Source organism: Saccopteryx bilineata, chromosome 2, assembly GCF_036850765.1.
Source record: "Saccopteryx bilineata isolate mSacBil1 chromosome 2, mSacBil1_pri_phased_curated, whole genome shotgun sequence".
NCBI classification, from domain to species: Eukaryota; Metazoa; Chordata; class Mammalia; order Chiroptera; family Emballonuridae; genus Saccopteryx; species Saccopteryx bilineata.
In genome coordinates this window covers 237,186,610-237,258,698 of record NC_089491.1, presented here as the reverse complement: position 1 = coordinate 237,258,698, position 72,089 = coordinate 237,186,610, and positions in this window count along the sequence as shown.

The following is a 72,089-nucleotide window of genomic DNA, read 5'->3' as shown; positions in this document are numbered from 1 at the left end:
TATTAAGTGAGAGGCAGGAAGGCAGAGAGACAGACTCCTGCATGCACCCTGTGAGGGATCCTCCCAGCAAGCCCACTAGGGGGAAATGCTCTGCCCTTCTAGGGTTGCGGCTCCATTGTTTGGAGCCATTTTAGCACCTGTGGCAAATTCATGGAGTCATCCTCAGCGCCCCAGCCAACTCACTTGAACCACTTGAGTTTTGACTGCAGGAGGGGAAGGGGGGGGGGTGGGAGGCAGGGAAGAAGATGGTTGCTTCTTCTGTGTGCCCTGACTGGGAATTGAACCTTGAACTTCCACATGCTGGGCAGACGCTCTACCGCTAAGTCAACCGGCCAGGGAACTCAAACAATATCATGGTGTTTATTTCTCTTTCTCTCTCTTAGCTCAGCTTCTCTTTCTATATATATTATATTTTAACATAGAAATGAAAAATATTCAATGAGTAGTATTAATTTTTTAAAATAAAGAAAATCAGGCCCTGGCCAGTTGGTTCGGTGGTAGAGCGTCAGCCTGGCATGTGGGGGTCCCAGGTTCGGTTCCCAGCCAGGGCAGGTGCCCATCTGCTTCTCCACCCCTCCCCCTCTCCTTCCTCTCTGTCTCTCTCTTTCCCTCCCGCAGCCAAGGCTCCATTGGAGCAAAGTTTGCCCCGGGCGCGCTGAGGATGGCTCTGTGGCCTCCACCTGAGGCGCTAGAGTGGCTCTGGTTGCACCCCTGGTGGGGTGCATGCAGGAGTCTGACTGCCTCCCCGTTTCCAACTTCGGAGAGGTGCAAAAAAAAAAAAGTGTTAAAAAAAGAAAATCACAAAAATAAATAAATACATAAATAAGCAACATAAAAAGCAAGTCACAGGAACAATATGATCCAGTTTTGTGTTTGGATATAAAAATTATAATATTGTATAATTATGTTTATATATGTATATATGAATGATAAAAATACCTACATAGAAAATGTCTGATAAACACATAACACAGTGTGAAACAATAATTATTTCTATGCAATGGAGTTGATAAATGTGAGAGAAAAGCAGACATTTACTTTCTACCCAATATGATTTTGTAATTTCCAAAATATTTTTATGAAGAGAACATGTGTAACCTAAAAATAATATTAATGATAGCATATTTTAAAGAAAAGTAATCCCTGTGTAGAAATTAGTAATACAGGATAAAATATTACTTTTACTGGTATTTGACGTCAAGTTGGGACCCGAACAGCCTCTCTGCTCTCTGTCTACACTCTCCCGGGCCGGTCAGCATGGCCTGCCCACATTTCTGAAGCACTGGAGCACACGGCCTCATCTGTCATGTACATGTATTATTCATCTGAAGCAGGTGAGTAAGAAGCTAGGGAAACTCCTTGACAGTGGAATGAAGAAAACTGAGACAGATGGTTAGACAAACAGCTCAGCATTAAAAAACATGCTTTTCTACATTACCCTTTTTCTCTATAACACTTAACAGGTATTCTTAAAAATTCTGCAGCCTCCTGATAGCAGAAGCTGCCTCTCCTGCAAGTTAAGATTTTACATACCACATTATATTTAGAAAAGTGCAAGCCGGGCCTCACCAGCCGAGAGGGTATAACATTTTCCTGACCCAGGGTAAAATGACTGTAAATTTCTCTGTCTCTTGGCCTCAGCATAATGCTTCCCACTACACTTTTCTTATCTGTCATCATCTCATGAAGCCATAAGTTTAGCCACTTTTCCGTTTTCCACCGCTCATCACACACTGTAGATACTACTTTAGCACTTCTCAGAGCAGCCTCATGTACAGATTTGTGAATTTCTTTCTCATTTTTTGGATGGACCATATTTTTGATTCATTAACATTGAACTCATGACCAACAGCGTTATAACTCGTGCCTGAACAAAGTTCATTGAGCACACATTTTTCCTTTATAAGGAACATCACAGCCTCTTGCATTTAGCAACACTAGACAGTATTCCACTGCTCTTGGAATCCATTTTACACAGCAAAATCATCCACAAAAAACAAAAGTGTGAAACATTTGGCATTAAATAGATATAAAAAAATGTCTATTTATAATATAAGAGCTTAAACAAGAAGGCAGAGTGTTGCCTTGTTTGACCTTAACTGGAAGGTACACAAAATAATTCAAGTTTTATTGCTCTGTGCATGTCCATAAATGAACAGGAGAGTGTTCCAAGTGTTGGCTTGGGGATTACAAATAAATTTTAGCTAGCAGGTGAATTTGCAAATTTAAAATCTGTAAGTAATGAGGATAGGCTCTGTGTGGGTATGAAAATAGAAATGCAAGAAATAGAACTGCAACATACCAGAACTCACACAATACAGCAAAGGCCGTTTTAAGAGACAAGTTCATAGAGATAAATGCCTACATTAAAGAAAAAAAACTCAATATATCACCCACTTCACAACTCAAGGACTAAAAAAAATAAGAACAAACTGAACCCAAAATTGATAGAAAAAAAGAGGAAATAGTAAAGTTCAGAGTGGAAAAAAATGAAACAGAGGCTAAAAGGCAATAGAAAAGATCAATATAACTAACAGCTGCTTTTTTGAAAATATAAACAGAATAGACAAAATATTAACTAAGCTTACCAAAAAAAAAAAAAAAGTACAGAATCAAATAAAATTAGAAAAAAGAGGATATACTAAAACTGATATCACAATACAAAGGATCATAAGAGGTTACTGTGAAGAATTATAGGTCAAGGGCCGAGGGCTAACAAAAATAAGAGGTTGGTAAAAAGTTGTAAGATTTCAGCTATAAGATGAATAAGGATTGAGAATTTAATGTAAAACATGAGCTGGGTATAGTTGATTACACTATAGTATATCATTTTAATTTGCTAAGAGAGTAGAACTTAAATGTTTACATAAAAAAATAAGAGAGATAAATAGGAGATGTGATGGATGTGTTAGTTAAGAACATGGTGGGAATCCTTTCACAATGTAGACATGTATTAAATCACCACGATGTACACTTCAAAGTATTTTTAATTTTATACTTCAATTATATCTCAATAAAGCTGAAAAAATTGAATTAATAGAAAATATTACAGGATTATAACAACATATAACCATCAAGGTGAATGTCAGAGACAAAAATTGAATAGCAAAAACAAGTTGTAGAGAAGCACATTTGGCATAAGTCTATGTATGTAAATATCAAAAGCTTGAAAAAGTAAACATATTATTTAGAGGTATAAATATTAGGTAGGAATAGAAAACAAAGAGAATGATAAACATATAATATAAAATAATAGGTACTTTATGCATTCATACATTTTTTAGGTTTTATTCATTATTCAACAAAGAAGAAGACTTACTGAAAAATATTAATTGGTTATTGGGAAGAATGTAAGTAAAATTGGAAGAAAGAAAAGATATTAGAGAGTAATACACACAGGCTAAAATTCTTATATGTTATACCAATGAATGGATTTGACAAATTAAAAAATTTAGGAATAAAAATTCTACTTATAGGTGGCAAGTTCTAGAAGCAAAAGCAGAAAGAATTAAAAGTGTTTATCTCAGAGATATTAGACTGGGATGGAGAAATTTGGGCAAGAGAACTTTCTTTTCATTTATATCATTGTATATCTGTCTATTATTTCTTTCTACCTTGGATATAATAGTAAATCTTTAGCTTCTGGTAATTGAATCTTTATCTGAGTAAAGCCCCCTGGCAGATGGAGTTTCTTCCCTGTATTTAGTCTCAGCCTGCCGTACTGGGGTGTTTTTCTTTCTTGACATGCATCTGCTTCTTCCTGCCAGAAGACTCCCCATCACTGAAAGACCAAAGCATACAGCCCTTTAAGGCACAAGTCAAATGTTACCTCATCCACATAGGTTTCCCTTCTATACCCCAGATCAAATAAACAGTCACTCCTTCAACAAACTCAAGTGCCCTTTCTACATCTTTTAAGAGATAATACCCTTTTTATCTCCAAAACAATAACAATAACAGCAGATCTCCATACCAAAACAAATGAGTTTTTTATGTAAATGTTTCACCTTGGATATGTGGATGAAAAAGGAGCCACGTGCTGAAGCTGAGAAGCTCAGGGAAAGCCTGGATGGTGGCCTTGCAGACTCAGAGACCTACAGTAACCACACAGGATAGTCTGCAATGGAAACTTTTTAACTAAAAGCAGTTCATGGTGGGTAGACATGTCCTAGGGAGGTATTTTCCTCTAACAAAGCACAATGCATACTGTAAAGGAGCCTGTCTGCTGTCTTTGGCACCTGTAATAGCTTACGAGGTGGTAACATGACCAGAGCAGGAAACAACCACCTCATTGTTATTATTATGTTATGTAACTATTAACCATCTTAGTATTGCAGATGTAAAAGAAGTTTCAGTATAAAAATTTTCACTTTTTTATTCAATCCCAGAGATTCCTCCCCAATTTGCTGTCTCCTGCTGCCCTAATCTATCACCAATCAATTTCATGTAACTCCCTTAACTCTTTCTCTTTGATTCTGATGTAGAAAATAAGTGGCGAAACTGTCATTTTCCAGAGCACATTTTCAATTCATTGAGATTTTGCTTCCCGGCAATTGTCATCAGTTTGGCTCAGACAAACTCATTAAAAATTCTTACTGGTTTGGAAGTTTTTTATGTTGACAGTTAGTAGATGTTAAACAAACTGAAAACTGTGAAGGTTAATTTTATATATCAACTTCACCAGGTTATAGAATGCTCAGATATTTGGCTAAACATTATTTCAAGGTTTGTATGTAAGGGTGTACTGGGCAAATGAGTTTGTAAAATTTGTGTTTTTTTTGAGTTTGCTCACTTTTATTGTTAAAAATGGCTCTGGGCAGAGCCAGATAAGTGACCTGTGAAATTGCAAATTACCTTCCTACTTGGGAAGGGTCATTGTCTTGCTAATGTTGCTGGAGGGAGAAAGAAGCCAAGATGGCAGGGAAAGAGAGAGAAGCAGATTTGCAGAGTAAGAAGCCATGTTGGCAGATGGGGAACCAGAGGTGAGGGGCTTTGGGACTGGTGAGGCCTTTGATTCTAGGAGGAACCGGAGAAGATTCTCCTGCTTGAGGAACCAGAGAATGTGTCAGTGGCTTTGGGAGCCATGTGTGTCTGCTCGTCGGCCCGTGCGAGTCTTGAATAAAGGAATGGCCCACAATTTTTTGGCTCCACTGTTTCTTTACCATCTGCCCAAATCCAATGGGAACCTGCAAATGAATGGCAGTGAAGGCCCTGACCACTGGCCATGCAGGGCGTTTCCTGATGAGATTAACATTTGAATTGATGAATTTTACTCACCTCTTATTCCAGCCTTTACCACTGCTCCCCTGTGCCAGGTGAAAGAGTGCTCTTCTAAAGAACTATTTCTAAATACTCTGTTGTTGGTGGTGTCTCACCTTCCCTCTGTCTTCAATGCATTCCCATCGGATTTCACCCCACCTCTCTATTGAAACACCCCTTTCAAAGTCAGCAAGAATCTCAGCTAGATGAACGCAGTGGTCACTTTGGAGTCACTCCAGTCTCCCTGACCAAGCAGCAGCCTTGACACACTGGTAACTCACCAATTGAAAGCTTGTTCACTTGGATCCCAGGACCTGACTCTCTCTTAGTTGTTCTCCTTCTCACCTCCCAACCTAAGGCCCTTAGAGTTAGTTCATCCTTCCTTCTTCATTCATAAGAACATCTCCTAGTTATCTCATCCTGTCTCATCAATCCTGGAAAAGGGGAAGCATTTCTACCACCTTGCAAACACATTTTTTTTTGTACTTTTCTGAAGCTGGAAACGGGGAGACAGTCAGACAGACATCCGCAGGCGCCCGACCGGGATCCACCTGGCACGCCCACCAGGGGGCGATGCTCTGCCCATCTGGGGCGTCGCTCTGTCGCGACCAGAGCCATTCTAGTGCCTGAGGCATAGGCCACGGAGCCATCCCCAGCGCCCGGGCCATCTTTGCTCCAATGGAGCCTTGGCTGCAGGAGGGGAAGAGAGAAACAGAGAGGAAGGAGAGGGGAAGGGGTGGAGAAGCAAATGGGCGCTTTTCCTGTGTGCCCTGGCCAGGAATCGAACCCAGGACTTCTGCATGCCAGGCCGACGCTCTACCACTGAGCCAACTGGCCAGGGCTTGCAAACACATTTGTTTATGGAGAGCATCCATCTACCCACACACCATAGAAGAAAGAGAATTTATTCTCCTATTCCCTCTTTGTGAAATCTCTCTAGGGTTACTGTTTCCCTAGACAGAGAGCTAAAGCTCTTGTGAGGTGCCCTTCTTCACACAGCTGCCCTCTGTGGGTTATAACAGTTGCTTCCCTCATCTCTAGATCTAAGATGGATCACTGCCCACATTGGCACTAGTTTCAGTATAATACACATCCTACAAATACTTTGTAAGTATGCTACTTTAAATACTTTCGTATTATTCTATTCTATACTCACATTACCCAGTATAAGTGTGCTAGAGAGCAGACTGATCCATCTGTATGATTCATTTTTAGTGTTGTATACTTATATTTTATAAAGAGAACAAAATTATCTATTGAACTGTTATTAATGAACATTTCATTTTCCTTTTATTTTCCAAATGCTGTTATACTTATTCTTGTACTGTATATTATTATTCTTATACATATGCAAGATTTTTGTGAAGATATACCTCTGGTAGTACAATTGTTTGACTATAAAATATGATATATATAATAATGTTTTAAGATCAATGATTCAAACTGCTTTTCAAATACTTGTAACTATTTCTAGATCCACCAGTAGTTTAATAGAGTCCATATTGTTACTGCAAGGTCATCAGCCCTGGAACTGAGAGACTTGAATTTTTGGTGAATATTTGGTTTCAAAATGGTTTCTCATTATAGATTTAATTTGCATATCTTTGTTTTACTAATGCAGTTTAATATTACTGATTACAGCATTTGAGGTTCACCTTGTAGGATGGCTTTTAGTTCATTTTTCTGTTGGGTTGTTTGTCTTTTAAAAAATTTACTCTGAGAAATTATTTACAAGTCTTAAATATGAGCCATTTGTCATTAACATATGACCAATATTTTCTCCTTGTATTTGACTTACCTTTTCACTCCCTTTAAGATAACTTCTAATTAAAATTCTTACCTTTAGTGTAATTAATTACTAATGTTCTTTTATTTGAGTGTTCTGAGACATTGTTTACAAGTCTATCTATATGACATCAGTAGCACGTCCCTCTACATTTGTCTTCTGAATTTTCACTGCTTTGCCTTTCAGATTGTAGTTCTCATCTCATCTGGATTAAATTTAATAATAAATCGCTAGTCTCTCTGCATGTAATCTCATCATACTGCTAGTTTTGTATTGTTATCTCCATCACTTTTTAACTTCTATATAAGCACAGGTCTGTTTTTCTTTCATTGTTTATGATTCTTAATAAATTGTGATAAGTTGTAAGGGGGGGAGGAAACTAGTTTTTTTTTTCTAGAATTAAGTTGTGACATTTCATTTTTTAAAAAGAATTTAAAATTATCTTGTATGTTTCATAAACACATTTAAGGACTTTTTTGTTGGAATTGAATTTAATCAGTAGAACATTTTGAGGTAAAGTGATATTTTTTATTGATTTTTTTCTAGGACTTCTTTAATATTTTTTACTAAGATTTATAATTTCTTATTTCACAATAATCGTAAATATATTTATTATATTTATTTTTAGGCTCCTTTATTGCCCTTTGTAAACTTTTTTCTAATATAAAATGATATATGGATTATTTGTATACTACTTTGCTTTGTTTTATTTTTGTTTTTTATTTTGAGTATAATCATACCATCTACAAGTAATCGCAATTATTTTCACCTTTCTAATTCTTGACTTTTAAAAGATTTATGTCTATATTAGAACTGTTTTATCATGTTAAACAGAAGTTGTATCATTGGGCATTCATATATTCTTGAATCTCAAAGAATATTTTCAATGTTTCATTATTGAATGTAATCAATTACAACAGAAATAAAATACTTTTAATTTTTTAGTTACTAATTTTTTTAAATAATGAATTAATGTTGATTTTTATCTCAAGTTCTTCTTTATATTTTAAAATTATTGTATGTTTTTTCTTATATTGTTTATAAATATGGTATATTGACAAAGTGTATAAAGTTGAGCTGGCATTGCATTTCTTATACAAAGTAAACTTACCTTTTTTATGCAATGCTAATATTTTGTTGAGAAGTTTTTAATATTTCTTATTGAATGAAGTTGGTCTGTAAGACTTTTTTCTTACATGGTATTTTTTCTAGTTTTAAAAATTTATCTCAGAAAATAAATAATCTCTTTGATGTTGACCAAATGGCAGATAGAAAAGTGGGTACTCTCATCCTCCAGCAACCACATCAGAATTACAACTAAGCTACAGAGTGACCATCATTCAGAATCTCCTGAAATTTAGCTGAAAATATGTCCTATAACTAAAGATGTAAAGAAGAATGTACATTGTAGGGGCTTGAGAGAAAGACCCAGGATGTAGGCTCTGGTTAAGAACATATACTGCAGAGGCAATTCAGCTCCCACGCATTTCTGGGCTGCTGACTCAGGACTGCCTCCCATGTCTTTGGGGCTACCTGACTCAGCAGCTGACATCATCTCAGTGATGTCATGTTGGCCCATGACACTATGGTCCCTAAACTGTATATTTACCATGCTGGCACTGCTAGGTTAGGACTGCTAGGACTGCTTGGAATACAGCATGGAATAAAACGTTGCAGTGTGTCTCATCTTCCTGCTGCTCCTTGTGCTTTCTTCACCTTGGGAATCTCACCACCTAAACCATCCCTTTTGAAGCAGGTGACATCTGACATAGGTGGCAGGATGTAGGCTCACTCCACCACACATCTAGCCTGGTTGGACGGGCAGAGATTCAGAATGGACTGGTCTTACCCCCATGCATGGTGGATAAAAATCACTAGGAATATCTTACTGTGCAGGTCCCAACACTGAGAAGTGAGGAGTTCCAGTCCCACACCAGCCCCTCAGCCCAGGGTTCCAGTGCTAGTAAAAAAGGTCCCCATAACTTCTGGCTTTTAAAACCAATGAGAATTGAGAATGAGGGAGACAGGGCTCCTGGAATCCCAGGCAGGTCCTCTTAAGGGGCCTACACAATGACTTATTCAGACTTACTAGCTCTGAGTTCCAGTGCTGGGACAGCTGCTGGAAAACATGAAGGAAACATGGGGAGGAACTGGATTGTCTGGCTTCAGGATGATGGTTGAAATGATAGCTTTCTCCCCAACAGAAGTGCTGGGGGAGGCTATTATTTCTTTGTTGAGTCCTCCTCCCATATAACCAGCAGGTGGGCACCATATATGAGTCTCCATCAATCAGCTAACACTGTTTGCTTGCCCCGATGATTCCCTAAGACCCTGCACCACTAAATTACAGACCAACCCAAGCCATTTCCAGTGGCTTTTCCTTAGAAAAGGCCTCACTTGGCTCATACATTGGACTTTCCAAAATCTCTCAAATAAGCAGCAGCATCTGGCCTCTGCATACTCCACATCTCTTGCTAAGTGTCCCCAGGCCCAGCAGTAGCAATGGCCAACCTCAGTTTATAGCTTGGTCTCGCTTGGGAACCTCCAGCACAAGTAGCATCAATCTGCGGATCACTCTTAAGCCAAATAGCCCCAGGAAGGGCACAGGTGGTAGTTGACCTTGCACCTCTTGGGAGGCCTAGAGCTAAATCACCTGGTAGACCAAACTTCAGGCCAGACCAGATTTCAACCAAACCACTTCCGTAAACAACATCCTAGTCTAGCTGACTTGGCAGCACCAGAACCCCAGTGAAGTAAATCCTTCTCCATGAAACTAGCTCCTGCACATCAGCTCCTCTGCTGTAGTTGCGGCTGGTCCTCAAAGACTTGAAAGTCAATCCCTTTCTGTGATGTAACAACAGCACTCAAGGCTCAACTACAACAGGAGAGTGCACACAGCCCACATGGGGGGACATACCTAAAGCATGCAACTCCAGCAACCAGGGAGACTGCACCACTGGGACCTACAGGATATTTACTACATAAGACCATTTTACCAAGTCCAGGATACATAACAGCTCTATCTAACACATAGAAAGAAAATAGAGAAGCAGCCAAAATGAGAACACAAAGAAACACTTTCCAAATTAAAGAATAGGAGAAATCTCCAAAACAAGAATCAAATGAAATGATGGCAAACAACCTACCAGATACAGAATTCAAAACAATAGTTATAAGGATGCTCAAGGAATTTAGTAAGAACTTCAACAGCATTAAAAAACAATCAACTAAACTATGATATTAAAAAGAACCAAGCAGAAATGAAAGATACACTAACTAAAATAAAGAATAAATTATAGGGGATCAACAGAAGAGTAGATGACACAGAGAGTGATTTGAAGAGTAAGAAGGCAGAAAACACCCAATCAGAATTACACAAAGGAATATGAATCCAAAGAAAGTGAGGATATCTCTGGGACAACTTTAGGAGTACCAATATTTACATCATGGGGTGTTAGGGACTGAATAAATAAACAGGGTAGTTTTGCAATCTGGATAGAGGTGCTGGGCACAAACTGCACCTCATCTGCCTAGTCACCAAAGAGCTACACCTGATTCTCATTTGTCTCACCCATGTTCTCCAGAGGAGGCTGGAAGTTAGTTTCTTATTAGTGTAAAGTAGATTTGGATGGTATGGTGGGGGTTGTCTTTGAGTTACCTTGAAATTGAATTGCTGATGGACCACATTTTTTCTATGAATAAAAGTGGATGTGTTTCTGGGAGTAGGCGCGTTACAGCTAAGAAACAGTAGACTGTTTGCTGTGGCGTGCTCCCAAACCCATCTGTGTATATATATCTATATCTAAGTCCCTGTATATCATTTATTTCAATTCCATACCTTTTCCCGTTTGGGACCCCGGTATATACTTGTCGTGGCTGGACCGCGACAATTGGCGCCCATACGTGTGGCCATAGAAAAAGGGAAAGAGGAGAGGTACTGGAACCCCCCAGAAGTGTGCACACGAAGTAAGTATAGAGCTGCTGGAGAGTGAAGCTTTTAAGTAGAGTTTGGGGGGAAAGTATAGTAATAAAGTCACACGAAGTTAGTATGAAGCTTTAGAGAGTAAAGCTTTTAAGTAGAATTTGGTGAGAAAGTATAATAAGAAATAATTCAGGAGAAAAATAAATATGAAAGTTGTAGGATCAAAAGTGAGGGACCTTTTTCTTTTTGTACAAATGTTTTTATTTGAGAAAAAGCTGTTTGAATAGAATAAGGTAGAAACAGACGAATGTAAATATGAGAAAAACTTGGAGTCTGAGAGTAACTCGGGAGATGAGAATATCACAGCTTTGGCCATTTTAAACTTTGTGCCTCTGCGGCTCTCTGCTCCCAAAGTCTTTGTCTCAGGCCCTTGGAGATCCCCACTCCAACAAGCTTTGGATCAGGCTCAAGATGCAAGGGAAAAAACAGAGGAATTCAGCAATATTAGGCAAAGTCCTGATGAGCAATATCAAGAATTTGTTACATGCTGATTCCGGCAGTTGGAGAGACTAGTGATAGAAAAAGAAGTTCATATCAGAATATGCGCTGATGTTGGGACTTCATACATGCAAGGTTTTGCTTTTGCCACAGCCCTTAAGGTAAAGATTCCAAGAATTTTTGATAAAAGGAAGGAAAAACAAAAGAAAGAAGGTCAGGGAAATAACTTCTGCCTGTGAATCTTGTTTCCAGTGTGGCGGCTGGGTTGGGCCCAGACTGGTGGAGGCTGCAGCCAAGGGGAAGGTAAAGCAGGGAGGTGAACGGGGAAACCTTCCCCACCCTGGTAAACTAGGTCTGCCGCTCGGCTGGGATTGAGATGGAGGCTTTCGGCGGCCCATGACTCGGCATGATTAGTCTAGGCTGCCAGTTGCAGCAGCTATTAAAATTTGAGCTTTAGTAAATAAAAAGATGTAAGAGTATGGGAAAATTACAGCTTTTTCCCATTATTCTCTAACTTTATCTAAACTATCATTTTATTTCTTTCCTATTCTATGCCTGGAAAGAGGGCGAAGGAGGAGCCTGTTTGGATATGCCTAAACAAAAATCTCATACGGCTGACTTGAGATTTTTCAAGAGAGATTTCTGTTTAGTATTTATCCTTATCATGTTGCTATTAAAATAGCCCTACATAAGATCAAGCAAGCCAAATTCTAATCTCTAAAATCCCGGGTTTCACTCTTGATTTGTGTAATTGTATGTGGAGTGTTTGTTTAATGTCTAAATGTGTCCATCTTCAAGGCCTGAATTAAGTTTATGCATGCAAAAATTGGAAATGCCGGTTCTAATATTGTAAAAATAAAATATCATCCCTACAAATTTAAAAATTTAATTGGAACAAGTAAAGCGAGCTCATTGAAATTTGGATAAAATGAAATGTAGATCCTAAAGCCATGATGGCAAACCTTTTAATAAAAACCACCCACTTTTGCAGTGCTGGTCAACCTGGTCCTTCCCGCCCACTAGTGGGTGTTCCAGCTTTCATGGTGGGCCAATCGCAGTGCCGTTTGGTTGCTCTGCTACCGCCCACCATGAAAGCTGGAATGCTCACTAGTGGGCGGGAAGGACCAGGTTGACCAGCACTGCAAAAGTGGGTGGTTTTTATAAAAAGGTTCACCATCATATTCCTAAAGACTTCCTAATTTAGCCAAACTGCTCCAAGCTAAAGTTGCTGCAGCTGCAAAGCTGGAAGCAGGGTGGATTTGCTTAATAAAGGTGTAATTTTTTTTTTTTTTACTCTTTGAATTGCCTGTTGATTGGTTGGGTAGAAATGTTTTGATGGATGTGGGGATATTGCTTGAAAGTGCATTTGCTGTATTTTGTTGGAGGTTGGCATTGAGATAGGTGTTTCTTGCAGTTTTTGAGGTCAAGGTGTTGTGGAGTGTACTCAACAAATGCTTAAGGGTCAATTGTAAATAATATATATTAAAAAAAAGAGAGGGGAAGTCATGACCTGGAACTCCTGCAAATCTATTTACTTTGAAGAGTTTCTTTTGAATGCTGATGTGCAGGAGATGCCAAACCTCTTTCTTTTGCAAACTTCTACCCTCTTTTATTTGATCCAGCTAGTAACACTGTTTGTCTTTTTCTAAATAGCTCCAGATATATAGAAAAAATTTATATAGGGGGATGTGGACCCTCAAAACCCTTAGCAAGATCTTCTGAGCATGGATTTTAAGGTCTGTAATGACCAAGAGGAAAAGAAAAGGCAGACAAAGCCCAAAAGAGATCAGGAAAAATACCAGCTCTTGGCATACACCCTTAAAGGCTCCAATGCCCCAAAGGGGCCTCATAGGACTCATCAGGGCTCTGCTTCAAGAGTGGAAAGAAAGGTCATTGAGCTAAAGCCTGCCAGGCTTCTCTGCCCTTACCAGGGACATACATTTGCTGTGGAAAAAAATGGACACTGGAAGGTAAGTTGCTCCGTAATTCCTCTAAGGGAGGGTTCAGTCTCTTCCAGCCCTGCTCCAGCCACCTGAGACCTAACCTTGCCCAGCCTTCTGGGACTTGCCACTGAAAGTTAAAGGTGCCCAGGGCCATTGGCCCCCTCTCACATCACTGTAGATGAGCCTAGGGTATTTCTTCCAAGTAGCAGGTAAACTGATCTCATTTCTTATGAATATGAGGGCCACTTACTAAGCCTTGCCTGAATATTTAGGTCTTTATTCATCCCATGAAGATCTCTGTTGTAGGTGTTGATGGTCTTTGTTTTCTATGCTTTGTTTAATATATAGTGTTTTCTTTATTCCTCCTGCCTTAATGCCCTATGCCTATTTTAGGCTGGAACCTGCTCCTAATTTAGATGAATTTACCTCTGCCACCCAGCATAGTTTATCCCAAGGTTCTCTTCACCATGCTATGGTTGCAGAGCTACAGGGAAAGGCACCCTGGGTTCATCTCTCCAGTTTAAAGAAAATGGAAGCTCCATCTTCATATGTGCTACAGATGGCTTTTCCAGTCTATCTGAATCATTGTCAGCTAGAAGCAGTGGTCATTGGGACTTGGACTTAAGCTGCAAAGTGTGGAAATGTTACCACAACTCCAGTGCCTTGTGGACTTTTCCTGAATGTGTGTGACTCCTGCTCCTTGGGACAGTTCTCAGACTGAAGTGGGGTTGGGTTACATTTACAAATAATATGAAGCGATGATGGTGTCAGCATGGACTTGGTAAAATTACATTAACATGGTAAAATTACATTAACATGTTAAGAAATTTTAGACTGTAAGAATTTTATTATAGATCCTGTTGTATTAGTTAAGACTTTGCTTGATAATCTAATCACTTAATTGTATTAGGACACTTGTTATAGTATTTATTAGCATTGGCTATTTCAATTTTGTTGTTTATTTTATGGTTTTCCAATCTGCCTCCAAATCAGAACATGGAAATTCAGATGAGTATGAATCACAGCACATGAATTGAAGTTTAAAAAAAAATAAAAAGGGGGATATGTTGGAGACTGAATAAATAAACAGGGTAGTTTTGCAATCTGGACAGAGGTGCTGAGCACAAACCTCACCTCATCTGCCTAGTTAACAAAGAGCTACACCTGATTCTCATTTGTCTCACCCATGTTCTCCAGAGGAGGCTGAAAGCTAATTTCTTATTAGTGTAAAGTAGATTTGGATGGTATGGTGGGGGTTGTCTTTGAGTTGCCTTGGAAACTTAATTGAATTGCTGATGGACCACATTTTTTCTCTGAATAAAAGTGGATGTGTTTCTGAGAGTAGGCACGTTACAGCCAAGGAACAGCAGAGACTGTTTGCCATGGCACCTTCTTGAACCCATCTCTGTATGTGTGTGTGTGTGTGTGTGTGTGTGTGTGTGTGTGTGTGTATATATATATATATATATATATATATATATATATATATATATATCTTTAAGTCCCTGTCTATCATATATTTCCATTCCATACCTTTTCCCATTTGGGACCCCAGTATATACTTGTCGTGGCTGGACCGTGACAATGGGGGTGCTGGAATTTGAAAAAATGATAAAAAAAAAGTTGCCTAACCTGGGAAAGAAATAGACATACAAATCTAGGAAGTACAAAGAGTCTCAAACAAGATAAACTTTAAAAGGCTCACATCAGGACACATTGTCATTAAAATACCAAAGGTTAAAAACAAAGAGAGAATCTTACAAGCAGTTAGTTATCTACAAGGGAGTTCCCATTAAGACTGTCAGCTTATTTCTCAACAGAAACTTTGCAGGTGTCCATGAAATATTTAAAGTGATAAAATGCAAGAGCCTACAACCTCCACCAGCAAGTGATCATTTAGAATCAAAGGAAAGATAAAGAGCTTATAAAAAAAGAAAATGCTAAAGGAGTTAATCACCACCAAACCAGCACTATAAAAATGTTGAGGAGTTTTCTTGAACAAAGAGAAGGAGGAGGAAAAGGAGGGAAAAAAAGAGGAGGAGAATGAGAAGAAGATAAAAAAGGGAGGAAGAAGAAAGAAAAATGTGTGAATAGTAAAATAGCAATAAATACACATTTATCAACAATTACTTTAAATGCAAATAAATTAAATGCTCCAATCAAAGGACAGTACAGTGACTGAATGGATAAACAAAACAAGACCCTTACATATGCTGTCTATAAGAGACCCACTTCAGATCAAAAGACACACACTGAAAGTAAAAAGATGGAAAACAACACTTCATAAAAATGGTAACAAACTAACAAAAAGCTGTGGTAGCAATACTTATGCCAGACAAAAAAGACTTCAATACAAAGGCTATGACAAGAGACAAAGAAAAATCTGGCATCTCTATTTCTGGGAATTTATCCAAAACAATAAAAAAAGACATATATATCCATATGTTCATTGCAGCATTATTTACAGTAGCCAAAACATGGAAGCAACTGTAATGTTCATCAGTGGTTGAATGGATAAAGATGAATTGGGCTATGAGTCAACCATAAGAATAAAATCTTACCATCTGCAACAACATGGATGGACCTAGAGGGTGTAATACTAAGTGGAATAAGTCAGGCAGAAAAAGACAAATGCCATATGATCTCACTTATATGCGGAATCTAAAAAGCAAAAAACAAACAAGCAGAACAGAAATAGACTCATATATACACAGAACATTTCAATGGTTGCCAGCTAGGAGGAAAGTTAGAGACCTGAGTAAAAAAGATGAAGGAATTTAGAAATATAAATTAGTAGTTACAGAATCATCACAGGGATGTAAAGAACAATATAAGGAATATAATCAAAATATTGTAATAACTATATATATGGTGTTACATGGTTATGAAATCTATCAGGATGACCACTTTATAAGTTATATAAATGTATAATCAGAGGGTTGTACACCTGAAACAATATATTATACATCAACTCTAATTTAAAAAAATATATTATAAAGTATATCTTTATTTTGCTCTTATTTTTTTGTTTCAACATTTTGTAGATAATATTTCACTCTTTTTTGGTTTCTTCCATAGATATTGAGAGTCAGCTATCAGTATGTTTTTATCCTTTTGGAGAAAATGATTTTTTCTTACAAATACATTTCAGTTTTATAAGATTTATTTTTTTATTCTATGCTTTTAAGTGAGGGACTCTGGTAGTGGATTTCTATACAACTTTTTGGAGTGTGATCCACTAGTCTTTTTATTTATTTATTTATTTATTTATTCATTCATTCAGTCAGTCAGTCAGTCAGTCATTTTTAGAGAGAGAAGAGAGAGAAAGAGGAAGAGAGCAAAAGAGGGGGGAAGAGTAGGAAGCATCAACTCCCATATGTGTCCCAACCAGGCAAACCCAGGATTTTGAACTGACGACCTCAGCATTCAAGGTCAAAGCTTTTATCCACTACATAACCACAAGCCAAACTCCACTAGTCTTCTTAAATCTGAAGATCTATATCTTATTAACTATGGAGAATTTTCTTTTATTTTCTCTTTATATATTGCTGTTTTCCATTTTTTTTCATTATTTTCTAACACTTAAGCATCTTATTATCCATGTCTCAGCTTCTCTTTCACACATTCCATTGTTTTTTTAATCTGTACTATATTTTGAATTGTTTATTTGGCTCCACATTGCAGTTCAATAAGTGAACACATCTATCATTTAGCCAGGTCAGCAAATTTTTTATTTCAATAATTATATTTTTTCTTACTAGTTGTTATATTTTGTTCTTTATCAAGAATGCTATTTTAATAGTCCATTCTTCTTTAGGCTATATTAATAGCCTTTTATCTCTGTGAATATATTCACTTTATTTTATAACTATTATACCAGTATTATGTGAAATGTTAAAGGGTCTTCTAGAAGAAGAAGGAGAGAAGGAGGAGAGGAAGGAAAGAAAAAAGACCAACAATATGAACAATATAATGGCAATAAATATATATCAACAATTGTATTTAAAAAACAAAATGAATGAACAAGCAAAACAGAGAAGCCTCATAGATACAGAGAACATTTCGATGCTTGCTAGTTGGGAGGGGAATTGAAAGAATGAGTGAAAGAGGTGAAAGAATTAAAAAGTACAAACTGACAGAAAGGATCCAAAATGGCAGTGGAGTAGGTGGATGATACACCCACATCCTCTCAGGGCTAAACAAGAGTTACAACTAAATTTATAAATAATCATCCTGAAAAACCAACTCCACACTAAATGAAGAGGAGTCTTATAACCAAGAATTCACAGAAAAACCCACATCAAGACTGGCAGGAAGTGTGGAGACCCAAAAAGGGCTTACCCTGCTCTCACGAGCTGTGGCTGAGGTTCAGGAAGTATAGCTCAGCTTGAGGGGGAATTCTTCCTAAGAAGAAAAGGGCCTAAACCCCAAGCCAGTCTGCCCAGCTCAGAGCACCAGAGCCAGAGAGAGAAGCCCACAAAGCATTTGACTGTGAAAAGTAGCAAAGTTTCTGTCAGCTAGTAAGAGATGGGAGTCTACAGTGACTCAGAAACCCTCTTAAAGTACCAATGCAAAAAATCTTGTTCAGTCACTTACCTTGGACTCTGGCAGAGGAAGGACTAAGCTAACTAGAGTCATGTGAGGGAAGGTCTGCAGTTAGTGGCTCTAGGGAAAGACACGGGGGGACAGCTACCAAAATCCCTATGCTGGTCATTCTCCCCTACTGTACTTCTTTTCCTGTCGCATCAGCCTAGAGCAGTGGTTCTCAAAGTGTGTGCCACGGTATACTGATGCACCCTAGAAGATTTCCAGCTGTGCCCTACGGTATTCCAGAGAAATATGTGCCTGTTGGGGACCAAAAAAACAACAGGGTTTTTGGAGTTTAGATTTTTGTGGGACAGAGGTGTGGGGAATTGGCTGTAAGCTGACAGTTTGCCCAACCCCCCACCTCACTTGCCTGATTAGGTTGCAAAAAGCTGTTAAGCTGTGGTGCTGGATTGTTTACACTACCCCCCCCCCATGTTCCCCAGAAAGACTGGAGGCAAGTTTCTTCTATCCTTTGTTTGGTGTAAACTTAAGATGATATGTATGGTGGGGGTTTTTTGCACTCAACACAATTAAGAGTAAAAAGAGAAAGATTCTTCAATGTATTGATGAGGAAATGAGAGTTTGCCTTTCAAATATATGCCCAAACATTGAAGAAATTGCTAGGACACATTAGGCTCATGTTTCTCATAAACACAAGAATGAAAAAACTTAACACATTCGTGCCGCGACCTGCTGAATTTACTAAATCTTACTAAGAATGTATCTATATATATATAAAAAGATAACTTTTGCCATCTTTTTATTTTTTAACCCCTCTTTTTATGAATTCTAAAAAGCATAACTCAAAAAATGTAACATAAAAATGTTTTTTAATGTCATAATAAATTTAATTTTGTCATATTTATTTTGTTTAATTACCATAAAAGCATGCTTGGACTTTATATTTTTTTCTTTAATATTTGACTTAATTATTATAACGTATTTCTCAGAAATTTGTATATAGTACGCCTACAATTATTTGTAGGATTTTAAATGTGCCCTGACTTCAAAAAGTTTGAAAATCACTGGCCTAGGGGAAAGAAATTTGCCCCGCCCTGCAGAGATTGGGTCCTGCTGAGGAGTCAGTTTTCTTGGCCAGAAAGGAGAGCTTGAACAGACTCAGGGAGTGACAATGACTCAGTTGTCTGGCTCTGAGTTACCTAAAGAAGTCTTCTCTGAATATCTTGTTCATTATATTGCAGGCAACAGAAATCAACTATTTGTTGAGAGTTTTTAAAACAGAAAGTGCAGTTTTAGTGTCACATCCAGATCAGGATTTTATGATTAATGATCTTTCTGCAATAAAAATAGTTTATATTTGAAAATGCATTTTTATGCTTTTCTGAGTCCTAGTAAAATAAAAACAATGGTGGGTCTAGTGGTCATTCTGTTTTGGGGTTTGCTCTTGTTTTCCATTTGGTTTTAATTTTTAAATCTATGAAATAAAAGAATAAAAATATGTTTTCCTAATCTAATCTCTCTGTTAAATGTGGTCAGTTTAGCCTGGATGGTGGAAAGAATCCCTCTCTAGAGCTAAAGGGACTCAGAATTCACAGAGATACTTACCTCTGAGATATGAGATTGAATGGAACCAAGACAGAGCCAAATTCAAAAAGGCAAAACTCGGTGGTAAATGTCAGGGTAAGAAAACAGATATCAGAAGTTTAGGAAAACAGAAAATGATTCCATTTGAAATTAAGTTGGCCAAGTAAATCAAATTATGTTATCTGGGGCTGGTTTATAGATATCACACCTACTAGAATGTGTGGAAGGGTCATATAGATTCAGAAGGACAGGTGTAGGGGCAGGTACTAATGATTGTCAAGGTTTTAAACAACACATGGCTTCACTTTTATTCTTAAATTTTTAAAAAATAAGGAATTTTTTTGACTGCTCCATGCAAAAGAATAAATCTGGAGCATTATTTTAGAACATACACAAATATAACTCAAAATAGATTCAAGATTTGAATGTAAGGTCTGAAATTATAAAACTCCTAGGGGATGACGTCAGAGTAATGGCGGAGTAGGAAGCGATACCGATAAATCTCCCCCAAAACTCAACAAGATCTTCAACCAGAAACAGAAAAACCTATACTTGGAGCTTCCAGATTCTTCGCAATACACCCAAAGGTATGATTGAGTGAAAAATTGGCTAAATATATAACCAAACCCCGAAGAAAATAGGGAGTAAGAAATGCTCCGCCTTCCTCACTAACCTAAACAGGGCGGCTTTCTCTGGTAACTGTGAATATAGAAACTGAGGCGGGCAAAGGGGGTGAATAGATCCAGGCCCCCGCAGCAAAAACGGCCGAACCAGGCTGTGGCTCAGAGATCCAAGCCGAGGAAAATCTGATCCTGTGGCAACCCGGGCAATACAAGCTAACACTCGCGCCAAACCCAAACAAAGAAAGACAAGCGGAGCGGCCATTTTACCCGGTCTCCTGGTCGGTGCGCAGTTAGTGGAAGAGAGATTTCTTCCTAAGCCACGGAAGTGGGTGCCCGTGTTGCCCCACGGAGAGGCAGGGTCAGAGGCCTTTCTGTGGGCTGAGGGCAGAGTCTCTGGGCAGCCCCAGCGCCCTGGGAAAGCCACGCATGGGAGGGAGTGAGAACTAATCCCAACAGTGGAGATTTTCCGTGCTGGAGGCTGTTTCACTCAGAGGGAACCACGGCCGGCCTCATATCCTGGTTTGCGCGCGCAGATAAGGAGTGAGCGATTCCTCCGAGTGCCTCGGCAGTGCGCGCCCGTGTTATCGCAGAGAGGGGCAGAGTCAGGGGCCTTTGTGTGGGCCAAAGCGGAATCTCGGGCCGCCCCAGCGCCTTGCAAAAGCCGCGCACGGGGACGGAGCGAGACTCAATTCCAACGCTGCAACTTTTCCCTGCGGTTGGGGGTTTCACTCAGAGCGTGAGACTGCTGGCCGGATATCCTGGTTGCAGACAGTGAGTGAGAGTTTCCTCCAAGCGCCCCGGAAGTGGGCGCCCGCTTGTGTTACTGGATAGAGTAGCAGAGCCAGAGGTCTTCGAGTGGGCGGAAAGCCCGCCTGATTATGCTAGCAGCTCTGACTGACTGAGCCGTACCCAGAGCCCTGTGCTGAGTGGAAATAGAGTGGGGAGTTGCCAGCAATTTGAGCCTCTTACTATCCAGGCAGAGGCAGCACCAACCCCATACCTGGACTATCAGGCTACTAATTGAGGAAGGAAAGACTAGGAGAAAGGCTCCAGGAACACGGACTCTCTCACTGTCGGAGCCTATAAATGCTAATGAGCCTCGACTCCCAACGAGAATAAAGCACAATACATGACATTGCCATAGAGACTTATCAACTGCAAACCTCTACCTGAGCGTGCCAAAGGGGCAGAACCCGGGGTACAGAGTCACCGACCAGGAAGAGGGAGAGAAAAGAAAAAGCAAGAAGATAACCTCTCAAAATCAAGAATAATCTGCAGACTTTATAACCTATCCCATTTTATTATATTTGTTCGTTTGTTTCTCTTATCTTCATTCTTGAGACTTTTTTTTCCTCCTCCAATTTGGCCGATTAACTCTCTGCCGGTCTTACTCTCACCTCTCCTTGAACTACACTACCCATAAGTGTTACATCTCCCATTATCATTTCTCTTCTCTTCCTTTCTCTCTATGAGGGTTGCACTCCAAAACCCTTAACTCTCTCTCTCTCTCTCCTTTCTTTTTTCTTCTTTTAGTGGTTCCCTCTTTTTTTCTCTCTCTCTCTTTCTTTTCTCCCTCTATATTAGTTTCTTCCTTTCTCCTTTACATCTCCTCTCATTCAAACCTCAATAACAAACAAATTATCTTATCTGGGACTCAAACCTATGTTTGTGGCATTTTGGGGGGTTTTTACTTCACCTTTTTAACTCACTAGCAGTGCTCCCATCCCTAGCTCTCCATATTATCTAGTTCTTGTTCCACTAAATACAATAGTAAGTTTTTAATTTGTCCCCCCATTTTTCCATTTTCCTCTTATTCCTCTCATCATAACTCTTAGAAAACCAACACCTAAAAGCAAATCATTTTATTCTTGACCCAAATTTTTTCCTTATTTGCTTTTTGTGGGTCCATACGCTCTTTTTTTTTTCTTTTTTCTTTTATTTTTTTTCCTTTTTTTTTTTTTTCTTTCTCTCTTTTTTGCCCCTTTATTACTTTTCCCCAATTCAGGCCCTCCATCACAGGCATTGTTTGTTATAACTCACAGTCCACCACAAGATTTTCTCAAGAAAGAGGGGAGAGGAGAGGAGAGGAAAAAAAGAGGGGGGGAATAATTGCCTTTTTTAAAAATTTTTATTTTATTTTATTTTTCTTTATTTCATTATTAATTTTTTTTTAAAAAAACAACTCTTTTCGATTTGTTATTTTTTTATTTTTTTTTAACTTTTTATTCTTTATTAAATCTCATTAATACTATCAACAAAACCACCCTCAGATGCCATTAAGGAAGAGAAAATCAAATATCATAGATACAAAAGAAAGAGAGGTAACACAGCTAGATGAGGAAAAATCTATGGAGAAAAAATTTAATATATTGGAAACCTTGGAGCTAAATGACAGAGAATTCAAGATAGAAATCCTAAAAATCCTCCGAGATATACAAGAAAACACAGAAAGGCAATATAGGGAGCTCAGAAAACAACTCCATGAACACAAAGAATATATGTCCAAGGAAATTGAAACTATAAAAACAAATCAAACAGAGATGAAAAACTCAATTCACGAGCTGAAAAACGAAGTAACAAGCTTAGCTGATAGAACAGGTCAGATAGAAGAGAGGATTAGTGAAATAGAAGACAAGCAACTTGAGGCACAACAGAGAGAAGAAGAAAGAGACTCAAAAATTTAAAAAAATGAGATAGCCCTACAAGAATTATCTGACTCCATCAAAAAGAATAACATAAGAATAATAGGTATATCAGAGGGAGAAGAGAGAGAAAATGGAATGGAGAACATACTTAAACAAATAATTGATGAGAACTTCCCAAGCCTGTGGAAAGAACTAAAGCCTCAAATTCAAGAAGCAAACAGAACTCCAAGTTTTCTTAACCTCAACAAACCTACTCCAAGGCATATCATAATGAAATTGACACAAACCAACAGCAAAGAAAAAATTCTCAAGGCAGCCAGGGAAAAGAAGAATACAACATATAAAGGAAGGCCCATTAGATTATCATCAGATTTCTCAGCAGAAACTCTACAAGCTAGAAGAGAGTGGACCCCAATATTTAAAGTCCTGAAAGAGAGGAACTTTCAGCCACGAATACTATACCCATCAAAGCTATCCTTCAAATACGAAGGAGAAATAAAAACATTCACAGATACAGAAAAGATGAGGGAATTTATCATCAGAAAACCCCCACTCCAGGAATTACTAAAGGGGGTTCTCCAATCAGATACAAAGAACAAAAAAAAACAGAGCCACAAGTAAAAGCTCCAAGAAGAACACAATAAAACCAAATTTAAACTGTGACAACAACAAAAAGAAAGAGGGGGAGAAGACGGAGATTAACAGTAGCAAAGGACGATGGAGTGCAAAAGTACTCACAAAATAGTTCGCTACAATGAACAGGGTAGGGACCCTTTTCATTACTCAAAGGTAACCACCATTGAAAAAACCACCACAGAAGCACATGAGATAAAAAAGATAGCAACAGAGGAAAGATGTATGGAATACAACCAAATAAAAACAAAAGATAGAAAAACGAAAGAGAAGGATCAAACAAGACACAAAACTAACAGAAAGCAAGATATAAAATGGCAATAGGGAACTCACAAGTATCAATAATTACACTAAATGTAAATGGATTAAACTCACCAATAAAAAGGCACAGAGTAGCAGAATGGATTAAAAAAGAAAATCCAACTGTATGCTGCCTACAGGAAACTCATCTAAGTAACAAGGATAAAAACAAATTCAAAGTGAAAGGATGGAAAACAATACTCCAAGCAAATAACATCCAAAAAAAAGCAGGTGTAGCAATACTCATATCGGATAATGCTGACTACAAGACAGGAAAAGTACTTAGAGACAAAAATGGCCATTTCATAATGGCTAAGGGGACACTGAATCAAGAAGACATAACAATTCTTAATATATATGCACCAAACCAAGGAGCACCAAAATATATAAGACAGCTACTTATTGATCTTAAAACAAAAACTGACAAAAATACAATCATACTTGGAGACCTCAATACACCGCTGACGGCTCTAGATCGGTCATCCAAACAGAGAATCAACAAAGACATAGTGGCCTTAAACAAAACACTAGAGCACATGGATATGATAGACATCTACAGGACATTTCATCCCAAAGTGACTGAGTATACATTTTTCTCCAGTGTACATGGATCATTCTCAAGAATTGACCATATGTTGGGCCACAAAAACAATATCAGCAAATTCAGAAAAATTGAAGTTGTACCAAGCATATTTTCTGATCATAAAGCCTTGAAACTAGAATTCAACTGCAAAAAAGAGGAAAAAAATCCCACAAAAATGTGGAAACTAAACAACATACTTTTAAAAAATGAATGGGTCAAAGAAGAAATAAGTGCAGAGATCCAAAGATATATACAGACTAATGAAAATGACAATATGACATATCAGAATCTATGGGATGCAGCAAAAGCAGTGATAAGAGGGAAGTTCATATCGCTTCAGGCATATATGAACAAACAAGAGAGAGCCCAAGTGAACCACTTAACTTCCCACCTTAAGGAACTAGAAAAAGAAGAACAAAGACAACCCAAAACCAGCCGAAGAAAGGAGATAATAAAAATCAGAGCAGAAATAAATGAATTAGAGAACAGAAAAACTATAGAAAAATTAATAGAACAAGGAGCTGGTTCTTTGAAAAGATCAACAAAATTGACAAACCCTTGGCAAGACTTACCAAGGAAAAAAGAGAAAGAACTCATATAAACAAAATCCAAAATGAAAGAGGAGAAATCACCACGGACACCGTAGCTATACAAAGAATTATTGTAGAATACTATGAAAAACTTTATGCCACTAAATTCAACAACCTAGAAGAAATGGATAAATTCCTAGAACAATACAACCTTCCTAGACTGAGTCAAGAAGAAGCAGAAAGCCTAAACAGACCTATCAGTAGAGAAGAAATAGAAAAAACCATTAAAAACCTCCCCAAAAATAAAAGTCCAGGCCCTGACGGCTATACCAGCGAATTTTATCAAACATTCAAAGAAGACTTGGTTCCTATTCTACTCAAAGTCTTCCAAAAAATTGAAGAAGAAGCAATACTTCCAAACACATTTTATGAGGCCAACATAACCCTCATATCAAAACCAGGCAAGGATGGCACAAGAAAAGAAAACTACAGACCAATATCTCTAATGAATACAGATGCTAAAATACTAAACAAAATACTAGCAAATCGAATACAACAACATATTAAAAAAATAATACATCATGATCAAGTGGGATTCATCCCAGAATCTCAAGGATGGTTCAACATACGTAAAACGGTTAATGTAATACACCATATCAACAAAACAAAGAACAAAAACCACATGATCTTATCAATAGACGCAGAAAAGGCTTTCGATAAAATACAACACAATTTTATGTTTAAGACTCTCAACAAAATGGGTATAGAAGGAAAATATCTCAACATGATAAAGGCCATATATGATAAACCATCAGCTAACATCATATTAAATGGCACTAAACTGAAGGCTTTCCCCCTTAAATCAGGAACAAGACAGGGTTGTCCACTCTCTCCACTCTTATTTAATGTGGTACTAGAGGTTCTAGCCAGAGCAATCAGACAAGACAAAGAAATAAAAGGCATCCATATCGGAAAAGAAGAAGTAAAGGTATCACTTTTTGCAGATGATATGATCCTATACATCGAAAACCCCAAAGAATCCACAAAAAGACTACTAGAAACAATAAGCCAATACAGTAAGGTCGCAGGATACAAAATTAACATACAGAAGTCAATAGCCTTTCTATATGCCAACAATGAAACAACTGAGAAGGAACTCAAAAGAATAATCCCCTTCACGATTGCAACAAAAAAAATAAAATACTTAGGAATAAACATAATAAAGAATGTAAAGGACTTATATAATGAAAACTATAAACCATTGTTAAGGGAAATCGAAAAAGATATAATGAGATGGAAGAATATACCTTGTTCTTGGCTAGGAAGAATAAATATAATCAAGATGGCTATATTACCCAAAGCAATATACAAATTTAATGCAATTCCCATCAAAATTCCAATGACATTTTTTAAAGAAATAGAGCAAAAAATCATCAGATTTATATGGAACTATAAAAAACCCCGAATAGCCAAAGCAATCCTAAAGAAAAAGAATGAAGCTGGGGGCCTAACAATACCTGACTTCAAACTCTATTATAGGGCCACGACAATCAAAACAGCATGGTATTGGCAGAAAAATAGACACTCAGACCAATGGAACAGAATAGAAAGTCCAGAAATAAAACCACATATATATAGTCAAATAATTTTTGATAAAGGGGCCAACAACACACAATGGAGAAAAGAAAGCCTCTTCAATAAATGGTGCTGGGAAAACTGGAAAGCCACATGCAAAAGAATGAAACTGGACTACAGTCTCTCCCCCTGTACAAAAATTAACTCAAAATGGATCAAAGATCTAAACATAAGACCTGAAACAATTAAGTACATAGAAGAAGACATAGGTACTCAACTCATGGACCTGGGTTTTAAAGAGCATTTTATGAATTTGACTCCAATGGCAAGAGAAGTGAAGGCAAAAATTAATGAATGGGACTACATCAGACTAAGAAGTTTTTGCTCAGCAAGGGAAACTGATAACAAAATAAACAGAAAGCCAACTAAATGGGAAATGATATTTTCAAACAACAGCTCAGATAAGGGCCTAATATCCAAAATATACAAAGAACTCATAAAACTCAACAACAAACAAACAAACAATCGAATAAAAAAATGGGAAGAGGATATGAATAGACACTTCTCCCAGGAAGAAATACAAATGGCCAACAGATATATGAAAAGATGCTCATCTTCTTTAGCTATTAGAGAAATGCAAATCAAAACGGCAATGAGATACCACCTCACACCTGTTTGATTAGCTGTTATTAGCAAGTCAGGTAATAGCAAATGTTGGAGAGGCTGTGGAGAAAAAGGAACCCTCATACACTGTTGGTGGGAATGTAAAGTAGTACAACCATTATGGAAGAAAGTATGGTGGTTCCTCAAAAAACTGAAAATAGAACTACCTTATGACCCAGCAATCCCTCTACTGGGTATATATCCCCAAAACTCAGAAACATTTGTACGTAAAGACACATGCAGCCCCATGTTTATTGCAGCATTGTTCACAGTGGCCAGGACATGGAAACAACCAAAAAGCCCATCAATAGATGACTGGATAAAGAAGATGTGGCACATATACACTATGGAATACTACTCAGCCATAAGAAATGATGACATCGGAACATTTACAGCAAAATGGTGGGATCTTGATAACATGATATGAAGCGAAATAAGTAAATCAGAAAAAAACAGGAACTGTATTATTCCATACGTAGGTGGGACATAATAGTGAAACTAAGAGACATTGATAAGAGTGTGGTGGTTACGGGGGGGAGGGGGGAATGGGAGAGGGATAGGGGTGGGAGGGGCACAAAGAAAACAAGATAGAAGGTGACAGAGGACAATCTGACTTTGGGTGGTGGGTATGCAACATAATTGAACGACAAGATAACCTGGACTTGTTATCTTTGAATATATGTATCCTGATTTATTGATGTCACCCCATTAAAAAAATAAAATTATAAAAAAAAAAAAAAAAAAAAAGTCCTAGAAGAACTCATTAGTGGTAAACCTCCTGACATTGGTCTTGGCAATGAGTTTTTGAATTTGACTCCAAAAGCAAAAATAACAAAAGCAAACATATATAACTAGTACTATATAAAACAAAAAGCTTCTGAAGAGCAAAGAAAATCATCAACAAAATCACCACCACCAACAACAACCTCCTAGATGAGATAAAATATTTGCAAACCATATTTCTGGTAAGGGGTTAATATCCAAAATATATAAAAAATCTTACAACTCAATAGCAAAAACACAAATGATTTGAATAAAAAATGGGCAGAAGATCTGAGTTGACATTTTCCAAAGAAGACATACAAATGGACAACAGGTACATGGAAAGATGCCAAGAATCACTAATGATCAGGGAAATGCAAATTAAAACTACCATGAGCGCCTGACCTGTGGTGGCGCCGTGGATAAAGTGTTGACCTGGAAATGCTGAGGTCACAGGTTCGAAACCCTGGGCTTGCTTGGTCAAGGCACATATGGGAGTTGATGCTTCCAGCTCCTCCCCCCCTTCTGTCTCTCCTCTGTCTCTCCCTCTCCTCTCTAAAATGAATAAAAATAAATAAAAAAATTAAAAAAAACTACCATGAGCTATCACCTCATATCTGTTAGTGATGACTAGCATAAATATATCCATATATACATATATTTATATTTGAGCATGTAAAGAAAAGGGAAATTTTGTGCAGTTTTGGGGAATATAAGTAGTTTCCACCATTATATATAGAAAACAGTATGGATGTTTCTCAGAATGTTAAAAATAAAAGTACTATATAATCCAGCAGATTCTGGGTGTTTATCTGAATAAATAATTACACTAACTTGAGAGAAGATACCTGCTCTTCCATGTTCACTGCAGCATTATTTACCATGCAGACAGAAACATCATCGGTGTCCACTGATGTGTGAATAAAGAGAATGTGGTACATAGTATCAATATATACAATAGAAAATTACTCATGCATTAGGAATAATAAATATTGCCATTTGTGATAACATGGAAGGATTTTTTGGACATTGTGCTAAGTGAAGTAAGTCAGAAGGACAGGTACCATATGATCTCACCTATATGTATAATCTAAAAAAAGAAAAGAAAAAGAAAATAAACTCATAGATACAGAAAACAGATTGGTGGTTGCCAGAGGCGGGGATGGGAGGGTGTGAGTAATCAGTACAAAAGATAGAGACCTCCTGCAATAAAATAAGTGTTATAGGGATAGAAAGTACAGCATAGTAAGTATAGTTAATAGCACTGTGCTGCATACTTAAAAATTGCTAAGAGAGTAGATATTAAAAGTCCTCATCCCAAGAAAAAAATATAACTATATTTAGTGATGGATGTTAATTAACTAGACTTATTGTGGTGATCATTTTGCAATATATACAAATATCAAATCATTATGTTGTACACCTTAAACTAATATAATGTTATATGTCAATTATACCTCAGTTAAAATGGTTTATGAAAAGAAAACTTTATCTAAAGGAGGCTAGCCTGACCAGGTGGTGGCGCAGTGGATAGAGCGTCGGACTGGGATGTGGAAGGACCCAGGTTCGAGACCCCGAGGTCGCCAGCTTGAGCACAGGCTCATCTGGCTTGAGCAAAAAAACGCCCACCAGCTTGAGCCCAAGGTCACTGGCTCCAGCAAGGGGTTACTTGGTCTGCTGAAGGCCCGTGGTCAAAGCACATATGAGAAAGCAATCAATGAACAACTAAGAAGTCGCAACGCGCAATGAAAAACTGATGATTGATGCTTCTCATCTCTCTCTATTCCTGTCTGTCTGTCCCTGTCTATCTCTGCCTCTGTAAAAAAAAAAAAAAAAAAATGCTGTTGGAATGATTACTCAGTACTGCAAAAGGTAGACAAAAGCCTGGAGAGTCTCCTTCCTTCATGTCGACATCTCTGTTTTATAGAGTACTCAAGAGGTGAGCAAAATACTACATTAAAGTATTACAACTTCTAAAATACTAAAACTGTAGAAAATATTAAAACCTTTATTTTTATTTACTCATATGGCATTCTTTCTAAATAATTCTTATTTTGTGTAAGTTTTATAGTTCATATAATTTTGAACTCAGTGGTAAATATATTTATTCACTTATTCTTTCTTCTGCTTAACAATATTGAGTACCATCCAGTTGTCAAACAGCATTTTACTATTGATATTTTAGCCCTGAATGTGACTGATTCCATGGGTGCTGGATGGGTGAGAAAGAAAATAAACTAATAAACATGTAAATATTCATCATGTAATGATAATTGATATACAGTACAAAAATTTACAGACAGAATAAATCTTACAAACAAGGCAGCGCAATGGGGCTGGAGCCTGACTGCAGGGGCGGGGGCTGCCTTGGGAATGAGGTCTGGTAAGGCTTTGAACGTGTGGCATTTGGACCTGGATGGGGGATGATGTGAAGGAGGGCCTCTGGCAGAGATCCAGGCAGAGAGCATGGGGAGTGCACAGGCTTGAGGCAGGACCAGCTTTGACATTTGTCCCCAGTACAGTAAAGAGTGGTGAATGTCAGAAGAAAGGGTTAGGGTGGCAGACAGAAACCAGGCCCACTAAGCCTCAGTAAAGATTTGATTTTAATATGACTGAAGAGAGGCCGTTAGAGGGATATCAACCCATGATATGGTTTACAATTTTAAAAGATTGTTCTGGCTCTTATATGAACACGAGTCTGCAAAGAGAAAGAATAAAGAGATCAGGAAGCAGGTAGGCTATGGCAGAGTGTTGGCAAGAGATGGTGTTTGGCTTGGACCAAGAATAGTAATATTCTCCTCAACTCAGTATGTGTTCCAGACATGTCTTAGAAAGAAAGTAGGATCCAAGATCTGAAATACTGATGTTGGAAGCAGGGTTCTCTCCTCATTGATATCTTGTGTCGCTGGAGAAGTCATTTTACTTCCTGGAGATTTACTTTCTAAAGTGAAAATTATATTTACCTAATAGGATTGAATATATTAAGACTGATTATGTCTATAAAAATACACATATGTAGCTATAACTATTTGCTGAATCAAATAATATTACTATTTTTATGGTCAGAATAGTTGAATATCAGCAGTTTCATACAGTTTAATCTAAATATACTTAAAATATAAACTATTATCCACATTAAAATTCAGGCAAAACAAATGAGGTATAAAAGTTCTGTTGTTATCATCAAATTATGCCTGTACTTCTCTGTTAATAATAAGTGTATTTAGTATTTTTGGTTGAGTATTTATTAAGTGCCAGACACTGAAACTCACAATTTTAGTCTCCTAAACTTGTCAGAGGTAATCACCCATTTTACATTACAAAAGAGAAAACTGAAGAACCAAGTTGTAAAGCAACATACCAAAGATCATCATTTAAAAATGGTCAAGTCAGTCTGACCAGGTGGTGGCACAGTGGATAGAGCGTTGGACTGGGATGCTGAGGACCCAGGTTCGAGACCTCAAGGTCGCCAGCTTGAGCGCGGGCTCATCTGGTTTGAGCAAAAGTTCACCAGCTTAAACCCAAGGTTGCTGGCTCAAGTGAGGGGTTACTCAGTCTGCTGTAGGCCCACAGTCAAGGCACATATGAGAAAGCAATCAATGAACAACTAAGGTGTCACAATGCTCAACAAAAAACTAATGATTGATGCTTCTCATCTCTCTTTGTTCCTGTCTGTCTGTCCATATCTATCCCTCTCTCTGACTCTCTATCTCTGTAAAAAAATAAAATTAAATAAAAAAAAAATGGTCAAGTCAGAATCTTAAACCTAAGTAATTTCACATCCAGCCCACATTATTGGTGATTATACCTCATTGCCCCCTCAGCAAGTTTAACTAGAAGGACAAAGAAGAATTTTTTTAGTTGTCTACAGTCTGAGTTGGCAGCGAATCCTCCATCCAGTTTCCTGCTGCTTTTTTATGAATGGTGAGCCTGAAATCGAATTTAGCCCCAGTCATCTCCCTTCTGCCTCTATTGCTATATAAAACGGTATCACTGACCATCTATCCCCACCCCTCCTGTCAGCACAGCAGAATAATTTTGGTATTCTTTACACAAATGTAAAAAGTAATTTTGGTTGCTTAACAAGTGAATGGCTAGTCCATTTTAAAATTTTATTTGAAAATGTACCCTGAGTCTAGGCTGTGATGAACTCAAGTGATGCATACGTCCAGGGAGGCAGGAGGTGTTGGGACAAGAATGAGCATCACTTGCTCTAGAAATGTGAATAACAAGCTTAGTGAGAATGATGTGTATAAGAACAGCATAAAGAGAGGCTCGATGAAGGCCCAAAGCTCCCATTGCTTTACGAGACTATAATTCACAAGTTCAATAACAAAGGCCACAAGACCATAGCTAAAAATAAAGGAGGAAAAGTAAAGTTCTCTAAGGAAAATTAACTCAAGTTCAATGATGTAGGGGTGTTGGGGAGGTGGAGAGTAAAGGAGGAGGAATTTATCTTTTCCTGTTTCTTGGTAACCTGAAATCTTTAGTGTAACAGGAGACTGTGAATAGCAAACATTTGTATTTCACAGCGCCCTTCCTGATTGGTACTGAATACAATTATACAGACTAAATTAAGACTAATTCTGCCATCTCTAGTCTAAACCAACTCAAAATCAATGGTCCATTGCAAATCCTCCCATGGGTAAAAGCGAAGGCATGAGAGACTAGGATTGCAAAGTAGGTCATGGATGGCTGTGCTCCCAAGCCTGCTCCTCCATCCATCAAGCTGATAGGCACAAATAAATAAATAGCAGAAGGAACAGCTCTGTGAATGGTCCCTGATTACAGCAGACAGCATTGCTGAGAAAGGAAATGAGGTCTGAATAGAGAAGAGATTACAGTTTGTCTACCAGATGCACTACAGGGATTTGCATGTTCTGTGTTCACTTTCTCAGGATTTCTTTACCTCAGCAAATAGAATAAGTCCATTGATGAGATCACCACCCTCCTCTATCCTTTCCCACAGGTGATTTTCAAATGTATTGTATGTTAAAAAAAAAACACCCAGGGTTTTTGTCTAAATGCAGATTTCTGGCCTCAGGCTCAGAGGTTCTGACTGAGTCAATTGGGGATGAAGCCTAGAAATTGATGTTTAATTTTGTTTATTTTCCAGCTATTTTGGTGTAGGTGATTTGTACAGCATACTTTTATAAACACCACTGAGGGTAATATGTGTATATGTGTGTACATATATAAAATTTGTCTGCTTTGTGTTCAGGAGGCAGTGACTGTTCTGTAGTCAACATAAAAATATCATCTAAAAAGCTTACCTCAGGCTCCCTACCCTCAACACTATCTCCAAGATGGAGATGGGAATGACTATGTCAATCACAAGTGATAAAGTTACATTATCAAAGGTAATTTTTTTCTTGTTTAAGTATTTGGAATTTTTCCCAGCTTATTGAGAAATAATTGATATATATCACTGTATTAGGCATATAGCTCAAGTTACATATTGGGAATTGATTGTCCTAATGGGTTTAGTTAACAACCATTATCTCATGTAAGTACAATAAAAAGAAAATTTTAAAAATTCTCCATATGATGAGAATTCTTAGGATCTATGCTTTAAATAACTTTCCTATAATTCATACAGCAGTGTTAAGTGTAATTATCATGTTGTACATAACATTTCTAGTACTTACTTATGACAGGAAATCTGGGAGTTTTTTGACCACCTTCCTCAAATTTTTCCTCCCCTGGATTTTTTAAATGTCATTCACAACTAAACATTCATAATTCCCTGTAAATAACTTCTGTTTAGCCAATTTCTAAATATTAATTGGTAATACAATTGTTAACAGTTATATTTAATATGATTTTATCATAATAATGCTCAAAAAATTAGGGGATCAATTTTAGGGGAACATGCAGATAATCCAGTACTTTCAGCCTTTCATATAGCGTATTTTCCCCAATGAAATAAGAGTTGGTTTTGTACCTCATTTGCATAATTAACAACTTTTTTTGACTTGTCATCTGCTTTTCTGATGTTCTTGTTTAATAAAAAAAATCAAATGCTTCTTTTTATATCATTTCATATTCATTTTGAAATATCCCCTAATTTTTGTGAGCATTATATTTTTATATAGTTTGTCAGCATGATAAAGTGAAAATCTGTGTTTAGTATTCATTCTCTATTTATTTTTAAAAGTAATTAATCATCTACCACAAAAATACTTTTATTTTTTTATTTATTATATTTTCTTAAGTGAGAAGTGGGGAGGCAGAGAGACAGACACCTGCATATGCCTGATTGGGATCCACCCAGCAAGCCCTCTAAGGGGCAATGTTCTGCCCATCTTGGGCCATTTCTCTGGCCATAATGCCATACTCAGTATCAGGGATAACTTACTCCAGTGGAGCCTTGACTTCGGGAGGAGAGGTAGAGAGAGGTAGAGAGAAGGGAAAGGGGAAAGAGTGGCGATGCAGATGGGCTCTTCTCCTGTGTGCCCAGACCCAGAATCGAACACAGGACTTCTACATACCAGACCAATGCTCTACCAATGAACTAACCAGCCAGGGCCTTTTATTTTTTATTTTATTTGATTTTTTTGTATTTTTTTTTGTATTTTTCTGAAGCTGGAAACGGGGAGAGACAGTCAGACAGACTCCCGCATGCGCCCGACTGGGATCCACCCGGCACGCCCACCAGGGGGCGATGCTCTGCCCCTTCGGGGCGTCGCTCTGTTGCGACCAGAGCCACTCTAGTGCCTGGGCAGAGGCCAAGGAGCCATCCCCAGCGCCCGAGACATCTTTGCTCCAATAGAGCCTCGGTTGCGGGAGGGGAAGAGAGAGACAGAGAGGAAGGAGAGGGGGAGGGGTGGAGAAGCAGATGGGCGCTTTTCCTGTGTGCCCTGGCCGGGAATCGAACCCGGGACTTCTGCACGCCAGGCTGACGCTCTACCACTGAGCCAACCGGCCAGGGCCCAGGGCCTTTTATTTTTAATTTAGAAATACTTTTAATTAAAATGCTTTCTCATTTGCAACTTTAAAAAATATGAACACAAAGAAAATTAAGAATGAAAACTGAAAGTTTTGACAACTCAAGTCAGGATCACTGATGTCCTGTGTTTTGATGTAAATCAACGCATGAAGGGAAAGTTAGGTGAGTGGTGGCCATAAAATAGGTTGGTAAACACAATAATCCCACTGTTTTCTTAGGAAATTCTGGTAAATTTTTATTTTTTTTGTTTGAAGATTTAGGAAAAACAATATTGTTTGAAATCACACAATATATATTATTTTTGAAAATTCACCAGTGCCCTTCAATATGATGCTGGCTTTCTTTTTCTCCTTTTTATGTCCAGTTTCCATCACACAAACAGTGTCCATAAATATAATATGTATAGTTATTTTTTGAAATTCACTAATTATGCCTAAGTGGAGGAGATGCAGTTTGAATCTAAAAAATAATTTTAAATATGATTATCTTATCTTCTATTATATTCTGGGTCATAAAATAGTAAATACCAAATACTAGCTCTGTAGGACATGATTAATAATATAGTTAAAATGTTTGATAGTTGTATATTTCTGTTTATAGACTCTATATTTTGAGGGTTCTCAAACTGCTTTATATGGCCTGACTGGTAGTGGAGCAATGGATAGAACAATGGCCTGGGATGTTGAGGACCCAGGTTCGAAACCCTGATGTTGCTGGCTTGAGAAAGGCTCAATCCAGCTCACCCACAAATTCACAAGCTTAAGTGTGAGGTCCTCAGCTTGAGAGAGGGATCATAGACAATCCCATGGTTACTGGTTTGAGCCCAAGAGTTGCTAGTTTGAAGCCCAAGGACACTGGCTTGAGCCCAAGGTCACTGCCTTGAGCAAGAGGTCACTAGTTCAGCTGGAGCCCCTCATCAAGGCACATATGAAAAGCAATTGATGAACAGCTAAAAAAAAAAGGGATGCAACTACGAGTTGATGTTTCTCATCTATCTTTCCTATTGTCTGTCTGTTTGTCTGTCTGTCTGTCTGTCTCTCTCTCTGTCTCTTTCACTAAAAAACAAAACAAAACAAAACAAAAAATCCCCAAAAACCTACCTGATATGAAATGACAAAATCAGGTCCACCTCCATCTTTTATCTGTAGTCTTAGCTCAAGAACCAAAAATACATATGCAGAACTAGACATAAAATAGCATTGGGAAAACTGGGGAACAGTCAGGAATAAACCAGAGAGACAAGCCTCATGGGCATCTGCGGGGCTGGAGTGGGTGTGGCATTTTCAGCTTGATCAAATTAGATTTAGGAAAGCATGATATCCAAAGATCTTGGTTCTAGATATTGGGAATTTCTTACACTTCCTATTATTGTATTGGGTACAAGTGGTAGAATGATAAATGACTTAGCAGAATGGAGACAGATAAAAACCAAGTGACTACACAAATACATACTAACAATAGCAATTTGATTTGCCCTATAGAATCCTGTATATTATCAAGTATTAAAGGCACCATTACCAAGGAAAGTGGAGGTGAGACAAAGTACAGGTGAAAAAAAGACTTAAAAATCTATAAAAGTACTTCAAAGCTCCTGAGTCTCTATCTTCAAACAGCAAAAGAGTGCCAACTACTTCTTAATCAGCCATATAGGAGTTAGGATGTATTTACTTCAGAGTAATTTAGCCAGAATAGCTTTGGATCTAAAGACCACAAACACTGAAGAAGGAATGTGTTTAAAATGCCATTAAATTAAAATTGTACTATAAGTAGAGATCATTTCAGTCCACTTCCTCAACCAGCTAGGGAATACTAACCAAAAGGTAGGTACATTCTCCCTCCTTTGGCAAGAGAATTTTCATGTTATTTTATGGAAAACTGAAATATCTAAGAAATGAGCTATGGATACTGATATGTGGGAGTCTATCATTTAAAAAAAAAAGTTGGACACACAATTACCAGTCTATAGTAGTGATCACAAATCCACAATACATGCTCCTATATTTTTTGTTTCCAATTTGAACTTTAGTGTCTCAGTCTTAAATACCCATCCATCCATTCATCCATCCATCCATCCACCCACCCACCCACCAAGAGTAACTAGTTAGCTAACAAAAGTTTCTAATAAGAAAAAACGAGCAGGATAAGCAAATAGGTAAGTAAAATACATTTGAAGATAACAGAGATAAAACATGGAGCAGAGGAAACTTACAAAAAGTGCTTCTGTAATAATTCTTAGAGAGATAAAAGAATAAAGTATTTTATTTTAAAAAAAAAAGATAGAAAAAGAGAGAACAAAAAAAAGTAATACAGAAAAGAGCATAAGAGCCAGATGAGATAGTGTGAAAAAGTGTAACTCATGTAATTTGAGAATCAGAATGAGAGTAAAAGATATAGGATGCAACATTTTAAAGTATTTTAAGAGATTCTGAACAAACTTTTTTGAATCTGATTTTTTATTTTTTATTTTTATTTTTTTTGTTTTTTTTTTCTGAAGCTGGAAACAGGGAGAGACAGTCAGACAGACTCCCGCATGCGCCCGACCGGGATCCACCCGGCACTCCCACCAGGGGCGACGCTCTGCCCACCAGGGGGCGATGCTCTGCCCATCCTGGGCGTCGCCATGTTGCGACCAGAGCCACTCTAGCGCCTGAGGCAGAGGCCACAGAGCCATCCCCAGCGCCCGGGCCATCTTTGCTCCAATGGAGCCTTGGCTGCGGGAGGGGAAGAGAGAGACAGAGAGGAAGGCGCGGCGGAGGGGTGGAGAAGCAAATGGGCGCTTCTCCTGTGTGCCCTGGCCGGGAATCGAACCCCGGTCCTCCGCACGCTAGGCCGACGCTCTACCGCTGAGCCAACCGGCCAGGGCGAATCTGATTTTTTAATATGTAAAGGAGCAGATTCCAGAAGATCTATAAAGCCCCATAATCTCAAGTAAAAAGAATATCACCTGTAGGCATATCATAGCAAAACTTCTGAAAACCAAAGAAAAAGAGAAAATCTTAAAAACTGCCAGAGGAATAGAATATATTTCCTTCAAAAGAGAAAGTATGAGATTGACAGTTTCTTTTTCAACAGAAATAAATAATAATGTGAAGAAAATGTAATGATATTATAAATGCTTAAAAAAATGTAATTCTCAACCTGGAATTCCATACCAGTGAAAATAAATTTAAAAAATAAAGACCAAATAAAGACTTTGTAGAACATTAAACTTAGAGAGTTTATCACTGGCATATATACAGAAAAATAAATTCTAGAAAGAAGTTTTTATGCAGAAGAAAAACTATTTCACATAAATAGCATTAATAAAAAAGGAAAAATAGTGAATATTTGGGTAAAACTAAATGGCTATGAACTGCTGAAACTATAAAAAAAATGTCCTGTGAGGTTTAGCATATGTAAGAATTCAAATATTTATAAAAAATACATGAGAACATAGCATAACAATAAAAAAATAGAAAAATAATTTGCAATATGAATAGTAGGTAATACATATTAGATAAATTAATACATAAAGTATAGGTTGTAATCATTGGAACAAAAACTATAAAAAATAAAATAAAATGAGGTGAATAGGTTAATAAAAATTGGTTGATAATTTTGAAAAAGGCAATCATAGAGGGAAAAAAATTGAAAAATATAAAGCAAATTATTCTTTTTTTTTCTTTCTTTTTTCTCTGAAATTGGAAACGGGGAGGCAGTCAGACAAACTCCCGCATGCGCCCGACCGAGATCCACCTGGCATGCCCACCAGGGGGCAATGCTCTTCCCATCTTGGGGCATCGCTCTGCCACAATCAGAGCAATTCTAGCACCTGAGGCAGAGGCCACAGAGCCATCCTTAGCGCCTGGGCAAACTTTGCTTCAGTGGAGCTTTGGCTGCGGGAGGGGAAGAGAGAGACAGAGAGGAAGGAGATAGGGTGGGGTGGAGAAGCAGATGGGCGCTTCTCCTGAGTGCCCTGGCTGGGAATCGAACCTGGGACTCCTGCATGCCAGGCTGACGCTCTACCACTGAGCCCACCGGCCAGGGCCAAAACAAATTATTCTAATCCATGTTGTCTTAAATGGTAATAGATCATCATTTCTTTCTTTTTTTTCTTTTTTTCTTTTCTTTTTTTTTTTTTTTAGTACGTGTGCACAAGAAAGACAGAGAGTGAGAGAGATGGAAGAACAGACAGACAGGAAAGGAAGAAAGATGAGAAGCATCAACTCGAAGTTGCAGCACCTTAGTTCATTGATTGCTTTCTCCTATGTGCCCTGACCCAGGGGCAGAGGGGAGCTCCAGGTGAGCCAGTGATGCCTTGGGCTTCAAGACAGCGACCTGTGGACTCAAGTGAGCAACTATGGGGTTGTATCTATGATCCCACACTGAAGCCAGTGACCCCACTCTTAAACTGGTAAGCCCATGCTCAAGCCGGATGAGCCCTGCTCAAGCCTCAGCATCCCAAGTCGATGCTCTATCCACTGTGCCACCACCTGGTCAGGCATGTCATTATTTCTTAGGGTTGAGTAGTATTCCATTGTAAATATGTACCACATCTTCTTTATCCAATTCTCTATTGAAAAACACTTTGGTTGTTTCTATGCCTTGGCCACTACGAATAATGTGATGAACATGAAGGTACAAGTGTCTTTATGTACCAATGCTTTAGATTTTGGGGGTACTCAGTAGAGGGATTGCTGGGTCATATAGTAGTTCTATTCTTAATTTTTGGAGGAACCACCATATTTTCTTCCATAAAGGTTGTATGTACTATTGTATATAGTTTGTATTACCACCAGCAGGGAATGAGGGTTCCTTTTCCTCCACAGCCTCTCCAACACTTCTTATTACCTGTCTTGTTGATAATAGCCAATTTAACAGGTGTGAGGCACTATCTCACTATAGTTTTGATTTGCATTTCTCTAATAGCTAGTGAGGATGGGCATCTTTTCATATATCTGTTAGACACTTTTATGTCTTCTTGGGAGAATGATCTGTTCAGGACCTCTCTCCATTTTTTAATTGGATTACTGTATTTGCTTGTTTGTTGCTGAGCTTTGTGATTTCTTTATATATTTTGGATACTAACCCCTTACTGGAGCTGTTGTTTGCAAATATCATCTTTCATTTAGTCAGCTGCCTATTTGTTTTGTTTTTAGTTTCTTTTGCTGTGCAAAAGCTTTTTCGTTTAATATAGTCCTACTCATTTATTTTTGTTTTTACTTCCCTTGCCTTTGGGATAAAATTCATAAATTGTTCTCTACTGCCAAGGTCCATGAGTTTAATACCTATGTTTTTCTTCTATGTAATTTATTGTTTTAGATCTCCTATTTAGGTCTTTGAACCATTTTGAATTAATTTTTGTGCAAGGGGACAAACTGTACTCAAGCTTCATTCTTTTGCAAATGGCATTCTAATTTTCCCGCAGTATTTATTAAAGAGGCTTTCTTTTCTTCATTGTGAGTTCTGGCTCCTTTGTCAAAGATTATTTGTGTGTGTGTGTGTGTGTGTGTGTGTGTGTGTGTGAATTTATTTCTGGGCTCTCAATTCTGTTCCATTGGTCTGTATATATGTTTTTCTGCTAAAACCATGGTGTTTTAATTATTGTGGCTCCATAGTGTAATTTGAAGTCAGGTAATGTGATACCTCTGGCTTCATTCTATTTTTCAGCATTGCTTTGGCTATTTGGGCTTTTTATGGTTACATACAAACCTGGTGATATTTTGTTTTATTTATTTTAAAAATGACATTGGGATTCTGATGGGGATTGCATTAAATCTGTATATTGCTTTGGGTAATATGGTCATTTTAACTATGTTCTTTCTTCCAAACCATAAACATGAAATATTTATTCCATTTTATTGAGTCTTTTTCAATTTCTTTCAATAATGTTTTGAAGTTCTCAATATATCAGCCCATACATTCTTTGTTAAGTTTATTCTTAGGTTGTTGCAGTCCAGCCATGACGAGTCTATTATGGGGTCTTCGAACGGGAAAAGGAATGGAATTAAAATAAATAATAGACAGAGACTTAAAGATATATACATACAGATAGGTTCAGGAGGATGCCACGGCAAACATTCTCTACTGTTCCTTAGCCATAATGAACCTGCTCCCAAAAACACATACACTTTTATTCATAGAAAATTTGTGGTCCATCAGCAATTCAATTAAGTTTCCAAGACAACTCAAAGACAACCCCCACCATACCATCCAAATCTACTTTACACTAATAAGAGACTAGCTTCCAGCCTCCTCTGGAGAACATGGGTGAGACAAATGAGAATCAGGTGTAGCTCTTTGTTAACTAGGCAAATGAGGTGGGGTTTGGCCCAGCACCTCTGTCTAGATTGCAAAAATACCCTGTTTATTTATTTGGTCTCCAACACTAGGTATTTTAATTTTTTTAGTGCAACTGTAAAAAGAATTGCTTTTTGAGTTAATTTTTTGAAGGTTTATCATTGGTGTATAGAAAAGCTGTAGATTTTGTGTAATGATTTTATATCCTGCAACTTGACTGTATTGGTTTATTGTTTCTAATAGTTTTTTTAGTGGAGTCTTGGGGTTTTTTAGACACAAGATCATATCCTCTGCAAAATGTGATACCTTTACTTCTTCTTTGCTTACATTGATACTTTTTATTTATTTCTCTTGCCTGATCACTCTGGCTAAAACTTCTGGAATTGTGTTTAATAAGAGTGGAGTGGTCAGCCTTGTGTTGTTTCTGATTTTCCTGCATTCTTTTTTTACCATTTAGTATGAGATTAGCTAGTGGTTTGTGATATATGGCCTTTATTATGTTGAGGTACTTCATTTCTTCTATACCCATTTTACTGAGTGTTTTAAATATAAAAGGATATTGTATCTTATCAAATGCCTCTTTTGCATCTATTGATAGGATCATATGATTTTTGTTCTTTGTTATGTTGATTGATTTACTTATGTTGAACTATCCTTGTGCTCATGGAATGTATCCCACTTGGTTGTGATGTATTATTTTTTTAATGTGTTGTTGTATTCAGTTTGCTAGTATTTTGTTTAGGATTTTTGCACCTGTATCATTAGAGAAACTGGTCTGAAGTTTTCTTTTTTTGTGTAGTCTTTGCCAGGTTTTGGTATCAGGGTTATTTCGGCCTCATAAAATGTTTTAGCAGGTGTTGCTTCTTCTATTTTTTGGAAGACTTTGAAAAGGATAGGTACCAAATTTTTGAATGTTTGTAGAATTCACTAGGGTAGCCATCTGGTCCTGGAATTTTATTTTGGGGTAGGTTTTTGATAGCTGTTTCTATTTCCTACCTGCTTATGTGTCTATTTGATTTTTCACTTCTTTTTGATTCAGTCTAAGAAGATTGTATAGTTCTAAGAATTTATTAATTTCTTCTAGGTTGTTGAAGTTGGTGGCATATAATCTTTTGTCAGATACGAACATGGTAGATAGTATTCTACCATGATTTTTTGTATATCTATGATGTCTGTGGTAATTTCTCCTCTTTTATTTTGGATATTGTTTATATGAGTCCTTTCTCTTTTTTCCCTAGTGAGTACAGACAAGGGTTTGTCAATTTTATTGATCTTTTTAAAGAACCAGCTTTGTTGTATTATTTTTTTCTATAGTTTTTTTGTTCTCTATTTCATTTAATTCTTCTCTAATTTTTACTATATCCTTTCTTCTGCGGACTTTAGGTTGCCTTTTTTTTTTCTTTTACTAGTTCTTTAAGATGTGATGTTAAGTTTTTACTTGGGATCTCTCTTGTTTCTTGATATAAGCCTGTAATGATATAAAGTTCCTTCTTCTTACTGTTTCTACTGCATACCAGAAGTTTTGATATATTGTGTTGTCATTCTCGTTTATCTGTATATATCTTTTGATCTCTGCTTTTATTTCTTTTTTGACCAAGTCATTTTTAGAAGTATGTATAATTTTCACATTTTGGTGGGTTTCTTTACATCTTTTCTGCAGTTTCATTCTAATTTTAAAGCCTATGGTCAGAGAATATGCTTGGTATAATTTCAATGTTTCTGAATTTGTTGATGTCAATTTTGTGGCCCAACATATGGTCTATTTTTGAGACTGTTCCATGTACACTGAAGAAAAATGTATACTCTTAAGTTCTGGGATAAGATGTCTTGTAAATGTCTATTATGTCCATTTGCTATAGTGTGTCATTTAAGGCCAATATTTCTTTATTGATTTTCTGTTTGGATTATCTATCTACAGCCATCAATGGTGTCTTGAGATATCCACATAGATTGTGTTTCTGTCTGTTTCTATTTTTAGATCACTTAGTAGACATCTTATATATTTTGGTACTCTCTGATTTGGTGCATATATATTAAGAAGTGTTATGTCTTTTTGATACAATGTCTTCTTTATCATTATGAAATGTCCATCTTTGTCTCTTATTACCGGTATTGTCTTGAGGGCATTATTGTCAGATACGAATATGGTTATACTTGCTTTTGGGGGAGTATTATTTGCTTGGAAAATCATTTTCCAATCTTTCACTTTGAGTCTACTTTTGTCCTTGCAGCTTAGATGTGTCTCTTGAAGGCAGCATATGACTGGGTATTACTTTTTTATCTAAGCTGCTACTCTGAGCTTCTCCATTGGTGAGTTCAGTACATTTACATTTAGGGTATTTATTGACACTTGAGAATTTTCTGTAGCCATTTTATGTTTAGTTTTCTGTTAGCCCTGTGTCTCATTTAGTTCTTCGCTTTTGTGTTACTGTCATTTGTTTTTTGTTCAGTGGTATTCCATACTTCTTTCCCCTGTTTCTTCCTTTTTAAAGTTGTGTTTCAGTAATGGCTTATTCATGGGTGGTCACCACTAGGTTATTAAGAGACTAATTGTCATATGTACAAGAGTCCTTTGTCTTATGGGTGCTTCTGCACTCCGTCCTCCTTTGCTACTGCAGATCTTTATCTTCTCCCCTTTTAATATTATTGTTGTCACAGACTTTCTTTGAATTGTAACCTTGGTGGAGCTTTCGCTTGTAGTTTTTTATTTTATTTTTTATTATTTTGTGAGACACAGAGAGATAGAGAGACAGACATACAGGAAAGGAGAGAGATGAGAAGCATCAATTTTTTAATGCAGCACCTTAGTTGTTCATTGATTGCTTTCTCAATTACTTGAAGTTTTGATTTGTTTTGTTCTTTGTATATGGTCAAATAACCCCATTGAGTATTTCCTACAGTGGGGGTTTTATGGAGATAATTCCTTCAGCTTCTATATGTTTGCAAATTTTTTTATTTCTCTTTCATGTTTAAAGGATAGTTTTTATAGATATTTGGAGAGTTTCTGCTGAGAAGTCTGATGATAAACTAATGGGCCTTCCTTATACAGGTTATATTCTTTTTCTTTTTTTAAAATTTTATTTTTTAATGGGGCAACATCAATAAATCAGGATACATATATTCAAAGATACATGTCCAGGTTATCTTATTGTTCAATTATGTTGCATACCCATCACCCAAAGTCATATTGTCCTCTGTCACCTTCTATCTTGTTTTCTTTGTGCCCCTCCCCCTCCCCCTGTCCCTCTCTCTCTCCCCCCTCCCCCTGTAACCACCACACTCTTATCAATGTCTCTTAGTCTCACTTTTAAATCCCACCTAAGTTTGGAATAATGCAGTTCCTGTTTTTTTCTGATTTACTTATTTCACTTCATATAATTTTATCAAGATCCCACCATTTTGCTGTAAATGATCCAATGTCATCATTTCTTATGGCTGAGTAGTATTCCATAGTGTATATGTGCCACATCTTCTTTATCCAGTCATCTATTGATGGGCTTTTTGGTTGTTTCCATGTCCTGGCCACTGTGAACAATGCTGCAATGAACATGGGGCTGCATGTGTCTTTATGTATCAAAGTTTCTGAGTTTGGGGGGTATATACCCAGTAGAGGGATTGCTGGGTCATAGGGTAGTTCTATTTTCAGTTTTTTGAGGAACCACCATACTTTTTTTCATAATGGTTGTACTACTTTACATTCCCACAAACAGTGTATGAGGGTTCCTTTTTCTCCACAGCCTCTCCAACATTTGCTATTACCTGTCTTGTTAATAATAGCTAATCTAACAGGTGTGAGGTAGTATCTCATTGCAGTTTTGATTTGCATTTCTCTAATAACTAAAGAAGATGAGCATATTTTCATATATCTGTTGGCCATTTGTACTTTTTCCTGGGAGAAGTGTCTGTTCATGTCCTCTTCCCATTTTTTTATTGGATTGTTTGTTTGTTTATTGTTGAGTTTTATGAATTCTTTGTATATTTTGGATATTAGGCCCTTATCTGAGGTGTTGTTTGAAAATATCATTTCCTATTTAGTTGGCTGTCTGTTTATTTTGTGATCAGTTTCCTTGCTGAGCAAAAACTTCTTAATCTGATGTAGTCCCATTCATTAATTTTTGCCTTCACTTCTCTTGCCTTTGGAGTCAAATTCATAAAATACTCCTTAAAACCCAGGTCCATGAGTTTAGTACCTATGTCTTCTTCTATGTACTTAATTGTTTCAGGTCTTATGTTTAGAAATTTGATCCATTTTGAGTTAATTTTATTACAGGGGGACAGACTGTAGTCCAGTTTCATTCTTTTGCATGTGGCTTTCTAGTTTTCCCAGCACCATTTATTGAAGAGGCTTTCTTTTCTCCATTGTGTGTTGTTGGCCCCTTTATCAAAAATTATTTGACTATATATATGTGGTTTTATTTCTAGACTTTCTATTCTGTTCCATTGGTCTGAGTGTCTATTTTTCTGGCAATACAATGCTGTTTTGATTGTCGTGGCCCTATAATAGAGTTTGAAGTCAGGTATTGTAATGCCCCCAGCTTCATTCTTTTTCTTTAGGATTACTTTGGCTATTCAGGGTTTTTTATAGTTCCATATAAATCTGATGATTTTTTGCTCCATTTCTTTAAAAAATGTCATTGGAATTTTGATAGGAATTGCATTAAATTTGTATATTGCTTTGGGTAATACGGCCGTCTTGAGTATATTTATTCTTCCTAACCAAGAACAAGGAATATTCTTCCATCTCATTATATCTTTTTTGATTTCCCTTAACAATGGTTTATAGTTTTCATTATATAAGTCCTTTACATTCTTTATTATGTTGATTCCTAGGTATTTTTTGTTGTTGTTGCAATCGTGAAGGGGATTATTCTTTTTAGTTTGTTCTCAAATGTTTCACTGTTGGCATATAGAAAGGCTATGGACTTCTGTATATTAATTTTGTATCCTGCGACCTTACTGTATTGGCTTATTGTTTCTAGTAGTCTTTTTGTGGATTCTTTGGGGTTTTCGATGTATAGGATCATATCATCTGCAAAAAGTGATACCTTTACTTCTTCTTTTCCGATATGGATGCCTTTTATTTCTTTGTCTTGTCTGATTGCTCTGGCTAGAACCTCTAGCACCACGTTAAATAACAGTGGAGAGAGTGGACAACCCTATCTTGTTCCTGATTTAAGGGGGAAAGCCTTCAGTTTAGTGCCATTTAATATGATGTTAGCTGATGGTATATCATATATGGCCTTTATCATGTTGAGATATTTTCCTTCTATACCCATTTTGTTGAGAATCTTAAACATAAAATTATGTTGTATTTTATCGAAAGCCTTTTCTGCATCTATTGATAAGATCATGTGGTTTTTGTTCTTTGTTTTGTTGATATGGTGTATTACGTTAACCGTTTTACGTATGTTGAATCATCCTTGAGATTCTGGGATGAATCCCACTTGATCATGATGTATTATTTTTTTAATATGTTGTTGTATTCGATTTGCTAGTATTTTGTTTAGTATTTTAGCATCTGTATTCATTAGAGATATTGGTCTGTAGTTTTCTTTTTTTGTGCCATCCTTGCCTGGTTTTGATATGAGGGTTATGTTGGCCTCATAAAATGTGTTTGGAAGTATTGCTTCTTCTTCAATTTTTTGGAAGACTTTCAGTAGAATAGGAACCAAGTCGTCTTTGAATGTTTGATAAAATTTGCTGGTATACCTTCAGGGCCTGGACTTTTATTTTTGGGGAGGTTTTTAATGGTTTTTTCTATTTCTTCTCTACTAATAGGTCTATTTAGGCTTTCTGCTTCTTCTTGACTCAGTCTAGGAAGGTTGTATTGTTCTAGAAATTTATCTATTTCTTCTAGGTTGTTGAATTTAGTGGCATAAAGTTTTTCATAGTATTCTACAATAATTCTTTGTATATCTATGGTGTCTGTGGTGATTTCTTCTCTTTCATTTTGGATTTTGTTTATATGAGTTCTTTCTCTTTTTTCCTTGGTAAGTCTTGCCAAGGGTTTGTCAATTTTGTTGATCTTTTCAAAGAACCAGCTCCTTGTTCTATTAATTTTTTCTATAGTTTTTCTGTTCTCTATTTCATTTATTTCTGCTCTGATTTTTATTATCTCCTTTCTTCGGCTGGTTTTGGGTTGTCTTTGTTCTTCTTTTTCTAGTTCCTTAAGGTGTGAAGTTAAGTGGTTCACTTGGGTTCTCTCTTGTTTGTTCATATATGCCTGAAGTGATATGAACTTCCCTCTTATCACTGCTTTTGCTGCATCCCAGAGATTCTGATATGTCGTATTGTCATTTTCATTTGTCCGTATATATCTTTTGATCTCTGCACTTATTTCTTCTTTGACCCATTCATTTTTTAAAAGTATGTTGTCTAGTTTCCACATTTTTGTGGGATTTTTTTCTTCTTTTTTGCAGTTGAATTCTAGTTTTAGGGCTTTATGATCAGAAAATATGCTTGGTACAACTTAGAGTTTTCTGAATTTGCTGATGTTGTTTTTGTGGCCCAACATATGGTCAATTCTTGAGAATGATCCATGTACACTGGAGAAAAATGTATACTCAGTCACTTTGGGATGAAATGTCCTGTAGATGTCTATCATATCCAGGTGCTCTAGTGTTTTGTTTAAGGCCACTATATCTTTGTTGATTTTCTGTTTGGATGACTGATCTAGAGCCGTCAGCGGTGTATTGAGGTCTCCAAGTATGATTGTATTTTTGTCAGTTTTTGTTTTAAGGTCAATAAGTAGCTATCTTATATATTTCGGTGCTCCTTGGTTTGGTGCATATATATTAAGAATTGTTATGTCTTCTTGATTCAGTGTCCCCTTAACCATTATGAAATGGACATTTTTGTCTCTGAGTACTTTTCCTGTCTTGTAGTCAGCATTATCAGATATGAGTATTGCTACGCCTGCTTTTTTTGGATGTTATTTGCTTGGAGTATTGTTTTCCATCCTTTCACTTTGAATTTGTTTTTATCCTTGTTACTTAGATGAGTTTCTTGTAGGCAGTATACAGTTGGATTTTCTTTTTTAATCCATTCTGCTACTCTGTGCCTTTTTATTGGTGAGTTTAATCCGTTTACATTTAGTGTAATTATTGACACTTGTGAGTTCCCTATTGCCATTTTAGAGATTGCTTTCTGTTAGTTTTGTGTCTTGTTTGATCCTTCTCTTTCATTTTTCTATCTTTTGTTTTTATTTGGTTGTATTCCATACATGTTTCCTCTGTTGCTATCTTTTTTAAATCATGTGCTTCTGTGGTGATTTTTTCAATGGTGGTTACCTTTAAGTAATGAAAAGGGTTCCGACCCTGTTCATTGTAGTGCACTATTTTGTGAGTACTTTTGCACTCCATCCTCCTTTGTTACTGTTAATCTCCATCCTCTCCACCCCCCCTTTCTTATTGTTGTGGTCACAGTTTAAATTTGGTTTTATTGTGTTCTTCTTGGAACTTTTACTTGTGGCTTTGTTTTTTTGTTGTTGTTGTTCTTTGTATCTAATTGGAGAACCCCCTTTAGTAATTTCTGGAGTAGGGGTTTTCTGATGATAAATTCCCTCATCTTTTCCGTATATGTGAATGTTTTTATTTCTCCTTCATATTTGCAGGATAGCTTTGATGGGTATAATATTAGTGGCTGAAAGTTCCTCTCTTTCAGGACTTTAAATATTGGGGTCCAGTCTCTTCTAGCTTGTAGATTTTCTGTTGAGAAATAGGATGATAATCTAATGGGTCTTCCTTTATATGTTGTATTCTTCTTTTCCCTGGCTGCCTTGAGAATTTTTTCTTTGCCTTTGGTTTGTGCCAATTTTATTATGATGTGCCTTGGAGTAGGTTTGTTGGGGTTAAGAAAACTCAGAGTTCTGTTTGCTTCTTGAATTTGAGGCTTTAGTTCTTTCCACAGGCTTGGGAAGTTCTCATCTATTGTTTGTTCGAGTATGTTCTCCATTCCATTTTCTCTTTCTTCTCCCTCTGATATACCTATTATTCTTATGTTATTCTTTTTGATGGAGTCAGATAATTCTTGTAGGGCTATCTCATTTTTTTTTAAATTTTTGAGTCTCTTTCTTCTTCTCTCTGTTGTGCCTCAAGTTGCTTCTCTTCTATTTCACTAATCCTCTCTTCTATCTGACCTGTTCTATTAGCTAAGCTTGTTACCTCATTTTTCAGCTCGTGAATTGAGTTTTTCATCTCTGTTTGATGTGTTTTTATAGTTTCAATTTCCTAGGAAATATATTCTTTGTGTTCATTGAGTTGTTTTCTGAACTCCCTAAATTGCCTTTCTGTGTTGCATATCTCTGAGTATTTCTAGGATTTCTATTCTAAATTCTCTGTCATTTAACTCCAAGGTTTCCAATATATTAAATTTTTTCTCCATAGATTTTTCCTCATCTATCTATGTTACCTATCTTTCTTTTGTATTCATGATATTTGATTTTCTCTTCCTTAATGGCATCTGAGGGTGGTTTTGTCAATAGTATTAATGTGATTTAATAAAGAATAAAAAGTTAAAAAAAATAAAAATCAAAAAGTGTTGTTTTTTAAAAAATTAATAATGAAATAAAGAAAAATAAAATTAAATTAAAATTAAAAAAAAGGAAATTATTCCCCCCCCCTCCTTTTTTTATTCTCCTCTCCTCTCCTCTCCCCTCTTTTTTTAGAAAATCTTGTGGTGAACTGTGAATTATTTTGTACTAAATAGAACAAACAATGCCTGTAATCGAGGGCCTGAATTGGGGAGATGTAATAAAGGGGCAAAAAAAGGGGGGGTCAAGAATAAAATGATTTGCTTTTAGGTGTTAATTGACTAAGAGTTATGATGAGAGGAATAAGAGGGAAACAGGAAAATGGGGGGACAAATTAAAAAGTTACTATTGTATTTAGTGGAACAAGAACTAGATAAAATGGAGCACCACGATGGAAGTACTGCTAGTGAGTTAAAAAAGGTGAAGTAAAAACCCCCAAAATGCCACAAACATAAGTTTGAGTCCCAGATAAGATAAGTTGTACGTTATTGAGATTTGAATGAGAGGAGATGTAAAGGAGAAAGGAAGAAACTTATATAGAGGGAGAAAAGAAAGAGAGAGAGAGAGAGAAAAAGAGGGAACCACTAAAAGAAGAAAAAAGAAAAAAGAAGAGAGAGAGTTAAGGGTTTTGGAGTGCAACCCTCATAGAAAGAAAGGAAGAGGAAAGAAAAGATAATGGGAGATGTAACACTTATGGGTAGTGTAGTTCAAGGAGAGGAGAGAGTAAGACCGGCAGAGAGTTAAACGACCAAATTGGAGGAGGGAAAAAAAAATCAAGAATGAAGATAAGAGAAACAAACAAACAAATATAATAAAATGGGATAGGTTATAAAGTCTGCGGATTATTCTTGATTTTGAGAGGTTATCTTCTTGCTTTTTCTTTTCTCTCCCTCTTCCTGGTCGGTGACTCTGTACCCCGGGTTCTGCTCCTTTGACACGCTCAGGTAGAGGTTTGCAGTTGATAAGTCTCTATGGCGATGTCATGTATTGTGCTTCAGTCTCGTTGGCAGTCGAGGCTCATTAGCATTTACAGGCTCCGACAGTGAGAGAGTCCGTGTTCCTGGAGCCTCTCTCCTAGTCTTTCCTTCCTCAATTAGTAGCCTGATAATCCAGCTATGGGGTTGCTCCTGCCTCTGCCTGGATAGTAAGAGGCTCAAAGAGCTGGCAACTCCCCACTCTATTCCCACTCAGCACAGGGCTCTGGGTAAGGCTCAGTCAGCCAGAGCTGCTAGCATAATCAGGCAGGGCTTCTGCCCACTCAAAGACCTCTGGCTCTGCCACTCTGTCCAGTAACACGGGCAGGCGCCCACTCCTGGGGTGCTTGGAGAAAACTCTCGCTCACTATCTGTGCGCGCAGACCAGGATATCAGGCCAGCAGTCTCATGCTCTGAGTGAAACCCCGCCCGCACGGAAAAGTTCCAGCGTTGGAATTGGCTCTCGCTCCCTCCCCGTGCGTGGCTTTTTCAGGGTGCTGGGGCAGCCCTGAGATTCCGCACACAAAGGCCCCTGAGTCTGCCTCTCTGTGGGGTAACATGAACGCTCACTGCTGAGGCACTTGGAGGAATCTCTCACCCACTATTTGCATGCGCCCACCTGGAGATCGGGGAAAATGGCTGCCCCGCTTGTCTTTCTTTGTCTGGGTTTGGCGCGATTGTTAGCTTGTATTGACTGGGTTGCCCCAGGCACAGTTTTCCTCGGCTTGGATCTCCGTGCCACAGCCTTGTTCGGCCATTTGTGCTGCGTCCTGGATCTATTCATCCTCTTTGCCCGCCTTAGTTTCTATATTCTCAGTTCCCAGTGAAAGCAGCCCTGTTTAGGTTAGTGAGGAAGGCGGAGCATTTCTTACTCCCTATTTCCTTCGTGGTTTGATTATCTATTTAGCCAATTTTTCACTCGACCATACCTTTGGATGTATTGTGAAACATCTGGAGGCTCCAAGGATAGATTTTTCTGTTTCTGGTTGAAGATCTTGTTGAGTTTTGGGGGAGATTTATTGGTATCACTTCCTACCGCGCCATTACTCTCGATTTGTCAAATTTTATTCTTTTAACTATGTTCTTCTGGGTGTTTTTTTTTCTTTTTCTTCTTTAAACAGGCCCTTTAACATTTCTTTTAATCAGTTTAGTGGCAACAAATTCCTTTAGATTTTCCTTGTCTGAGAATCTCTTTATTACTACTTCAATTTTAAATGACAGCCTTACTGGATAAATTAGTCTTGGTTGTAGGTCCTTGCTATTCAATCTAAATATTTTATGTAAATCTCTCTGGCCAGAAACGTTTCTGTTCCGAAATAAGTTGATAGTCTTATGGGAGCTCCCTTGTAAGTAACTAACTGCTGCTTTTAAATTTTTCTGTCTTTAACCTTTGCATTTTAATTATAGTGTCTTGGTGTGGGTCTTTTTAGGTCCATTTTGTTTGGAACTCTCTGTCCTTCCTGCAATTGTGTGTCTTTTTCCTTCACCAAGTTAGGAAAATTTTTGTTCATTGCTTTTTAAATATATATATATATATATATATATATATATATATATATATATATTTCATTTTAGAAAGAGGAGGGAGGGAGAAAGAGAGAGAATGAGAGAGATAATAAAGGGGAAGAGCAGGAAACATCAACTCCCATATGTGCTTTGACCAGGCAAGCCTAAGGTTTCAAACTGATGACCTGAATGTTACAGAGTGACTCTTTATCCACTGTGCCACCACAGGTCAGACTGTTCATTGTTTCTGTTGTTGTTTTTAAATAAATTCTCAATCTCCTGCTCTCTCTCTTCTCTTTTTCTCTTTTTTGTTACCTCTAAGATATGGATATTGTTACATTTCATGTTCCTTAAACTATCCTCATTCTTTATAGTCTCTGTGTGTGTATGTGTGTGTGTGTATGTGCGTGTGCTACTCCAATTGGGGGTGTTTTCTACCTTGTCTTCCTAACTGCTTATTTGACCCTCCACTTCATCTATTCTGCTCTTTATTTCTTTTAGTGTGTTCTTGATGTCAGATAGTATATTCTTCATTTCTAACTGGTTCCTTTTTTATGGTTTCTATGTCCTTTTTTATGCTTACTGTCTCTTTTGTGAAGTTCTAACTTTGTTTTGTAAACATCTGTTAACTATTACTTTGAACTTTGTTAAATTGCTTATCTCATTTTATTTAGCTCTTTTTCTGAAGACTTTTCTTGTTCTGTCATTTTAGGGCTTGTTTTTCTTTCCATTTTGGCTGCCTCTTTGTGTTTGTTTCTTTGTATTAGACAGATATGCTATGTTTCCAAGTCTTTTAGGAGTGGTCCTACGTAGTAAGTGTTCTGTTGGTTCCAGTGGTGCCATCTCCTTGATTACCTGAGGTGGGTAGTCTATTTATGACCCTTGGTTTGTTATATGGGTCCTCCTGTTGTAATTGAGCCTTGATTGCTATTGGCCCATAGTGTGTGAGATCAACCTTCAACCTGGCTGACTGTGAGGCTCTACCTCAATCAAAGTGTGCAAGCTGCTTTGCACTGCTGACCACCAGAAATGAAATTTACCTCAGATGAATTTGGTGCCTGACAAGCTCTCCTTTAGATTTTCTGTTTGTGTACCTAATTGGGGTCTTCTCTGATGTTTCCTGAAGCTGGCCACCAGTTGTGTTGATTCTGGATCCCTCAGGAAGAAACCTACTGCAAGCCAATGTTTGATGTTACCCTTGACCTACCCTCAGCAAACTGTTTGGACTTACAAGTGGTCCAAAGTTTGTGATTGCTTCTGCTGTGATTAGGTCTGAATTCAGAAAACCACGCTGCTCCCAACACTGTGCTTTGTGTTATGTCAGGAAAATTCCCAAGGTACCCCGAGATCTACCTCTGACTCCCTCCACCTGTTTTCTGCCTGTTAGGCTCAGCCACTGAAAGACCCTCTGCTAGAACCAGAAGGATAGGGTTAGTAAATCTTCCTTGAAGGAGAAGTGCCTATCAGATTTCAGGCAAGGTGGTGGGTTTAGCACCCACCCTAGAACCACAGTCTCAATCAGTCTTTAACTTTGCCTTGACTTCGCCAGGACAGAGCCCTAGGAGTTGGGTAGTTGGGGACTCTGGAGCCTGAAGGGTGGTTCTATTGAATTTCTTATGAGGGAAAAGTACCAGTCAGATTCACCTGAAATTGGAGGGGGAAGGTTCTGCCTAAAAGCCAGACAACTGAGTTTGTCCAGACCTTTACTCTTTGGCCAAGGTTGCTGACTCCTCTTCAGGGCCTAATCTCCATAGGATATGGCAAGATGGAGCCCAGAAGGTGGGGTAATTGCCTTTATCCAGGCTAATGCCATATAAAGAGGAGTGTTCCACCCAGGAAATATAGCAACTGCAGTATTGAAGAATGACTCAGCACAGGTATCCTGGTGGCTATCTCTCCCCCATTACCCATATTACTCCCCAGATTTGTGAACTTCTAACTCTCCTCACTTGACTTTAGTCAACCTAGCCCTCCTTCCATATGAGCCCAGGGTAAGTGTCTGTGAATTATACTTTGTGCATTGGCCCTTTAAGGGGGTACCTGTGTCTCTGCAAACTCCCATCTCTTTCTGGCAGACAGAAACCTCACTGCTTTTCACATTCAAATGCTATGTGGGCGCCTCTTTCCAGATCTGGTTCTCTGGATAAGGGAACTCAGCTTAGGGTTTAGTCCTCACTTTCTCAGAGAGAATTTTCCACATAGCTCAGCAATTCCTCCTAAATCTCAGCCGTGGCCCATGGAAGGGGGGCCAACACTTTTCTCATCTTTGCCCTTCTTACCATTCTCCATATGTCTATTTCTGTGAATCCTTCTCTTCATTTATTTTTGAGTTGATTTTTCAGGATGATTATTTTTAAATGGAGTTGTAACTCCAGTATGTTCCCAGGAAGAGGTGAATGTAACTTTTACCTACTCTACCACCATCTTGGATCTCCTCTTCTTTCTAGTTTCTTTATATGACTAATGTTTTTGTGTGTGGGGGTATGTGTTTTTTGTGACAGAGACAGAGAGAGGGACAGACAGGAACAGACAGACAGGAAGAGAGAGAGATGAGAAGCATCAATTCTTTGTTGTTGCACCTTAGTTGTTCATTGATTGCTTTCTCATATGCACCTTGACTAGGGGGCTACAGCAGACTGAGTGACCCCTTGCTCAAGCCAGGGACCTTGGGCTCAAGCTAGTGAGCTTTGCTCAAACCAGATGAGCCCATGCTCAAGCTGACAACTTTGGGGTTTTGAACCCGGGTCCTTCACGTCTCAGTTTGATGCTCTATCCACTGAGCCACTACCTGGTCAGGCATGATTAATATGTTTTAAACACCTATAAAATACTTGACTTAAGAATTATTTTAAAAATATTTCCACTTGAGACTGGAAGATAGGATTTCTGCTATATCCAATTCTACTTATTATTGTAATGATGATTCTAGTCAATGTAAGAAACAAAAGTAAAGAAATAAAAGTGTTAATATTGCCCTGGCCAGTTGGCTCAGTGGTAGAGCGTGAGCCTGGCGTGCAGAGGTCCCGGGTTTGATTCCCGGCCAGGGCACACAGGAGAAGCGCCCATCTGCTTCTCCACCCCTCCCCCTCTCCTTCCTCTCTGTCTCTCTCTTCCCCTCCTGCAGCCAAGGCTCCATTGGAGCAAAGATGGCCCGGGCACTGGGGATGGCTCCTTGGCCTCTGCCCCAGGCGCTAGAGTGGCTCTGGTCACAACAGAGCGACAACCCGGAGGGGCAGAGTATCGCCCCTTGGTGGGCAGAGCGTCGCTCCTGGTGGGCGTGCCGGGTGGATCCCGGTCAGGTGCATGCAGGAGTCTGTCTTATTGTCTCTCCCCATTTCCAGCTTCAGAAAAATACAAAAAAAAAAAAAAAGAAAAAGTGTTAATATTAGGAGAAAAGAACAACATTGTCATTATGGGTAGATAATGTTATAATGCATTGGACATTCAAAAATAATATGGAGATTCCTTTGGAATTAAAATGTGAATTAACAAATGTAATAAGATACAAGGTCAAAATACAAAATAACAATTGCATTTTTTTTATATTAGCAAAAATCAATTAGAACATAAAATAGAAGCTATAGAAGAGCAGAAAGAAATATGAAACATCTAAACATTTAATAATAAATGTAATAGAAGTATTAAAGACCTCTATAAATAAAACTGAAAACATTACAGAGAAAATTAAAGATGACCTAAGTGAATGCAGGAATAAAGTGCTTATAGATTGAAACAAACAGTATTGTAAAAATGTCAATTCTTCCCAAACTGACCTATATATTCAAAGCATTTCAATTAAAATTCCTGAAGCTTTTTTTTAATGGAAAGTGGTAAACTCTCTCTAAAATTTACATGTATGGTATATGGAATTTATATATAAAAACTTCTAAAAAATCAAAGTTGAAAAACCTGTACTAACAGATGTCAAGGTATTATTATTTTTAGTAAAGCTACAATATCGGCACAAACCTAAACAACTAGTCCAAAAAAAGAGAATAAAAGGCTGAGAATAAACATGTATATGTTAACCAGATTTCTGGCAAAGAGCCACAGATGCTGTTAGAAAAATGTAATCTAGTTAATAAATAATGCTGGACTAATTGGATTTTGTTATTGAAAGAAACATAAAACTTGCTCCTCTCTGATATCATACAAAAGTAAATTTCATATAGTATCTAGACCTAAATAGAAATGATAACACTGAAAAGTTTCAAGAAAAGAACAGTGATTATCTTCAAAATTGTGAATAAGCAGATTTCTTAAATAGACCTCAAAATGCTTTAACTATTTATGCAATTTAGACATAATAGACTCTATTAAATTAAGAACTTTTATTCATCAAAAACCACCAGGAGCCTGAAAATAAGCCATAAATGGAATATATGTAAAATGCATATATACATTAAGTACTTATATACAAAATATATTCTGAATTCTTAAGAATTAATAAGAAAACAACAGAAAAATCCAATAAACTGGGAAATATCTTGGACATCAATTCACAAAAGAGATAACTGCATGGCCAAGGAGCATTATAAAATGTTATTAGTCTTATTAGTTGTCAGGTAAAAATAAATTAAAGCCAGAATAGGTGAAAACAGATACACACACACACACACACACACACACACACATCAGAACAGCTAATATTGAAAACAAACACCCTCACTACATGAATTTGTGAGGTTTACCTATTGATATTCTGATTACTTATAGAAGTGTAAATTGGTTCAGTCACTTTGTAACTGTTGACAGTATTTACAAAATCTGAACACAAACTTACGCTATTACCCAGTAATTCCACTTTTAAGTTTATTCCAAACAGAAATGCATTCATTGACCAAAGGACACGTACAATAATGTGCACGGTGAAATTCTTCATGGCCATCCCGTACTGGAAACAACTCCCAGGATGATTGTTGAGGGAAGCCCTGGCACAGAAGTGTGCCGCTGCAGACTTCACAGCAACCAAGGCAGATGGAGGCCATAGATGGAGGGCTCCAGGGCAATATTTCAAAAAAATAAATAATGGTAAATAAACTAACAGGTTTAGCTACGTAAAAAATTGTATCAACTAACTTTAAAGTTATTAGTGGAGATGAAAAGGTTTAATGGAAAACTCAAAGAAACTCAGGAGCGAAGAAACTCAATAAAACCACAAAACCCTCCACAATGCTAATGTTTTTGGGAATGGGGGGAAAGAAGGAAAGAGTTGTTGCATATGACAAAGATTATAACAATAGTATCTGACAAGACTCCACAGGGAGAATTCTCAGTCAGGATGCCAGAGTATACAAACCCTGTGCTTGCCTCCTTCCATGATCACATCAAAATTATAACTAATTATAGAACAACCACTTTTGAGGACCATATGAAGACTAGCTGAACAAAAGTCCCACAGTTAAGGATATAAAGAAGAACCTACATTAAACTGGTAAGGGAGATAGAGATATGGATCATGCTGGTCCCACACCCATATGTGGCACTAAAAATTAAGAGGGCTATCTCGGCTGTTGGAGTCCTCCCTAATAAGCAGGGGTTTTAGCCCCTCCCTGAGCTCCCTGGCCCACGGTGCCAGTGGTTGGAAAAGTCATAAAAATTGCAGCGGATTCCATCCAGGGTAAGAGGGAAAGCTGCTGGTCCCAGGCATTGTTCTTAAAGGTTCTGTGCAAGACTTATTGCTGATGCACTAGATCTGGGCTCCAGCACTGGGCAGCAGCTGGAAAAGTTCCAGGAACAAATGGGGAAGTACTGAACTGTCTGGCTTCAAGTAGAGCTGGTGAGGCAGTTTATTCCACCATTTTGTGCCTTTGCTGGGCCCTCCCTAACCCAGCTTGCAGGCACAGGCAGGCACCATATCTGAATCTCCATCAAACTCTCTCCCCCCCTGAGAACTCATCCCACCCAACTAGTACAGAGGCCAGACCTCTTTCAGTGGCTGTTACAAAGAAGTGGCTGGGTTTGGTCCACGTTGCAGATTCTTGTAAAACCTCTGAAAAATCCACAAGCCCCAGACAAGCAGCAGCTGGCTTTAGCATGCCCTGTACCTCTTCTAAGTGGCTCCAGGTCCAACAATAGTGACATCCAGCCTTGGTTTGCAGCGTAGCCTTCTCAGCCACCCATACATGTAATTGCTAAATTCAAATGACTTTGTAGTGCCTACCAGGTGACCAGTAGCTAAGCACAGGCAGTGGTTGACTTGAGCCTGCACTGGAGCCCTTCCCAAAAAGTTACAGAACCAACACAATCAGTGATCAGCTTCAGATAACAATAAAGCAGCACCCATTTAGTGCCACAAAGGATATACCCAAAGGGTGGACTCAACAGCACCAGAGCCCTGCTAAAGTGAACCAGCTCCATGAGGTCAGCCCCTGCTGGTCACCTATTACAGCTGGTCAGCTATAATCCCAGCCAATCCTCACAGCCAGTCAGCTACTGACTTGCCAAGAACAATCAAGACTCAAGTACAATAGGAGGGCACACTCAGCTCAGACAAGGAGCGCCCTCAAGCACCTAGCTCAGATGACCAAAGAGTCTGCACCAATGAACCCAAAGAGGCCCATACCAAGCCACATCATAATTTAAATGTCACAGGTTAAAGACAAAGAGAGTATTAAAAGCAGTAAGAAAAATGCAGTTACTTCCACAGGAGATCCCATAAAACTGTCAGCTCATTTTTCTTTTTTGTTGTTGTTCTTTTTTCCAAGTGGACGGGAGATAGAGAGGCAGACTCCCACATGAGCCCCCATGGGGATCCACCCAGCAACCCCATCTCGGGCCAACGTTCTGCTCACCTAGGGCCATGCTCTCAAGTGAGCTATTTTTACCACCTAAGGCAGAGGCTCCAGAGAGCCATCCTCAGCACCTAGGCTGATGTGCTCAAACCAATCAAGCCATGGCTGCAGGAGCCATGGTTGTAGGAGGAAAAGAGAGTGAGAGATGGGGGGAGGGGAAACAGATGGTCACTTCTTCTGTGTGCCCTGACCATGAGTCGAACCTGGGACTTCCACATGCCAGGCCAATGCTCTACCACTGAGCCAACTGGCCAGGCTTGTCAGCTCATTTTTCAACTGAAACTTTGCACATCAGAAGCGATTTACACAAAATATTGAAAGTGATAAAAAGCGAGGGCCTACAACGATGATTATTCTACCCCAAAAGGCTATCTCTTAGAATTAAAGGAAAGATAAAGAGCTTTCCAGGTAAGAAAAAGGTAATGGAGTTCATCACCACTAGTATTATAGGAAATGTTAAAGGGACTTCTTTAAGAACAAAAAAGATTTAAAATAATGAATAATAAAATAGAAATAACTACAAATCTATCAATAATTACTTTAAATGTAAGGGAATTAAATGCTCCAATCAAAAGAGATAGTGTGGCTAAATGCCTGAATAAACAAGGCCCCAGTGTCTACCAAAGACAATGGCTAAAGAAGATGCCAAAATCAGTATACTCGACTCCCTGGTACTGGAAACTTTTGAGAACTGATGGAGTATACTTTCCCATCAGCGGCTGGAGAGGGAGAAGAGACCTCTTCTGCAGAATCATCAGGTGTGGGCAAGGTGACTGAAGGCTGAGATCTTCTCTGCCAGTTATGTCTGAGGGTCTGGGGCACACCCTGTGGAGGACCTAGAGAAAGATCAATGCTCACACAGCAGATACATGCTGGGGTTATCTCATACTAATATTTAAGGAGATACACAGGAAGAATGATTTAAATACTTTCCTCTGATGCTGTAAGTTACCCACAAGGAACAGCATGTTCCAAAAGCAATCAAAGGTCCTCATTCACAAAAAGAGTTAATCAACACTTCTAAAATCAAAGGCTACTAGAATCAAAAGAAAATTACATGGAACATTAATTTCAGGTAGTTTCCCCAAGTGACAGACTCTAGATTACTGTGTTAATCGTCATTTTTCCTTTGGAACAATAGTCACTACATAGCCAAAGGTTAAATACGTATAAATTCATTTTGTTACATTTTAAATCTAGAAACACCAAGGGGGGGGGGGAGGTAGGAGTAGGTGACAAAAATCTGACATGCATTGTGGTTAGTGCTTTACTGCCACAGTAAAACTAATGTAAATAATTTTATACTACCTGCATTCTCCCAAATAAATATTTATAAGCATGTTTCAGCCTCATCTATTAAAAACAATTGAGCTCAAACAACTTTAAGTACCTATTATGGGCAAATAATCAGGATTTCAGAAGAAAATGACACTGTTCTTGTGCTCATGTGTTTTGTTTTTTAATCACTAACTTGGTGAGTCATCTAAACTATAAGACAAAAGTTTGAAAATTTGCCTTTTTTTAACCATTTGTTTTCTTCTTTCTGTATGCTATGTAAATGTTTGAATGTTTAGAATATGCAAGATTACATAAGGCTAATATATTAAAATTAATTTAGGAGTAGGAAACAATAGTGTTCTAAAGAGATCGATGTTTAAAAATAATTTTAAAAATTGAAATAAAAGATCCTGGCCGGTTGGCTCAGTGGTAGAGCGTCCGCCTGGCATGCAGGAGTCCCAGGTTCAATTTCCGGCCAGGGCACACAGGAGAAGCGCCCATCTGCTTCTCCACCCCTCCCTCTCTCCTTCCTTTCTGTCTCTCTTTTCCCCTCCCACAGCCAAGGCTCCATTGGAGCAAAGTTGACCCAGGCACTGAGGATGGCTCTATGGCCTCTGCCTCAGGTGGCAACAGAGCAACGACCCAGATGGGCAGAGCATCGCCCCCTGGTGGGCATGCCAGATGGATCCCGGTCGGGTGCATGCAGGAGTCTGCCTGCCTCCCCATTTCCAACTTCAGAAAAATACAAAAAAAAATTAAAATAAAAAAGACACAGTAATAATTAAAAATAATAAGAGAATAAAATAAATTGCTACAACACTGATTATACTTCCAAAATACAAAACAATTTCAAAATAAAATATTTAATGTCATGACATTGTTGTGACCACTGACATTATTTCATGATAAATGCCATAATGAGGAGTCATTTGAGTTTTTCTGTTCTCATCCTTTCTCCCCATTTATTAAAAGGAACAAAACCAAAACAAAATAGTAGCAGCACCTGATCAAAAATTTATAAATATGGCTTAGTATAAAATACAGCAACTGAATGGCAGAGGAGAATAACATATTTGATTGAAAAAATCTTCTCAATGCCAACATTTTAAATTATAAAAAATATACAAATAATTCATAAGAAAATGTATCATATTTATTTACTAATCAGGTTACTAATTTTGTTAAATAAATAGCAAAAGAAAAGTATCTTTTACCAAGTGACTCTTTTAATATTTCTCTGTCTTAGAATACTAAACTAATGTGAGAAACACACAGTCAACACAAATCTTGTCTTATATTTAACCAAACTCTATTTGAAAGGCTATTTTTTAAAACGCTAAATTGACTCTTAAAGAATTAGTGGTATTCAAACAGTAACACCTTTATTAATTGAATTTATTAGGGTGACACTAGTTAACTAAAGCATACAGTTTTCAGGTGCCCAATACTCTATCCCAGGGGTCCCCAAACTACTGCCCGTGGGCCGCATGCGGCCCCCTGAGGCCATTTATACGGCCCCCACCACACTTCCGGAAGGGACACCTCTTTCATTGGTGGTCAGTGAGAAGAGCATAGTTCCCATTGAAATACTGGTCAGTTTGTTGATTTAAATTTACTTGTTCTTTATTTTAAATATTGTATTTGTTCCCGTTTTGTTTTTTTACTTTAAAATAATATATGTGCAGTGTGCATAAGGATTTGTTCATAGTTTTTTTTTTATAGTCCAGCCCTTCAATGGTCTGAGGGATAGTGAACTGGCCCCCTGTGTAAAAAGTTTGGGGACCCCTGCTCTAACACGTCATCTGTACACTGTATCATGTGAAAACAGTAAAATCTTTAAAAATAAGATGAAGGAAGCATTCTTATTTTTCATTATTAAAAGCTACTGAAGTTTGCACCCTAAATTCTAGAATATGAATGAATAACTTGCATGGCAGAAAGGGATACAGCAAGTAGGAACAATCACTACATCTATTGATAATAGAAGTAGAGGAAAAATACCCATTGTATGTTTTTAAATTTTTTCTCGCTTTTTTGTTTCTGTGTTTTGTGGGTTTTTTTGTTTGTTTGTTTTATGTAGTGAATCAGGCCTCTCACTGTGTTTGGGTTATTGGTTGAGGAGAACCAAACCGCAGTGGAATTTGCAGTATTTATATGTAAGGGTTATCAACCAGCAGTTCAGTCTCTGCACAACACATCAGTCAGAAGGGTATGTGGTTTCCCCCCAAAATAGTTTCAAGCCTGACCTATTATAGCCACTTAAATTTGAATTTTTTAAAAGCAATTTCATAAAAACACAATATAACTGCAAACTGTTTTTCATGTATCTTGTAGGATATTAAAAAAAATCTGTGCTCACTGCTTTTGTTTATCACTGAAAAAGAAATTGAAATACAAGCATCAAATTTTTGACTTGTATTAATTCTGAGGGCAGGAGTGACTTGGGGGTTTTACACACCCCAAAGTAGCTCCAGATTCACGCCTGCATTTCTTGCTGCGAGCCTTCCCCAAAGACAAAGCAGTGCAGTTTTCCGAGTGTTGGCAGAACTGTCAATATCAGCTTCATTTTATTTTTCTGTCTTTGAGGTTTAGGTGAAATTTCCTGAATAAAAAAATTTATACAATAAAAAAATGATATTAAAAAAACAAACAAAAAGCCAAGAATCCACACTAAAGAACATTTGTATGGCCATAACTCAAATAATGAATATGGAATTAACCCAATGATGAAATAGTATTGTTTTCAGAATGAGGAAGTGGAAGGAAGTTTTAAAGAACTACCACAAATAGGTGGTTTATTGACAATTTTCAAATTTTATGAATAAAGAGATTGTGGTATAAACATAATGGATTCAAATATTAAGATAAAAACAAGAAAACGTCTTATAAAGTTGAACTTATTTTTCTGTACGATAAAACAAGGGGTGAAGAGGGATGAGAACAGAGAAACAGAAGACATCTTGTTTTATTGTTGCTATTGGTGTTACAAGCTTTAGCACCTTTTCATTTTTTAAAAAACTATGTCTTTATAGCTACTTAGACACAAGAAATTAATATTAAGGATAATGAAAAAGAGGAAGGGATTAAGATGTACGAATTGTCAGTTATAAAAACAGTCACAGGGAGGCCCTGGCCGGTTGGCTCAGCGGTAGAGCGTCGGCCTGGCGTGCGGGGGACCCGGGGTTCGATTCCCGGCCAGGGCACATAGGAGAAGCGCCCATTTGCTTCTTCACCCCCACCCCCTCCTTCCTCTCTGTCTCTCTCTTCCCCTCCAGCAGCCAAGGCTCCATTGGAGCAAAAGATGGCCCGGGTGCTCGGGATGGCTCCTTGGCCTCTGCCCCAGGCGCTAGAGTGGCTCTGGTCGCGGCAATGCAACCCCCCTAAGGGGCAGAGCGTCGCCCCTGGTGGGTGTGCCGGTGGATCCCGGTTGGGCGCATGCGGGAGTCTGTCTGACTGTCTCTCCCCGTTTCCAGCTTCAGAAAAATACATAAAAAAATAAAAATAAAAATAAAAAAAAACCAGTCACAGGGACAGAAAGTACAGCATAGGGAATATAGTCAATAATACTGTAATAACTACATATGGTGTCAGATTGGTGTTAGACTTATCTGGCTGATTACTTTGTAAGTTATATAAATGTCTAATCGCTTTGCTGTACACCTGAAACTAACATAATATTGTATGTCAACTCTAATTGAATTTTTTTAATTGAAGCAAAGTAAAAAGATAGAAATAATATATTAAGGGATTTATTTACTTGTGAAGAGTTCATGCACCACAGATTTGTCATAGCGTATTGGCTGAAAAAAGATGGAATTATTTCATATCTATTCACAGTAATTCAAAATGTTTCCTTAGGCTTCAGATGAACATAGTTTCATATGATCACGCCAACTAATGAGCTAGAATACCTTTAGTAGTTATCTGAAAAAACATTTGTTACCTTAGAAATGGTGATACTGGCAGGTGATATATAAATATTAAAAATTTTTGTACTTCTGAGAATTCACTTATCTAATCTGTTTATAAATTAATGAGCATTTCTAGAGAGTAATGGTAAACCCTTTTTGGAACATAATACTGTGCATGGAATTGTTTATGATGAACATTGGACCTCTATGCCTGATTTGGAAAAACATTTGGTAGAATCTACTCATTCTCTCTGAAGTCTGTATTTAATTATGGAAACTCTATTTTGTTCTCAATAATTAGTTAATTGGACTCAATAAGTGGTATATCAGAGAACAAGATATCTAATTGTGTTTACAATGAAATATATAAACTAATAAAATGTGAAAATAGTTTCTTAAAATGATTTAAAAATTTTAGAATAGAGTGCTATAGCAGGTACATAAAAATGCATTTGTGCACATAACCATCTTTATATGTCTTATATTAAAGCCAATCTTTAGGACTCAAACCAATGATTAGATTAATGGCCTAGTAAAATGTAAATGTTAAAATATATTAAAGGCAGAAAAGCCCAAAGATTGATTGATGCAAACTTTAAGATGGAGTACTTTCTTAACTCTGAGATTTCAATATTCATTCAGATCAGTCCTTGATGTACTGTGTTTTGATACTGCATAAGATACCGTGCATACTCAGAGACCCACTTGTGGCTCTTTTACACTATCTATTGGTAGACCTGCCTCACAGGAGAAGCGGTCAGGCCATAGCCAGGGTAGCCAGGGTAGAGTTATTATTTATTTATTTATTTATTTATTTTTGAGAAAGAGAGAAGCAGGGAGAGAGACAGAAACACTGAGTTGTTCCTGTATGTGCCCTCACCAGGGAATCAAACCACCAATCTCTGTTCTCCGGGACAGTGCTCCAACCAACTGAGCTATCTGGCTAGGGCTTAATTTTTATTGATTATTAGAAAAAAGAGAGAAGGAGGGAGAGAGAAACAGAGAGAGAGAGAGAGAGAGAGGAGAGGGTAAAGGGAAGTATTCCTTTATTGTTCCACTCAGTCGTGCATTCTTTGGTTGCTTCCTGCATATACCCTGACCAGAGATTGAACTCACATCTTTGTTATTTCGGGATGATGCTCTTAATTGACTGAACTAATTGGCTAGGACCTAGAGAGTTTCTGTTTCCACATAGTGGTTCAAGGAAGAACCATTACCCTCTCCAAGTGGTTGAATCTTATTTTAAGGTCATGCCATCTCTAATCTCAGATTTGGAGGCCTGGGGTTCAGTGTGTTTGTACACAGCTAATGTGGTTTTATCATCTGGGCATGAAGTTATAAATTTACCTGGAAAATAACAAAGATGATTCTTAATGACACTAACTTCTTTTTGTATACCTAATATGTTTACATACATGTTAAAAAATATGAAGATTATTATCAAAGGACTTGAGCTGAATCTCAATTTTACTATATGGTAGCTGTATAACAAATCACTTAAATCTCTAAGTAGATATAAGGATACTGGTTTACCTACAAAGCACAAGGCTTGAATGTTTCCGAAGACAGAATACATTTTAGAGCATATATAAACAATAGAGCACTGTTAAGTACAAGCTATCTTTTTTTTTATTTTCCAGTGATTTGGGGGGGGGGAGGGAGAAGCATCAACTTGTTGTTCACTTAATTGTTACATTTAGTTGTGCATTCATTGGTTGCCTGTCCTATGTATCTTGAATAGGGATGGAACCCACAACCTTGGTGCATGGGGAGGACAATCTATACACTGAGTCACTGGCCAGAGCTGATTTTAATCTTTCACTGGTAAGCTTGTTTTGAGCTGTAGGTTATCTTCCTTTCTTCACAGGAGGAATCCCTATTTTTTAGAGTTGTCTCCTAAGGCTCATTGCTGTAGAAGGCCTTGTCAATGTACTTCTAGCTTTGGGACTCCCAACGATGTTTTCTATTTCCCATTTGTCTTCTCACATATTTTCTTGAGTCATATGTTTTTCTTTTCTCCTGATGGACTTATTTTAATCTATATCTTGTCTCCCATTTTCCGTTAAAATACTTACTAGTCCACCTAGATCTTTGACATGTTTCTTATTTTACCCCTACTTTTCCCCAGCAGTACAATGAACAGACAGTTTGAAAACCTAACTTGTAAAGAAATGACTTGTGTTCAGTTAAAGTTTTGCAGTATGGCACTTAAAAGGAGTTCTACATTTTTCCTGGGGACTCTAAAATATCTAACCTGCTCTAATCACATATCATTGGCCCAGTGCTCACCCAGGAAGGTCACCCAAGACTTCCCTTTGCTCTAAAAGGGCTCACATTCTTTCTGAGCTATGTCTTATCATTCTAGTTTCTCCAATAGTCCTTGTACTGGATAGATCTCTTAACTATTTGTCTCAAATGTCAATGCTAAAGGTTCTGGAAGTCATTTTTTTGGCTCTTTCTGCTCCTGGTCACCTTTCACAGATGATCTCATTTTAGTTCATAATGCAACAGAATCCTAGACATTAGGCCTCTTTAATAGCTCTCCGTACACACACACACACACACACACACACTGAACAAAATATAAAATTCAGGTGAAATGACTAAGATATTATCAGATTTAACAAGTAAATAGCCTTAGGGACCTGAAAATCTCTCTATTCTAGCCCCTAAATCACAGTGCAAATTGATGAGGTCAGTAAGAATTCATCCATGCCTAATGGCGTCCTGAAGAGACTCTGCAGCCGCCTCTGTAATCTGTCCCAATGTTTAGCCACTTTCATTCCTTAGAAATATTTTTTAAGAAATAAAAAAGGCAACCTGCAGGGTATGTGAATAATTTATTTGATTTTGCATATACATACTGTCCCATTTGGTTGGCTATTCATGGTTTTGAATTTTCAGCATTTTAGCTTTAGTTTTTCTTGACCAAAAAAATAACTAGTTTCATTAGCTGAAATGAAGATGAGTGGAGATATATCAAGAAAAATAAAAACTGAGAAGTCTTACTCATAAATAGGATTTCAAATATGAGAATTTTAATCATTGAAATTTCTCTCATTACAAAGATAAAATATGCAGTTAAGACACTTATTAACTTAATATTGAGTTGACTAATAACCACACAAGATAACTCATATTTTACTTCTTTTTCCACTCTATTTCACTATTTTTTTTTACCTACTTAGAATATACAATATTGTGTGCAACACTGCATGAACCAAAAGAAAACAAAATCTTTAAAAATGGAAGCATAAATGCCAATGGAGAACAGGAGAAACTGGACACCCAGTACTGTTTTGTCTTTGCCTTCTAATTAATTTATCTGTTTATTTATTTACTTATTTATTTTTGTGGCAAAGACGGAGAGAGACAGAGAGGGATAGACAGACAGAGAGAGAGATGAGAAGCATCAATTCTTTGTTGCGGCACCTTAGTTGTTCATTAATTAATTTCTCATATGTGCCTTGACCGGGGGGCTACAGCAGACCGAGTGACCCCTTGTTTAAGCCTGCGACCTTGGGCTCAAGCTGGTGAGCCTTGCTCAAACCAGATGACCCATGCTCAAGCCAGTGACCTCGGGGTTTTGAACCTGGGTCCTTTCCATCCCAGTCTGATGCTCTAGCCACTGTGCCATTGCCTGGTCAGTCTTTGCATTCTAATTTAGACTAGACTCTTGTAACTAAAGGTTGGCATGTGGTAAGGGTCTTGGGTATTCTGCCATAACAAAAGCAGAAAGCCCTTTTATAGGGTACCCCTCTTAAGAAAAGAAACAGACAATAATCCTACATGTTCAAGACATTCAATCTCCAAATATCTTCCAAGAAAATGTCTTCAGCTATTCTGTTTTTCTTGCATTGATGTAGGATTCCATGATTGAAAGAGACACAACCTCTATCCCAGAACATCAGACACTGACAACTACTACAGATTCTCCCTTTCAAAAGAACTGATTGTGTGAAATTGTTAGTAAACTTTCATAGATAAAACACACTCTTCTATAAGCTAATCTACCAAGTAATTCTGCTCTTACTCCCGTGCCTATACTTTTGACATGATTCACGCAGAATATCCAAAAGAAGATGTTTTGAGCAATAACCTAGGAAGAAAAGCTGCTGTTCCACCCCTAAAAATTTGTTTTATTAATTGATTTTAGAGAGAGAGAAGGGGGGAAGGAGCAGAAAGCATCAACTTACAGTAGTTGTTTCTCATATGTGCCTTGATTGAGCAAGCCCACGGTTTTGAATTGGCAACCTCAGCATCCCAGGTCTATGCTTTATCCACTGTGCCACCACAGGTCAGGCTGTTATATATTTTTTTATTTCAGAAATATTCAGCTTATATTCAGCTTGACTGGTGAGTGGTACAGTGGACAGAACATCGACCTGGGACGTTGAGGGCCCAGGTTCAAAACCCTGAAATTGCCAGTTTAAGTGTGGGCTCATCCAGCTTGAGTGCAGGCTTGCTAGCTTGAATGTGAGATCATTAATATGATCTTCATGTTGCTGGCTTGAAGCCCAAGGTCTCTGGTTTAAGCCCAAGGTTGTTGGCTTGAGCAAGAGGTCACTGGCTTGGCTGGAGCCCTCCTGTCAAGGCACATATGAGAAGCAATCAATGAAGAACTGAAGTGATGCAACTATAGGTTGATGTGCCTCATCTCTCCCCCTTCCTGTCTCTCTCTCTCTCTCTCTCTCTCTCTCTCTGCAATAAAAAAAGTAATTCAAACTTCTCAATTCCTTAGAGCAAATCAATAATAGACAATAGATGGGAAATATAGGACATTTTTAGTGACATATTCATGCTGAGGTGGCTCTAACTTTCCCTGTGATGATCACTCAACTGACAAATTACAATCCCAATTTTCACAGAAGGATGACAAGAATTTATTCTCCAAATACAAATCAGTTTAGTCTTTCCAATTCTTCTGGTAGCTCTTCTACACTGTAGATTATCTATCACAAAATTTTAATACTGAACTGCAGATCTTATTGACACCCAATCAACATGGCTTCCTGAGCACACAAATTTATTTTAGTATTAGGCTAAATAAAATCACATGAAAAGGGGAAAAAAAACTGAGAAGTTATCAGTATACTTCAAAGACAAACATAAATGACTTTGGAATCCTTCTACATCCCCACTTCCTTTTGGTAAGACAGACAATTAAATATTGGTACCAACTGCAGGGGAAGTTGGAAATAATATAAAAATGTGTTTGTGTTTTTAGAACTTCCTGGCCAATTCAGCAACAAAGAACTAGGAATGGTTATGGTATAAATTGCTCTGGATGAAAATGTCTGTTACTAAACTAGCAAGAGGCTTCCCACTCACCCTTGTAAAAGAACCCAGCATGATGAAGAAGACGTATTAGCGTGGAAAGATGTTTCTCTGTTTCAGGTGTCATAAATTGCACATTCTTTTCTATCATACTTTATATTATTACCACCTAAGAGACTTATTTAGAGATTGGGCCAAAGACCAATGATGTAGTTTGATTTACAGCAGCATTGTTTTTCAGTGCTATGAAGATGTCTCTCTCTGTGTGTCTTGGTGTTTCAGTTTAATTTCATAAGTGTTTTGTTCTAATTCAGTCATTCTTATTGTAGTCTGGAGAATTACTGGTTTCTTTGTAGTCACATTTCAAATGTCAAAATACCCAGATATTTATCTCTGACATCAAATGATAAGTAAGGCAATATTAATTTAAAAATAGATGCTATTTTACTTCCAAAATGCCTACCCTAAAAGACTGCATCATTGTTATGATCAGTTATTGCTCTACGTCTCTTATTTACTCATTTAAAAAAGGAAATTTTATTTTATTATATTGGTCCTGCTTCACCTTTTTATGTTAGGAGTTATTTAGAGGATAGATATACTTTGAAAGATAAGTTGCCAAACCAGAAAAGCCATATATTGACCTAATAGAAACATCTTGGATTTTGAACAGGAAACAGAAATTGGGTTTAATTTTGGGTTGTCCCCTTTTTGGATCACATATTCTATGTGTGTGGAAAAATGTGCACAAGCATATTTGATGGCAGAGGGATGATTGTAGCAGAGACAGAAATCAACCAAAGATTTATGTTTGTTTGTTCTTAAATTTCTGATGAGTTATTTAACTACTCAGGGTATATATTCCCCAGGCTCTGTTGCTTAATTTGGGCCATGTAACTAGTGTTATTAACGAGATATGAGCAGAAATGAAGTATTCAAATTACAGGTTGAGGAGACCGAGCAGCTGTGACTTCTCCACTGTCTCTTCTCCTATTAGCCACCTGGATGGAGGAGACTCACCAAAGAATCCAAGACCTTAAGAAATGTCCAAAAGAAAGAAAGAAAGAAAGAAAGAAAGAAAGAAAGAAAGAAAGAAAGAAAGAAAGAAAGAAAGAAAGAAAGAAAGAAAGAAAGAAAGAAAGAAAGAAAGAAAGAAAGAAAGAAAGAAAGAAAGAAAGAAAGAAAGAAAGAAATTTACATTAACAACAACAATGGGGAAACTTGCTCACCAATTAAATCACCTGTTTTAGACTCAAAATTCTATGAGGCTAACAAACTTAAATTTGGGGAAGTGTGTTGGGTAAGGCAGCTAATTGTATTGTAAATAATACACCATACCACTTGCAAAAATTATTCTGAATATTTTTAATGTCTTTGAAAGCCAAAATATACGTCTAAAAATATTTTATAAATCTCATTTAATCAGCATATATTTATTGAGTGATAAATATGTGCCAGATTATTAATATATGAGTTTCTCTTTTGAAAAAATGGATTCAAAATACCAGACCAGATCACAGCTCCAATAGCACATGTACTATATTTTGAGGAATCAAAGGAAATTTAATTTGATAAAATAACAAATATCTTTTTTCTCTTTCACAAATTTAACCCTTATCTCTCCTTTCCTCCTTTCCTCTTTCTACCCATTTACCACTAGAGTGACACTTTCGCACCTTCTTATATCAGAAACTAATTTTGCCAATTGATGAAACTGGGAGGGAGTACCATCTGTTCCTTGATACTTGCTGTTTCTAATCCTCACAAATCCTGCTAAATCCTTTCAATGCCAATGGGGTGGGATTGATCCTCCATGTGGTTTTCCATTATTAGCAAATTAAGATGCCCTTTGGGATTTAATTTCATCACATAAGTCATTTAAATACTGTATGGAGAGCAGGTTTAACCTCGGTACTAATCCTTCTGCGTCTGCTGCAAACCATCAGCGTGCACTCTCAGTCTCCTGAAGTTCTCTGCAGTTTAGACTTCCAAATGCGAAATGTATGTTTCTTGATCAGAATCATATTTAAATCCAATTAGATAAACTCTCACAACCTCATGAGGATGATCTTTCACTCTCCAATAAAAACTCAAGTCAATTTAAGAACCTGAAAATAAAAACATTTTTTAAAGCTCCTTTCCCAATTTGGATAATTACTGACAGACTCACAGTGCCTCTTAAGTAAGTCTCTTAAAATGCCTAGCATAATAATTTATAAAGTTTCTACGATACCAACTTGAATAACTGAACTGTTACTAATTTTCTTGATTTTAAGAAGGTTGAAATTAATGCTATTACTAAGAGTTTACAATTAACATAGCTCTGTTTAAAACAGGTTTCTCACAAAACTGCAAAATAACTGATAGCTCTATAGGAGGAAAAGAATAGCTGTCTTTGGAATGTCTTTCATTCAGAGAATGGAATAAAAGACACATAGCAAAATGAACCTCTCCCACTGTCCCCCGTCCCCTGCCAGCGCCTTGCGTCCTCCTTTAGCATTGCTCCCGGTGATTTGTGCCTCAGAGTGTATTTTGGAAGTTCTGGTCCAGTAGAATTGCAAAATGGGTTTTGCCAGTAGCACATTTTCTCATTCATTTGGAATGGAATTGCAACCACACATTTCTGACTCATTTATGCTTAAATCATCAACATTTTGGCTTCTGGGAGCTTTCTGATGTCCAGCTAGACAAAGTTACTTTTGAATGAGCTTTTAAAATATACTTTCCTTAAAAACCA